Source organism: Sphaeramia orbicularis, chromosome 20 (assembly GCF_902148855.1).
Source record: "Sphaeramia orbicularis chromosome 20, fSphaOr1.1, whole genome shotgun sequence".
Taxonomy (NCBI): Eukaryota; Metazoa; Chordata; class Actinopteri; order Kurtiformes; family Apogonidae; genus Sphaeramia; species Sphaeramia orbicularis.
The window spans coordinates 44948209-45020297 of NC_043976.1; the positions used below are offsets into that span (position 1 = coordinate 44948209).

The window sequence follows — 72089 nt, forward strand, 5'->3', positions numbered from 1 at the left end:
ATATGATCATAATAACCTATAAATAATGAAAACTGCTCATTTGATCTTTGTTTTAGTGTAAAAAAAAGGTAAAATAACATCAAAATGTTTATATTAACAAACTATTTTACAAAAAACATGAATAATCTGAAATGCCTTAAGAGAAGTACATGCAATTTTACCAGTTTTCTGCCTGTTGTTACATGTTTTGTGCATTTGTAATTGTAATGTAAGTTTTAATGCAAATGTGTAAAGGATAAACTGATAATCTGAGGCAGAATATTGTTAAAATTGCACTTGTTTTTCATAAGACATTTCCAGTTGTTCATGTTATTCAGATTTTTATCCTCCTCAGATCCAGGAAATGTCAGCGAAGTACCAGCTTTTTTTGTTTTTTATTAAATCAGTGCCTATATTAGAAACATTATGATGCAACAGTTTTTTCAGACGCAGTTTTTTTTTTTTTTAAATTTTTATGAAATGTCCTTTATGGTGGACAGTTTTCTTTTCTTTTTTTTTTTTTTTTGTATAAGGTTGTGGAACTCTTGTCCACAGGAAACCCATAACTGGGTCTGAGGAGGTTAAATGTGCCGAATGTTACGTATTTTAATCAGATTAATTGTGAAATAAATGACCAAAGTGCTGGTTTGCTGATGTTTTCCAGGCATATGAAAGTGTTCTTCCACAGATACAGTCACTGGAAAATAATTCGTATTCCATCCCAAGTCATCAAAAACACTGGTTCACTGCTTCTGTAATCCAGTAATATCTTAGTGTAGTATTTATACAGGGTGTCCCATAAGTCTCCATACATAGGAAAAATAAACATTTCTTGACATAAACCATTTTTATTTCTATAATATGCTCTATATGACTGCCATTTTGTCAGGAACACATTTCAATGCGTGTCCTCCACTGCTGAAGAACTATAAAGAAGAAATATAAAGAAATACATGTTAGAACCACATGTATTATGTCTCCTATGTATGAAGACTCATGGGACACCCTGTATTTCACAAATTCATCCCAGGGGTCGGACTGGATCCTTTGGTGGGCTGGATTTGGCCCCTGGGCCGCATGTTTGACACCTGTGACTTATGTGGTAATAAACATACAAAGAAGTGCAGATATTCGACTCAGATGACTGACAGTGGATGTAGTGCAGCGTGGAGTAAAACGGGTGAAGCGGCTGGCGTTAGCGTCACATTTACCGCACAGGCTCCAGCACACGTGCGTCTCAACAAAACTGAACTTTAATGTGGATAAAATTATGAAGGAGCAAATCAGGGCCTTAAAAATGTGGCCTCAAAGTCGTCTTAAAGCTGCAGAGCACGCTGTGGCTTTTACAGGTGAAATTATCCAACGACTGACGGACGTGTATTCACTGGACCACGAGGCACGGCAGGAGGTTTTGGCAGGTTTTGGTTCGTTTCTACTCTAACGTGGTCCAGTTCTGGAGGCGGTAAAAGGATGACACGTGCAGTAGTTTGGGTTCTGCTTTGGTCTGGTGCGTACGCTGGGACACAGATATTCTGCACTGAAATGTTTGAGAAGTAACTGCGTCTGATTACAAAAGGAACAGCGTTTCATTTGGCCACGATGGTGTAAACACGAACGTACGGTATTTGGATCACAGTGTGTGTGTTTGAATGACCTACAGTCATCACTGGAATGCAGAGAATGGGAGGACAGAAGGGGGGGTGGGGTGGGGTGGACACACATCAGGTTTGGACTTCTGCTGGGGGAGGAGGAGGAGGAGGAGGTGGAGGAGGAGGTGATGGACAGCTCCTCTATGAAGCTCCGTCTCCATTCTCCTGTCCACTGGGTTCCACTCGTAGAGACAACAGGAAGGACTCCCACACAGCCAGGCACTGCAGGACAGCCACGGGTTAGCGCCGTTAGCATGGGTAGCATTAGCATCATCATCAATATCAACAACAATATCATCAACATCATCATCAATATCAGCATCAAAATCATCATCATCAATATCAATATTATCATCATTGGGAGAAAGCAGCAGAGTCCTGTCTGGGATTTATTTGAATACGACGACAGAGAAGAAGAGAAAAGAGACGACTAAACTAAAACTAAACTAAAACTAAGCATTTAAAAAAAATGAAAACTAATAAAAACTATCAAACCTGCTCTAAAAACGAATTAAAACTAACTGAATTAGAGAAAAAAAAAGTCAAAACTAAATAAAACTTAACTAGAATGAAAAATCCAAAACTATTAGAACCTTGGTGTGGATGTAAACAGGCTCAGTGGACACCCATCTCTGTTTCCACAGCCCCGCCCACAGCCCCGCCCACTGCCACTGTGTCTGTTTGCATGTGTTGCACAGAACTGGACAAAGTAAATCCCACTTTTATACCAGAAAAGCACTTCTTCAGATGGAGAGCAGAGGCAGGAAGCACCACAGTGGAAACAAGTGTTTAGAGAACGCAAACCTCCGCCAAGCACCCCGAACGCTGTGCATGTGTGGATCGAATATTTCTGTTTAAACTATGGATGTGCAAAACAAACTTCATAATGATATTTCACGAATTGCATTTTTTACGATTTCTTGAAAATGGTGCATAAAAAAATAAAAGTCAACAGAGCGTAATGGAAGAGAAATGGAGCAGAATGATATTTGGTACAAAGTTGCAGCTTGGTACCAGTCATGTGTCTGTCAAATTATATAAAATTCCAATCAATATTTGTTGAGTTCTAATTTTAAATGTGTGGTAAATGGGATTTTCAATATTAAATGTAAATGTCCACAGAGTCCACATTCCACAGTGGATGTGGACAATTTAGTTCCAGATACAAGAGATTGTTCTAAGCTACAGGTGGATCAAATTGGAGGCTAATCAGAGTTGGTTTGAATTTTTTTGATGAATTTTGGAAAATTACTCAATGATGAGAGATAGGAAAATTGTAGATGTTGTGACCTTGCTGTGACCTTGAACTTTGGCCCAAAATGTACTGGGTTGGTCCCAGGGCCTAGGCCTATAGGTGGGGAAGATTTGGGAAAGATGGGTGGAAGAGTTTCCCCTAAAGTTGAACAAACAAACAAACAAACAAACAAACAAAGCAAAGTGATCACAATACCTCCTGGAGGAGGTAACGAAAATTAAGCATTTAGAAAAAAAAAAGAAAACTAATAAAAACTATCAAACCTGCTCTAAAAATAATTAAAACAAACTGAATTAGAGAAAAAAAAGTCAAAACTAAATAAAACTCAACTAGAATGAAAAATCCAAAACTATTAGAACCTTGGTGTGGATGTAAAACAGGCTCAGTGGACGTCCATCACTGCTCCCACAGCCCCGCCCACAGCCCCGCCCACAGCCCCGCCCACTGCCACTGTGTCTGTTTGCATGTGTTGCACCGATCTGGACAAAGTAAATCCCACTTTTATACCAGAAAAGCACTTCTTCAGATGGAGAGCAGAGGCAGGAAGCACCACAGTGGAAATGACACACGCTCAGTGACAGCGCCGACGCTCAGAAGCCGACGGCCGAACCGCTCTGAACCGCTCACATCCATAAAGTGCAGTGGGTTTGTCCAAGGTAATATCAGTTTGTTTGGAGGCCATCAGTCAGAGGAGCGGACCGTCACCTCAACATTTTACAGCCAATATTTCTGAGCAGCACAGACGGAGCCACAGCGCTCCAGTGAGCCAGGGAAGGAATCTGATTGGTTAAGAACATTTAATAGTAGAAGCCAAATAAACAGGCAACAGTACCCCCACCCCCCCACCCCCACACACCACACACACACCACACACACACACACACACACACACACACACACACACACACACACACACACACACCATACATCCAGTCCTACACCAGTAATGTCAAATACTTCAAGGAAACTCGGCTAACTCTGGTTTTAGTCATTATCAATGATAGGATTTGATTTGATTTTTTTTTTTATTAAGTACATCATTATCCTCAGATCATAATTAAAGTCAGACACAAATGGACCCCAGTCTGTGGACCCGTTGAATCCAGGGGTTTGTGTTCTAAAAGGGCTCTGGGATCCAAAACAATAAGGACTAATGTCAGAATACAGTTTGATATTATGGGATAGATTTCAGTGCATTGGTTCGTTTGGTTTTGGTTTACCCAAAAAAAAAAAAAAAAGTTAAAAAGACCTAAGAGTAAAAAAGACCAAAATAATCTACAAAATGAACAAAATAATAATAAAAAAAAAAGAGTTTAAAAACCCCAAAACAATCAACAAAATGAACAAAATAATCAAAAAAACTTGAAAAATAATTATCAAAATGAAGAAAATAATCCAAAAAATAAGTAAGAAAGACCAATATAATCAAGAACATAATCAAAAAATTAGTTAAAAAAAACCCCAAAAGATAAAAAAAATGAACAAAATAATCCAAAAAATAACTAAAGACCAAAATAATGAACAAAATGAACAAAATAATCAAAAAATTTGTTAAAAAAAAAACAAATAATCAACAAAATGAGCAAAATAATCAAAAAAAATAACTAAGACCGAAATAATCAACAAAATGGAGAAAATAATCAAAAAATGAGTTTAAAAAAAACAAACAAATAATCAACAAAACAAAGAAAATAACCCAAAATGAGTTTAAAAAACCCCAAAACAATCAACAAAATGAACAAAATATTCAAATAAACTTGGAAAATAATTATCAAAATGAAGACAATAATCCAAAAAATAAGAAAGACCAATATAATCAAGAAAATAACCAAAAAATTAGTTTAAAAAAAACCCCAAAAGATCAACAAAATGAAAAAAATAATCCAAAAAACAACTAAGACCAAAATAATCAACAAAATGAAGAAAATAATCAAAAAATGAGTTAAAAAAAACCCCAAATAATCAACAAAATGAACAAAATAATCCAAAAAAATAACTAAGAAAGACCCTACCCCTAAAATAATAACCGGTAATACTAACCGTTGGGAATTTTACCGCGGTTTATCGTTACACCGGTAATTGCTACATCCCTTGATTCCACATACAGAACAATTCAGTCTAAAGTGGGTCAGAACAGTAAAATACTGTCATATCAACCTAGAAATAATGAAAACTGCCAATACTGTCTTTGTTTTAGTGTAAAAAAAAAAAGGTAAAATTACATGAAAATGTTTGTTTACAGACTATCCTTCTACAAAAATGTGAACAACCTGAAATGTTTAAGAGAGGTCAGTGTCATTTTAACAACATTCTGTCTGTTATTAAATGTTTAGTTTAGTGTAGCTGTAATGTCAGTTTAATGTACATGTGTAGATGATAAACGAAGGTATAATATGGTTAAAATCGCACTTATTGTTCTTAAGACATTTCAGATTATTCATGTTATTCAGATTTTTAAGGAACTGTTGTAGACGTAAACACTTTAATAATGTAACGGGACTTCCTCCTCTGTTCTCATCGTCCTGGTTCTGATCCACTTCAGATCATTCTGGGCTGAATGTGGAAGCTGAACTAACAGGACTTTGACAGAACTGGACTAAAGTATGAGCTGATGTCGGGGACATTTCTGTTCTCCAGCTCAGTTAACGAGTCCAGATAATTGGTGGAAACAGACGAACTTCAGAACCAGAAGTCTTTATCGGCCTGTGAAGAGCCTCCACCGTCTGCACATCCGTGTGTTTGTGCTGCTTCAGCTGACTGGACTGAAGCACAAGAGGAGTTTCAGGGGTTTGTCACATCAAACATGCATTTCAGAATAAACTGAAAATATGCTTTAAAACAGTGAGGACGTTACACACACACACACACACACACACACACACACACACACACACACACACACAGGAGTTCCAGCTGCATTCATATTTATGATGTGGCTTCAGTTTGATTAGATTGTGTCAAACTGAACAGAGGATGAATACATGGACGTAGACTGAATGGGAACACACTGAGGTTATTATTTTTAACGAAAACTAAGGAAATGACGAAAACTAGAATCATAAAAACATTTTCGTTAACTGAAATAAATAAAAAATATAATTAAAAAAAACCCATAATTAACCGAAACTGTATTGTGTGTTTACAAAACTAACTAAAATGGATAAAAATTATGGATAAAATTCCCTTCGTTTTCGTCTTTGTCAATGTCGGATTGATACGAAATCGATTTATTTCGCTGTATCAGTTTTCTGTGCTGTCACCATACGACACTTTTTGCTCCGTCACTTGTGTTCACTTGTGGTTTCCAGTCGTCTTCTGGTCCCCACTCTACCTGGAAACATGGAGACTAAAGCAGCAGAGTCCTGTCTGGGATTGATTTGAATAGGAGCACAGAGAAGAAGAGAAAAGAGACCACAAAACTAAATCTAAACTAAAACTAAGCATTTCGAAAAAAAAAAAAAAAAGAAAACTAATAAAAACTAGAAAAACCTGCTCTAAAAACAAATTAAAACGAACTGAATTAGAGAAAAAAAAGTCAAAACTAGGGATGTAACAATATGAAAATTTCATATCACGGTTATTGTGACCAAAATTATCAAGGTTATCATTATTATCGCAGTATTATTGAAATTGTGCTCAAAATGTTCAAAAAGTACTAATACACACACTGAAATAATTTAACCAAGTTGTATTGTGAAAAACAAACAAACAAAAAAACCAAATAAAATAGTAGTCCCAGTGTCCCTTCTGTGTCAGAAACATTCCAATATTAACCCTTAGTGGTCTGAGCCTATTTTGTCTGTTTTTCAGTCCTTTTGAGTTTGCCTTTATATACTATATAAACAAATGTTTACTATACCCATGTTTGGATCTGTTTTTTCAGCACAACTTCATCTGTATCATCTGTCTATTATTTTTTCCCTTTAACCTACTATAAAAACACAAAAGGACAAAAAACACAAAAAAATATAAAATCCAATTTGAAAAATGTATATAATTTATTGCATAAATAACACACAGATGCTTAACGAACCTTTTCACAGACTTTAAAAGTGAATATTGGTTCCAAATATTAGGTATAGAAAATTAAAATTGTAATAAATTAAAACTATACTTGAATATTTGACATAAAAGCAGATCTTTACATAGGGGTTTTTCCCCTAAAGTGCGGTAATCAAACACGGTTATCATGAGAATTAGAATTTAAATGGTAATACTAACTGTACGTGATTTTACCGCAGTTTAACATTATACCGGTAATTGTTACATCCCTAGTCAAAGCTAAATAAAACTAAACTATACTGAAAAATCCAAAACTTTTAGAACCTTGAAACACACAGTGAACACAATTAAATAATTAGTCATGTTGAAATCGCCATGTTTGACAAACAGGGCTGAACACAAACTGTTTATTGTATAATTTTTTTTTGTTTTTACTTTTTATTTTAGCTTTTTTAAAACACTTTCACAGTACCATAACAACAATAACAGAGCACAAAACACTGGGGGGTGGTGCTGTTCCATATGCACACGTCTGCTTTTCTGCATCAAATCTGGTAATAATAAATAATAATAAACTGCATTTATAAAGCACTTTTCATTCAGCAGAATCTCAAAGTGCTACAGAGAGAAGACAGTCCAGTCCAGTCCAGTCCAGTCCAGTCTAGTCTAGTCTAGTCTAGTCTAGTCTAGTCTAGTCCAGTCTAGTCCAGTCCAGTCCAGTCTAGTCTAGTCTAGTCCAGTCTAGTCCAGTCTAGTCCAGTCTAGTCCAGTCTAGTCCAGTCCAGTCTAGTCTAGTCTAGTCTAGTGTAGTCCAGTCCAGTCCAGTCCAGTCCAGTCCAGTCCATGGACACATTTCACAGACAGTAAAATTCCAGGTTGTTCACAGTTTCCTAGTCCTAAAAAAAATAAGCATCAACCTTGCATATTTTTTTTTTGTTATCTGCCTCATCCTCCATCAGACTCAGTTGCTATGTGGTAACCATGGCAACGGTGACAAAGCTCCGCATTTACTATCTGTGGCGAAGCACAACACTTTATCAGGAAGCCACATCTGAACGGAGCATGGGTGCATCTGAACCTGCTGCATCCACAGCTGGTACTGAACAGGCGGGAACAGAGTCCTGGAGCATGAGGACGGATTCAAGCACAAACCAATGATCCACAAACGTCTGACTAGGAAGGCCGGGTATCAGGGCCAGTTTCCTTAACTGATTTGATTTTGATTCATAAGGTTCTGAATCGATTAACTGAGATTCGATTCAGTGTTAAATGATTGATTCAGATTCATTTAGTGATACCAAAGAACAATTTTGAGTTGTCACTTGATTATTTGACTGCTGCAGCCATGCAACACAGAATCAATACTGACATTAACGTCTATGTAAACATCTGCTTATATATATATATATATATATATATATATATATATATATATATATATATATATCATGATACTGTTAAAAAGGCAATTTTTTGTTAGTTTTTTTTTAAAATGATTATTTCCTGGAAGAATTGAATTACACCATAAATCTGCACAAATACTAACCACATTTTTATTTGATCCCAACAGGATCTAATGTTCTGTCACCAAATGTTCAAACTGTGTTCAGACTGAAATTCTGTTTTACAGACATTCCAGTTTCAGATCCTGTTCAAATGTTCAGATTCTATTAGTTCACAACTAACATCAGAACAGTATCTGAGTTCAATCCCAACAAAGGAACGAACATTATTGAATAAGAATAAAGAAAATATAAAGAAAAAAGAAAAAAAAGAACCTCTACAATATCTACATTTGAGTAAATACCTAAAAATACTGACACAGTACTTTTTAATATCGATACAGTATTGTGAAATGAAATATCACGATATACTGCAGAACCGATATTTTCTACCAGCCCTATCTGACACTGCACCGGCTCTCTTCCTCCTGGTTAATTTTAGTTGTTTTATGACTAAGACGCTCAGTGCAGTGCAGATGCAGATGAATGAAAGCTCTGCTGTGCAGGATTTAGGAGGCTCTGAGCACAAGTGGAATAGAACAGTCAGAATTATGGTTTTGTTCCTATTTAATCACATGGACAGAAGAGCTGCTGAGCGGTCCACACCTCTGAATGGGTTATTTATATCTGCAGAACATGTTTCTACGCTTACATTAAACAGATCTCCACGTCTTCCATTATTTTTGTTTTTTTATTGGGTTGCATCCAACCGGTAAGGTGCGTTACTGCCACCTACTGGGAATGTGCAACACAGTAAATATCACTTGTGTTCACTTGTGGTTTCCAGTCGTCGTCTGGTCCCCACTCTACCTGGAAACTTGGAGACTAAAGCAGCAGAGTCCTGTCTAGGATTGATTTGAATACGACGACAGAGAAGAAGAGAAAAGAGACCACTGAACTAAAATTAATACTAAAACTAAACTAAAACTAAGCATTTAGGAAAAAATGAAAACTAATAAAAACTAGAAAAACACTTGGAGAGCGCAGACCTCCACCAAGGCAGATCAGCCCCCCCCCCATCACCACCAAAATTAAATCATTTGTTCCTTGTGTCAGTATCAATATTTACTGACATTTTCATCCAAATCCGTCCTTAACTTTTTGAGTTATCTTGCACACAGACAGACAGACCAATGCCGGCTAAAACATAACTTCCTTGGCGGAGGTAAAAATCCAAAACTATTAGAACCTTGCTGCAGACTGTGCAGGAGGAACAACTGCCATAGAAAAACGTATGTAAATGTGCTAATAGAATTGCAAATATCGGTGCATCCTCATTCTGCTACGCCCACGTACAGCAATCTGATCCCAGCACATCTGAAACCTGATCCAGCTCATGTACTTCTAAACAGCCAATGCACTAATCTGATCCATTAGAGCACAGGAGAAGTATGAGGACACATGCATTTACAGAGATAAGAGCGAACCACTGAGGTCTGTCACCTCCACAGCAGTGTCGGCTGCTCGTCTTTCAGACAGGGGAAGCTCATTGTCGGATTAAATTAAAAAAAACTGTCAAGTTATTTAAACATAAATTTGTCCCTCCGTTCCTTTTTACGAAAATGCTCAATGACCTTATCGTACCAAGCAGGCGTCTTTTCCAGGGAATTGAGAACTAGTTCACTCTGACCTAGCCGACAGTATGACTGATTTAACGATCTACAAAACCATATTAAATTCAAACAAGAAATGATTAAATTATGGAACTGAAAGAAGAAACTGTTGAAATTATGTTAAATTGAAACAAGGAAGTCCAATGAGTGTGTTTTATTTACAGAGCAAGAAATGAACAGTTCATCTGGTTTCTGTGATTTCACAGCAGAATGTGTGACGGTATTAAACTGAACTGTGTCAGTGAAGGAGCAGATCTGAAAACAGCTGTCAATCAAACAGGATTCAGCCTTTGGACCCATCCTCCAATCAGCACGTGGAAGCTCAGCGTCCAGCCCGGCCGAGCTCCGCCCACAGCTCCATTCACCCCCAGAGACGCCGAGTGTCTGGGGGCGGGACAACATGGTGTCATTTATCCAATTACCGTCCAGTTTAGAGTCAGTTTCCAGCAGTTCCACTCAGTCCCATTGAAGTGCATGGACGCTGAGCGTCTACGACAAATGCACTGAGCAGAGATGGAGGAGAAAACACAGACACGGGAATGGAGGAGAAGTGAACAACATCCAGTCCACTGATCTGGGATCAAACTGATTCTGAACCAACCGGTCTGAGAGATGAACGTGTTCCAACACATTTGGAGTCAATGAAATGAAAACAACTGAACAGATTTGAGCATTTAATGGGAGTCATTTTAGGGGCAGATGAGCTTCACCTGCAGTCTGACAGAAAACACCTGTGGTCCACACATGGAATGACTCCTCACCACATGATGGACTGTTCCACTGAATTAGTCTGGAACCGTCACCATGGCCTCCACCATGGAGCCAATTTAGGACCATGAGTTTTGTATATGAAAAAATAAAATTTGAAAGTGAAAATTTAAGTTTTGATCTTGAATTTTTGAAAAATACAACAATGTATTCAAATTAAAAATAAGTGTATGAGAAGTTTTTTCAGGTTGAATATAATTTGGATTCACTTTGGTAATTCTTCTGAATAAATGATCTGTTTTCATTGTTCACTTTCATGTCCTGTATGTTCTGTCTCTGTTCAGATCGTCCTGTATCTCCTCTCTCCTACATTTCTTTGTGTTCTGGGCTCTTTGGTTCCTCATCTCAAAGCCCATGTGGACCTTGTTCCCCACAGCTCCTTAACTCTGGTCATTTATTCTCCTTATCTCCCCCCTCCCTTTCCATTTGCCACTCCTCCTCTGCAGTCGTTTCCTATAAAAGCCTCCCAGGTGCAGATGTCTTATTAGATCCTTATAGGCCGTCTCTATTCGCTCCACTCCAATAAATCTTTCACAGGCCCCTTGGCTGGTCCACACCTGCACCTGAATACCAATATCAGAGCAGACCGAAGGGGACGAAGACTCATGGCATCCTTTGGATTTCTACGTATCTAAGCACGTGTATGTATGTTCTATGAGGAGTCGGCAGAACCACATGTCGGATGCACTTAGAGTCCACTGCCTTTGATTTGTACTGATGAGTTCCACTAAAGGAGCCACCGGGGTTAAATTAATTTGACGTTGCACCTAATCACTGTAATAAACTTCAGGCCAAAGCTTATGGACAGTGAATTCCTCCATCCATTTCTGTTCAGTCGGTTACTGAAGCACACACATGTGAAAGAGAATGCCTACACGGATCAGACTGTGGGTTCGTCTTACATACGTTTACCAGCACTGGTCCATAGGGCTGTGAATCTGTGAATCTGGCGATACGACACAAATCACAATACTAAGATCACAATACGATATATCACGATATATCACAATACTGTTAACAAGGTGATATTTTTTGTTTTGTTTCTTTTTTTAAAAGATTATATCCTGGAAAAACTTATAGTGCAGCATTTGGAATAATAAAGTTTTGACATGTGGCTTCATCAGTACAAAAAAACCACACAAACAAACAAATAAATAAATAAATAAAGTTTTACAGACATTACAGTTTAAGATCCTGCTAAAATGTTCGTATTCTATTGTGAAAAGAATCCATAGTGTTCAGTCCCTGAATCATCCAACATCAGAAAATTATTTTTGTACATTTCTAATAAAAAAACCCTAAACATTTGCCTCTTTCAGACAGTAAAAAGTGCTTTTAAGATGCTTGAATTATCCATTATTTAACAAAACAGTGTTATCAATAAAAAAAAACATGTCTGACCTGCAGTATCACAATAGTACTTTTGTAGTAAACAAACAACACAACAAAATACCCATGTGAATATAAAAATAAAGGAGTTTGAAAAACAAAAAAACAAAAATGAACCTTCACAATATCTGCATTTCAATAAATACCTAAAAATATCGATACAGTACTTTTTAATATCGATACATTATCGTCGAGTGAAATATCGCGATATACTGTGATACCGATATTTTCTTACACCCCTGGTGGTCCAACACTGCAACAATACTATCAATGTTGTTTTATAATTGTATTAAATACTGTCATCAAAGGATGCGTCTGCAGAGGGTTTTCATTTGGCACAGAAGTGGACACCTGTGGGTCCGGCAGATTGAACCAATCACATTTGATCCAGTGGTTTCCTTTGTCCTGTCACATGAAATGTGTTGGATTTTTTGGCTTGTTTCTAAGTCGACCAAGCAGTTCTACAAAAAATAAGGGCACATGCTCTAAAAACTAGCGTTTGGACTGGAAAAGCGTGTTCATTTCCCTATAACTGGTTCTTCTGTCTATGGTTAAATTATTTTCATTGACTTCTTCAATGATGGTGAACTCAGTTTAGCAAAGAGAGAGAGAGTGAGAGGAGTGCAAGGAGCAAACAACTGGAAAATAACTTTAAAACTGAAAAATGCTGTTGTTTCTGTGCTAAGTATGTAGCTAAAAGGCAGCCTCATCTATATAGTTCAAACATTGCTCAAACATAACTGTGTCTGTAAAGCTTTCCTTTCTTCCTGTCCTCTGTCCAGAGCAGACATGGTTCTCAGCTGTCCTTGCCTTCCTCTTTTTTCTTCTGCTTTTGCCTCTGCGTCTCGTCTGTTTTTGTCTTTGGATCCCCTGCTTGCTGTACTCCCGAACAACTAAATTATGGAACTGATCAACTGGACACTCAGCGCAATTGGCAAGATTTTTTCACCCAGGAACAAAGGCATCTGGAGGAGCCCGCCTGCCCTGACGGAACTTCTGCAGTATGTGCTCAACGCTTGGAACAAGTGGAGGTAGTGTGGCTGTGGGTTCTGTGGGTGGAGGATATGATATTCACCTGTTTGGATTTTTGATAATAGGACTCCTTCTAATTGGTCTTGGAGTTGTTCTGATTTATCGCAAAGTTGGACAGACAGCAGCACACACAGAGACCCCTCTGCTGTCAATGGAAATTAAGGAGCACTTTGGAGCAGTTAGTGAGGACGTGAAGGTTTTACAGCAGATGGTGGCGCAGTCGGACGATTGTGTGTTAGACCAGACTGGACGAGCTGCGGACTCACACAAAAGTCGGATTCCATCTGGACAGACCGTGGATGAGCTCCGGCAAATCGCGGGACTGAGAGAAAAAGGACGAACTGTGCAGGATCGACCTGCTCTGAAGTGAGGAGTTAATGCTGAGGCCCAGTTCGAACAAAAATTAAGTTATAACTAAATTAAGCAGAAATCCAATCATTTTTCCTCATTTAATTCTGTTCCTCCTGGAGCCGCTAAAGCAGCTGGAGCCACTCTGGTCTAACCTGGTCCACTCTGGTCTAACCTGGTCCACTCTGGTCTAACCTGGTCCACTCTGGTCTAACCTGGTCCACTCTGGTCTAACCTGGTCCACTCTGGTCTAACCTGGTCCTTCACAGTCCAAACATCCTTCCAAGGCCCAGACTCAGGACTGAATGAACTGATAAAGGACAGAAGTCTGAGTCTCTGATTTTTCAGACACAAACAGACTTTCAAGGACTCACCACATACAAGCATTTACCCCCCCCCCCCCCCATCTCCGTCTGCCTCACAACATTCTTCTTCTCTTCCTGTCCCCCTCCCACAACCAAATCTATTGAAAAAGTTCCATCACGTGACCACGTGTACTGTGTTTAGAATGTCTTATGTCTTATGTATGTGATGGATGTGCTCGCATTATCTTCACTGTAATTCTTTCAGAAGGATTTGTGTTGGACGCACGCAGCGACCAGTAGTGAGCGAGAGCTGCAAAACAAATGTACCCACAGGTATAAATAAAGTCACCTTGAACCTTGAAAGCTGAATAGGCTGTTGTTGGTTAATAGTTTAAGGATCAGTTGATTTTAAAACTCTAGACATTTTGTTACCGGTATATTCATCCCAAAACTCTATGAATGGAATGTGGTCATGCAGTTCTCCCGGTTATGGTCAAAAATGTGTTTTTAAGTTCAGAACAGTCTTGACCTTTAGCCATGAAACTGTAATCAGGTCATAAATGAGTCCTAATGAACATTTGTCCCAAATTATAGAAACCCCCATCAAAGTCCTGAGATAAGACTCTACAATGACCTTGGCCTCTGGTATCTGTTCAGTTCATCCATGATTTAAATTGAGTCTTTGGACCAATTTTACAACATTTGATCCAGACAATCATGACATACGTATATATACATATATACATACTGTATATAGTCATTCATGTTTCATTTGTGATGAATTGTAATCAGTATCTACTGCAGATATAGATGTTTTGTTGTTGTTTTTGTCATGTATGCCATATGGGGATGTTTGATTACATATGTTAATGTATGTAAAATGTCTTGTATACTTGTATGAGCAAAACTAAATAAAAACTAAGTTAAAAAAACAAACAAAACAAAACTGACAAATCTGTGCAAAAGAAAAAAGATGGACATTTAGTCCAAACTGTTCATGTTGATTGTGTTTTTATTGTTTGACACTACACCCCCCACACAGCTAACAGGTCTTGAATCGTGACCTAATGGCAGGATTATTGCAGCAGACTCCGTCCTGTGAGCCGCTACAGTCCACAGCTGCACATGGTTTATATTCACAGGCTTCATTCATCACTCCCCATAGACTCCAACCCAACAGAAACAACAAAAGAACCCAGTAAATAAAACTCAGCAGCTCTTAATATGCACCGAGTCTGAATCCAGTTGCACATACTAAGTGTTATCCAGAAGGAATAATTCTCACAGGACCCTGAAGTGTGCCAAAAAACAGCAGGTACGTGGGGCTGTAATTAATATGGAGTGGGGGGGGGGGGTATAGCTCACACATCAATGAATATGAAAATGAATCCACCGACCCTACAGAACAACATCCCATCCAAATAAAATAAGGCTTTAGGTTTGGGTTCAATCATGCAATCAACAGCAGCGTTGGTAATACATAATTCACACCTGAACGATACGAAGACGACCAAAGTCAATGAAAAACACATTTAATGCACGGCCGCGAGGTTGGATGAGTTCTGAATAGAATGAAAACCGTAACTGTTCCAGTGTTAGTCTGTGTATTATAAGGAGGTTTACATTATGTACGAGCCCACAGTGTTCGACGGGTGCAGACTTCGATCCATATTGATCTCATCAGGTGACTAATTCTTCACATCATACTCTAAACCAAGGTTATTATTGTTAACGAAAACTAACGAAGTGACCAAAACTAGAATTGTAAAAACATTTTCCTTAACTGAAATAAATAAAAACTAGAATAAAAAGAAAAAAAAAAAAACTAACTGAAACTGTATTGTGTGTTTACAAAACTAACTAAAACGGATAACAATTATGGATAAAATTCCCTTTGTTTTCATCTTTGTCAATGTCGGACTGATACGAAAGCATTTATTTCGCTCTCTCAGTTTTCTGTGCTGTCACCGTACGACACTTTTTGCTCCGTCACTTGTGTTCACTTGTGGTTTCCAGTCGTCTTCTGGTCCCCACTCTACCTGGAAACATGGAGACTAAAGCAGCAGAGTCCTGTCTGGGATTTATTTGAATACGACCACAGAGAAGAAGAGAAAAGAGACAACTGAACTAAAATTAATACTAAAACTAAACTAAAACTAAGCATTTAGAAAAAAAAAACTAGCAAACCAGCTCTAAAAATGAATTAAAATGAACTGAATGAAAAAAAAGTCAAAACTACATAAAACTAAACTAGAATGAAAAATCCAAAACTATTAGAACCTTGGTCTAAACAGGGGTGTCAAACATGCGTCCCGGGGCCCAAATGCGTCCCCACCAAAGGTTCCAATCTGACCCCTGGGATGAATTTACAAAGTGTATAAATTCCACAGTCCAGGCTGTGGAACTCATTTTAGTGTTGGTTCCACATCCAGACCAATCTGATCTACAGTCAAATAAGAACAGCAGAAGAACCCACACAAAAGAAGGACTGCAGATTTACTACTGGGTTTGATGGAAAAAATAATAATATTACATTATGTCTATAAATAATGACAACTTCAAACGTTTGTCTTTGTTTTAGTGCAAAAAAATAACATTAAATTATGAAAACATTTCCATTTCCAAACTCTCCTGTAACAGTAAAATGTGAATAACCTGAACAAATGTGTCCAACCTGAAATGTCTGTATTAAATTCAGTCCAGTTTGAACTCTTTTCTTCCTGTTCCTCAGTGTTTAGTGTCTTTGGAGATCTGATCCAGAATGCACATGGACTAATGAGAAGTGGAGGAAGAAGACTGAGAAAATGACACTGATTTTTCTGAAGAAATATCAGTTTTTTCAGGTTATTCACATCTTTTTTGTTTGGATAGTTTATAAAAGTAAGTATTTTCACAATATAATGGGTTTCTTTTGCACTAAAACAAAAACATAAATTGTCAGTTGTCATTATTTATCGGTTCTTCTGTTCTTATTTGACTGCTTCGGTCCACTGCAGATCAGATCAGACTGAATGTGGAACCTGAAAGAACAGGAGTTTGAGAGCCCTGCTTTAAAGGACAAACCAGACTTGAAGAAGTCAAGGTCGAACTAATTCTCTAACATTATTCTGAAATTTCACATCATCAAAATAAACTAGTTGAACGAACAGAGTGAAATATTTTAATTTAAATAGCTGAATTCTTAAGTTCAATCACATATTGGCCAGATTTGGCTGCATGTTTGACACCTGTGAGCTACAGATTCTATCATTTATCTTGACAATAAAAGACACACTCTGTGCTGTTTTGGTCTCATCACTGATATAAGTTCACACACTACATGAGATTTTTTTTACAACAAATGAAACGTGGAAATAAAACTGTTTCACCTCCTGAATAAACTATAGTGACTATTGCTGCGACAAATGAGGGAAACGCAGAGCTGTGTGTGGTCGACTGCTTTAAAGCCGTCCATCTTGATGAACAGTACAGTCGCTCATTAAAAAAACAGCAGCCTTTTACGCAGCTTTAATCCCTAAAAGGTCTGATATTTTACTTCCCAGTCCTCAAACTTAACACTCTCGGGGCTCCTTTAATGTTTCATTTCTAAAATATTCCAAAGTAAGAACTGAATGTATGTGTGTTCTAACTCATCAATATGCAGAAAACAGCCTCGTTTCTTTGTTCTGTTGTGACTAAAATCCACGAATTGGGCACAACCAATGTTTAAAGCGTCGTCTCTAACTTAGTTTTCAGTGGCTGTATAAAACCCAAACCCTGTGGCTGCTTCTATAGACACAGTTTCACATGTGCTCGCACACACATGCACACAATTTTTTGCATCTGAATTATTAGCATCTGAATGTTTTGCTTCTGAACTTTTTTGCATCTGAGTTTTTTTGCATCTAAATTTTTTGCTTCTGAATTTTTTGCATCTGAATTTTTTTGCATCTAAATTTTTTGCATCTGAATTTTTTGCATCTGAATTTTTTGCTTCTGAATGTTTTGCTTCTGAATGTTTTGCTTCTGAATGTTTGCATGCTGCTTTAAAACCGTCCATCTTGATGAACAGTACAGTCGCTCATTAAAAAAACAGCAGCCTTTTACGCAGCTTTAATCCCTAAAAGGTCTGATATTTTACTTCCCAGTTCTCAAACTTAACACTCTCGGGGCTCCTTTAATGTTTCATTTCTAAAATATTCCAAAGTAAGAACTGAATGTATGTGTGTTCTAACTCATCAATATGCAGAAAACAGCCTCGTTTCTTTGTTCTGTTGTGACTAAAATTCACGAATCGGGCACAATCAATGTTTAAAGCGTCGTCTCTGTTAGTTTTCAGTGGCTGTATGAAACCCAGACCCTGTGGCTGCTTCCACACACAGTTTCACATGTGCTCGCACACACGTGCACACACGTGCACACACACCACCAGCCATTTGTTGGATTGCATTTGCTTGCTGGAGGCGAGTGTGCTGGTGATGAGTGTTTTTGTCGGGAGTGCTGCAGGGAAAGCCACGCAGCCGCAGGAGAGAAGAAGCCCAATATGACAAGGACACACAAAAAAAAAAAACAACAAAAAACCACTGAAGTTCACCTGCAAACACAGATGTATGTGTGTTACCAGCACACGCCTGTGCTGCACCACAGCTCCACTATGGAACTGAATCTGTCCCATCAGATTTGGAATTATAAAAGCCTCTGAATTTATAACACTGAATTTTTTTGCACTGAAATTAAGTATCTGAATTTTTTTCAGCGTCAAAAGACCAACCTAACGTAACTCGACTGGCTGGCTATCGTTTCGACTTGAGATAGAATTAACTGTTTATCCTTGGTGTCCTGGATGTGTGATCGGATATTTTTGTGCCTGCATTTTTTGCATCTGAATTTTTTGACTAAAATCCACAAATCAGGCACAATCAATGTTTAAAGCGTCGTCTCTAACTTAGTTTTCAGTGGCTGTATAAAACACAAACCCTGTGGCTGCTTCTATAGACACAGTTTCACATGTGCTCGCAGACACGTGTTCACGATTTTTATCATCTGAATTTTTTGCTTCTGAATTTTTTGCATCTGAATTTTTTGCATCTGAATTTTTTTTTATTCTAAATTCATGAACATGGTGAAATTGAGAGATAAAAAAAAAAATCAGATACTTAATTTCAGTGCAAAAAAATTCAGTGTTAGAAATTCAATGGCTTTTATAATTCAAAATCTAACGAGACAGATTTACTTCCATAGTCGACTCATCACCAAAGCTGCTTTTTTTTTAGTTTTCCAAAGGACGGAGGATTCACACAGCAGTGAGTTCACGCTCCATCCTGAAGCTTCAGTGGATCTGTGTTTCAGTTTTGGAGTCACAGATTCACATTGAATCCATGTTGGCAGAGGTCACAGTGTCATCGGCCTGACAGACTCGGACCTGACAGGACAGAGGTCTGAGGAACTATCACATTACAGACACTGGACTGGACTGTCACAGCGCTGCACACTGGTCTGGGAAGCATCGGCCTTTAACCCTTAGTGGTCTGAGCTTATTTTGTCTGTTTTCAGTCCTTTTGATTTTGCCTTTATATACTATATAAACAAATGTTTACTATACCCATGTTTGGATCTGTTTTTTTTTTTTTCAGCACAACTTCATCTATATCACAGGTGTCAAACATGCGTCCCGTGGGCCAAAACCAGCCCTCCAAAGGTTCTGATCCGGCCTGCGACATGATTTTATGGAGCACAAAAATGACACTGAAGATCTGAACAGTCTCTGGTGTTGAACTGGTTTGAGCCCAGTGTGATCTAAAGTCAAATAATAGTCGAATAACCCTGACAATAAAATATGAACAACCTGAAAATTAAGTACAATTGTAACAATATTCTGCCTGTTACTGAATGTTTGGTGCATTTATGGATCCACTGTGATCTGGAGTTGTGTTCATAATAACAGATGGAATATAGTAGAAATTGTTCAAATTTTAGTTCCAAACTCCAAAATTTTCACAATATTCTGCCTGTTACCAAATGTTTATGGAACACTGTGTGTACATGTACATGTAGAAATAAGAAGTCCAGGCAGAATATTGTTAAAATTGCACGAATTTTTCAAATGAAATTTTAGTTTTTTCAGGTTTTTCACATCTTTTTTGTAAAATGTAAATATTTTCATTAATTAATGGGGGTTATTTTGTACTAAAACAAAATTAAAAACTTGGATTTGTCATTATTTATAGGTTATTAAGTCATTATTTTACTGGTTCTGGCCCGCTGCAGATCAAATTGAGCTAAATATGGAACTGAACCAAAAAGAGTTGGACAGCCCTGATCTATATCATCTGTCTATTATTTTTTTCACTTTAACCTCCTATAAAAACATACCTGTTTAACAGGTGATGGAGGATGATTGCACAAACGGAGAGAGGTACAGAGTGGTGCAGACCACCACCAGTGGAAGTGAAAACCAAACCTCTCACTCATTTGTCTTTTCTCTTCCTGCTGAAGCTAAACTTTTAAACCTTACCAGAGAAAATGCTGCAACATTAGTATCACAGTAGTGTTACCTCTGTCGTCTACAGGTTTGTTATTACTGACTTTCTTCTTCTTCTTCTCATTAAACTTTCCTCTTCTTCGTGGTATTTGTCCAGTATGGTTAATTCAGAGCAGCGCCCCCTGGTGGATTAATTGACAAACGCTCATTCCAACACATTAAATGTCAGTAGCAGCACTTTGTTCCAGTCAGACTAATGACAACGACAATAAAGCACATTTACAAAAGGAACTAACAACTGGAATGGGATTATTAAGGACTAGGATCGGTATTCGGTATCGACAAGTACTCAAATGTAAGTACTCATACTCGTACTCGGTCTGGAAAAAAGTGGTATCGGTGCATCCCTATACCAGACCAAAATAAGCAGATACAAATGTCACAAGATGCAAAAACAAAGATGAAGTAAAATGTATAAACTTATACCTGTCCATATAATCTCATGGTTCTTTCTGTCTACACTTCTTTCAGTTGGAACAGGTTTTCACAGTCCTTCAGCTCATTCTAAAGACAATGCCAGAGTTTAACACCCACCACTGATGCACACACATCTGCCTCAAAGAAAATCATCTGATTCTCATTCCTGATGTGAACTTTTTGGACCAGAATCTGTGTTTATCTGGAGGAAATATCAGCCAGATCTCATCACATAAAACGTGTCGACCTAAATCACAGTGTTCATCTTTAAAAAAACACACACACAGGACTCAAATGGAATTAACACTATTCTGTAAACTCTTTGTGACAACCCTTCCTGACATGCCCTTGTCACTGGGTCTCAAATCCAGCTGTTCTGTGCTTGTATTTACTGTTTATAGTGTAAGTGTATTCAGAGTGAAGAATAACACCAGGGTGGACATTATTTATAAAGGCTCAGAGGACACACACAGAACCAAACAAAAAATTAAAGCCGCAAGCGGCATCTAAAGGCCCTCGCCAAGGGCACGTCCAGTGGAAGTATGCTCATCGTTCAGCAGGTGGCGCTGTAGCCCCAACTTTTGTGTCTTCTAATGAATGGGTGTAGGCCTGGGACATTGACAATTGATTTGAGACAAATCAGTGTTCGTATGTCCGAACTGAACAAAATTTTGTATAAATAAATCTGTAGGGGGCGCTATGAGCAAAAATTAAATTTGTTCCATTGAATGGGTGTAGACCTGCGAGATGTACCACTGAGTCAAATTTGAGCCAAATCGGTGTTCGTATGTCTGAACTGATGCAATTTTCGTGAAGGTAAATTTGTAGGGGGCGCTACTGAGCGAAGTGGAAATTTCTTTTGATAAATGAGTGTAGGCCTGGGAGATTGACAACTGATTCAAATTTGAGCCAAATTGGTGTTCGCATGTCTAACGTGAAGTAATTTTCGTAAAGGTAACATTGTAGGGGGCGCTATGGTGCCGAATTTAAAATTTTTCTGATAAATGGGTGTAGGCCTGGGATATAGACGTCTGAGTCAAATTTGAGCCAAATTGGTGTTTGTATGTCCAAACTGAAGCAATTTTAATAAAAAATATTAAAAATTTTTGTAGGGGGCGCTGTAGTGCAAAATTTCAGTTTCTTTTGATAAATAGGTGTAGGCCTTTGAGACAGATGTCTGAGTCAAATTTGAGCCAAATCGATGTTCGTATGTCCGAACTGATGTCATTTTTGTAAATGTACATTTGTAGGGGGCGCTATAGTGCGAAATTTCAATTTCTTTTAATAAATGGGTGTAGGCCTGGGAGATGGACGTCTGAGTCAAATTTCAGCCAAATCGGTGTTCGTATGTCTGAGCTGAAGCAATTTTTGTGATGGTAAATTTTTGAAAAAACTTCGCAAAGTTTGCAACCTCGTCACACAAAAACGGTGATGCCGATTCAAAAAATTCGGCTAACTTTTGATGCCCCACTTCTCTAGATACTGTACACCGATTTTGAGCTCATTCGGCCAAACGGCTTAGTAGGAGATAGTTAAAATACAACTTCAGTGAAAACGCTGACTCAGCATTTTGGAAATTTCAATCCAATATGGCCGACTAAGGGTTGGTTTAGGGGCGTGTCCATAATAATATTTTTTGTTTATCTCCTCATGATGAATCTGTCTACCGATTTTCGTGGCTCTACGACAAACTTTATGTTGGACGCACTCCCATTGGTGCGATGCATTTCCACTTTTCAAGGGGGCGCTGCCGCAACATTTCTTTACCGACATCTATGAAACCTATATGTAAATTCAATTTCTCGCACTTCTGAATTTTAGGCAAAATTTGGTGAGTTTTCGTAAATGTTCAGAGGGTCAAAATTGAGCTCAAAGCGCAGGAGAAAGAAAAATAAGACAAAAAATAAAAATAAAAATAATAATAATCTGAGCAAGAACAATATAGCCGTTTCTATGGCAACCACGTATTTGCCCTTTTTTGAAAGTTCTCGAGGTCCCCCACATGTATGTGAGGTCAGATGTCACGTGTCGTGCACTTACACCCACGTGACTGACCCCGAGTGGGCGTGTCCCATTGACTCCCATTCATTCTGAGCAGGTGTAAATATGCGATTTGTGCACATGTCATATACATCGTCGGAGAGGTCTCAGTGCTGTGAATGTGAATATGTGTGAGAGTGGCGACAGTGGCGAAAGGCGACCGCGTCACTGGCGATTTCGTCCCCATGCGCCCACTGCAGACTCAATAGGCCCTGCGCCGGCTTTACTCGGCTCGGGCCTAAAAAAAAAAGAAAAAAAAGGATATTCTTATTAGGTCTGTACCAGTCCAAATACCGAACCGTTTCAGTTCACACCTGTTCGGTTTGATCCACAGCTGAACCCAAACGACGCAGGATGATGAGAAAAAGAAAAAGGAACCAAAGACGTCGGTCGATACGGAACTTCAAATCTGCTCAAGTTCCACACGGACATATTAAAGGAGCGCACACTGACCTGAAATATGAAATAGCAGCTGATATAAGGTAAAAAAATATATATATATCTGATGTGAACCTAAAGGAAGAGACTGAAGACCCTCCACCATCAGTCCAGTCCAGTTCAGGTTCAGGTGAAAGACAACAACGCCGATCAACAGTAGATCTAAAACACTCTCTCTTTCTCTTTCTCTGTCTCTCTCTCTCTCTCGCTCTCTTTTTTTTTTTGCACTGAAATTAAGTATCTGAATTATTTTTTGCACTGAAATTAAGCATCTGAATTTTGTCTCTGAATTCAACTATGTTCATAAATTTAGAATTTAAAAAAATTCAGGTGCAAAAAACTCTGATACTTAATTTCAGTGCAAAAAAAATTCAGTGCTAGAAATTCAGTGGCTTTTATAATTCAAAATCCGATGAGCCAGATTTCCTTCCATAGAAGCCCATATTAAAACCTCAGCTGGAGTCGTACCAGCCCCTTCCACCGCTTCTCTGACTGCAGTGGTTCTCTGTTGGCTGAAGTAAAGCTGAAACTCTGCTGCCCTCTGCTGGCTCAGCTCCAGCTCCATCAGCTCTAATGCTGCATTCCAGGGTCCTGGGAAGTTTCCGACATCCAACTCCGTCAAATGCACTGAAACGCCGGTCCGAGCCGGAGGTCCCAGATGCAAAGTGGGGCCAGATGGAAGTGTCCCGACCTCACTGCAAACTACAATGTGATGTCAACACGACAATGGCAGCGCACAGTCTGCAAGTTTGATGAAAAGAAACTTTACAACAGGGGTCTCAAACTCATTTTCTTTCAGGTTCCACATTCAGCCTGATCTGATCTGCAGTGGACCGGACCAATCTAATGTAATCTAATGTAATCTAAAGTAATCTAAAGTAATCTAATGTAAAACGCTGTAGAAGAAGCAGTGAGATGCTGTCACAGACAAAACGTACCAGACGCAGTGATGACAGATAAACCACAGGATCCACAGACAGATGGGGACAGATGTGTGGTTTGATAATCCTACTGTATAATACACCTTCTGTGTCCGTCTGATCCATGTTCCATCACAGGAGGGCGTTTGTACGACTTTTCCTCAGCCTTCACAGGCCCGATGTCCGCCAAACTCACCAAATGAATACAAACATTCCCTGACTGTCAACTAGGCACAATTTTATGTCCCTATTCAAATGTTGTGAGGTATGCTGGAAGATTTTAGCCTCTCTCTACTTTGACTTCTTCATCCCTGTCGCCGTACTCCATTTTCAGAAGTGGTTCTGCTGCCGTTCATGACATTTCTACTGCGAGCAGACCATGCTACAGTGTGGAGGCTGCAGTTCACTATGAATGTAATCATGCATGACAGACCAAACACATACATGCTCTTCCCTTCATGCCTCACCTGCTGGTTCTAATTCTTACCTGCACAATGCAGGATTAAATGGGAGTTTACGAATGGATAGTGGTGGCAGACAGGTTCTACTGATCATGCTATCGTACAGTGGCACCACGGGTACAATGCCGCTAGTGACAGTAAATATACGCGAGGCTCACCTTCTCGTAGTAGTCCACGTTCTTCTCGGTGGTAGAAATCAGAGCTGATCTGAGGTCGGTCCTCATGGCCTTCTGCCAGCGGCTCCAGTCTTCTTTCAGGGTGGTGTTGGCCACCTCCACCCGCTCTGCCAGACCGTCCACCTCCTCCTGCAGCTGAAAACCACCAGGACATTCAAACATGAAGAACCGTCACCAGGGACACCAGGACATTCAAACATGAAGAACTGTCACCATGGACACCAGGACATTCGAACATGAAGAACCGTCACCATGGACACCAGGACATTCAAACATGAGGAACCATCACCATGGACCATGAACGTCCTCACACTAACGGTCCTCAGGTCTGTTCTGTTTGGTCGTTCTCCACAGAAGTGGGAGGGGCTGGACCACAGGAGACCTTTCAGGGGCTGGAGTATTTATTTTTACACAGAACTTCAGACTTTCCGTATATACGTATATATAATATAGATGGAATGCACATCTGTCACTTCCCCCCCAGGCCACGCCCCTCTCAGTCAGACTGTGGCAAAAACAAACCGGCTCAACATGGCGGAGTACAGCAGTAACTACAGCGAGACCCGGAAAACTGTGGAATATAAGATGAAATTAAAGACAACTGGACTGGACATGGATCCATCCAAGCTACCAAACAACAGCTGTTCTACCAACACTGATCTGGGACAGAAATCACCTATCCTGACATTTACATGAACCTGAGTTCAACGCCGGGAAAATCCCCAATGCAAAGGCTGAAAGCATCCTGCAGCGTTCTGGGTCTAAAAATGTGATTGTAACATTAGTTTTATTTGACTTTGCAGTGAAATTAAATCAGTTCTTCTACTTTGACCACGGGCTGTTCTTTGAAACACCGGTACAGTAATAATATAATTATAATCAATATGTGTGGACTTAATCAGAAGGAATGAACCGTTCATCACTACATGCATTTTTCTGATTCAACAGGTGAATGTACCTTAAGTGGAGTTCAGGGTTTTTTGTCACTATGGCAACAACAGTGAAGCAGATGCAACCGCAGGAGTAGGCGGAGCTAAGAGCCAAATATTGTCCTTAAATATAAAGTCTGCAGGTTTTTTTGACATCAGATTGAACATGTAAATGTTTAGTATCTGTGTACGTCGTCACACACACGTCCCAGTTCAAGTCAGCTTCATCATCACCAATTGTTTTGTGGGAGGAGAATGTGACACACACTTAAAGACGGTCCGGGCCATGATCAGTGTAATGAGGACAGGAATAATTATTGTGTATCTGTGACGCATACTAATTGGTATAATTGCTCCTTCACATACGTACCACAGCTAATGATAGTAACATAGATGTTTGACACATACTGGAACAGCAGGACAGTGAACACCAGTGGGACTCCACTGCTTTAGGTGGTAATTGTATTAACACACACCCCCCAACACCACATTTTGTATAAAAAAGGTTGTTTTGACTTCTGGGTTGTTTGTAGTTTATTAAAGGTTGGGTGTTGGGCCAAACTGACTAAATCTACCTTCTAAACGAGGGCTGTCAAACTCATTTTAGTTCAGTTCCACATTCAGCCTGATTTGATCTGCAGTGGGCCGGACCACTGAAATAATAACAATGAAAAAAGTAAAATTACATCATGATCATGTTGACATCTACAACGTTTCCTTAAAAATCTGAATAATATGAACAACTTGAAATTTCTTAAGAAAAACAAGTGCAATTTTAAATATATTCTGCCTCGGTTTATCAGTTTATCATTTACACATGTGTTACAACTTATATAACAATTACAAATACACAAAAAACATTTAGTAACAGGCAGAATATGGGTAAAATGGCATTTACTTCACTTAAGACATTTCAGGTTATTCACATTTTTTGTAAAAGGATAGTTTGTAAATTTAAACATTTTCATGTAATTTTACTTTTTTACAGTAAAACAAAGATTAAATCTGCACTTGTCATTATTTATAGATTATTATAATAATATTTTACTGGTCTGATCCAACTGACATCTTATTAGTCTGTATGTGGAACTTGACTTAAAATGATTTTTACACCAGTGGTTGATAATTTCAGGGTAATTTTTGCATTTCACAAATCCATCCTACAGGCCAGATCGGATCCTTTGGCGGGCTGGATTTGGGCCCCGGGACGCATGTTTGACACCTGTGATTTAGAGTCTGTTAATGATTCTGACACTCCCTAAACAAGACAGAGTTCTTGCACATTTGTAAATTTGTATCTAGTTTTTTCGTTTGGTTTTTAAGGTCAGTAACACCAATTCTAAATATTTTTTAACGTGTTTTTTTTTCTTTTTTTCAGACCGTGGTTCCATGGTTGTGGCTTTGAAAGACAGTACACTTTAGTGACCGTCCTACAAACAGGGATATCAGTGAGGTAAAAAAAAGGACAATTATAGCCACAGTGTATTGTGATTATCTTAAAACAAGATGATCCGTGACCCTGTGAGACTATAAAGATCCAAAGCACACGTTCTGATTGGTCTGCAGATGATCAGATGTTATCGAGCTGCTGTTTGCAACTGGATCGTCTGAGCCTCAGCACCGATTAGCTGCATGACATTTAGACCGACAACGGCATTTACTCAAGTTCAATAAGCAAAGCATGCTTAACATGGACTTAACACACACACACACACACACACACACGCACACACACACAGGAGTCTCTCAGTATCTTTGGAAGGACACATTAACCTTAAACATCACATTTTAATGCCTGATCTAATCTAATTGTACCGATGCTAAACCCAAGTCTGAACAGTCAAATGGAAGCGCACACACACACACACACACACACACACCAAGGTTATTATCATTAACGAAATGACAAAAACTAGAATTGTAAAAACATTTTCGTTAACTGAAATAAATAAAAACTATAATTAAAAGAAAAAAATGATAACTAACTGAAACTGTATTGTGTGTTTACAAAACTAACTAAAACGGATAAAAATTATGGATAAAATTCCCTGCGTTTTCGTATTTGTCAACGTCGGATTGATACGAAAATCGATTTATTTCCCTCGAGCAATTTTAGCTGCAGGCACCATATGATATTTAAGGGTCCGTCACTTGTGTTCACTTGTGGTTTCCAGTCGTCTTCTGGTCCCCACTCTACCTGGAAACATGGAGACTAAAGCAGCAGAGTCCTGTCTGGGATTGATTTGAATACGACGACAGAGAAGAAGAGAAAAGAGACGACTAAACTAAAACTAAGCATTTAGAAAAAAAATGAAAACTAATAAAAAATAGCAAACCTGCTCTAAAAATGAACTAAAACAAACTGAATTAGAGAAAAAAAAGTCAGATCTAAATAAAACTAAACTATAATGAAAAATCTAAAACTACTAGAACCTTCACACACACACACACACACACACACACACACACACACACACACACACACACACACAAACAGATGCTGTTATTCAGGCTCATCCTTCAGGAGCAGGTCTGGAGAATGAGGTCTGGAATTATCCTGTTTAGAGCTGCACGATAGTGGAAAAAAAGAATAGTGCGATTTTTTTTAACTCCTCCACCAAGTGAAACGACACAGGTTCTGTTTTCATCAGGGTTTGTCTGTTTGTTTGTTTGTCTGTTAGCAAGATAAGTCAAAAAGTTATGGACGGATTTGGATGAAATTTTCAGGAAATGTTGATACTGGCACAAGGAACAAATGACAAATTCTCACTTGTACTACTTTACTGCTCCAGCCCACTTGACATCATACTGGGGTGAATGTGGCCCCTGAACTGAAATGAGTTTGACAGCCCTGATACTGAAGATGTAAAAACAGCCTTTTGAGGACATGCAACATTAAACACATCTCAGTAATAACTAAATCATCCTGTCACGAACAAACACTAGGTCTGAGATTCTGGTTTCAGGGACTCAGACCTTAATGAGTTCAACGGCCTCTGGTCCACCAACAGTAGGCCTTAGGACATGTCCGCTGGTGGTCATCTCAGCTTAAACCTTCTGCAGCGACCATGGGCTCCTCTAAGCAGCTCTACAAGACTCTGAAAAATGACAGTTACTGATGTCCATGATGCAGGGGACGGCTGCCAGAAGAGAGCAAAAAATAGCCCCAACCGCTCCGACAGTGTGAAATGTAATTAAAAGACGGCAGTTTAGGGGAAGTGTGAAGGTCAGTGTGAGATCTGGAAGAGTCTGGGATGGAAACGCTCATAAAACTGCTCAGACAGACATGATAAGAATGAAAGAATCTGCAGGAGGAGGAGGACTGATCCAAGGCATTAAAAGAAAAGACCTTCACAGAATACAGCGGTTACAGTCCCTGTTTAACCTGATGGACGAGACGAAAATGGAAATAGAATATGTTCCCTTTCACATGACGTCTAAGACATGCGTTTGGTCCCATAGTCCTGTGATAACCTGGTCATAGGACAGGATAAGGCACCGGTGTCAAACATGCAGCCTGGGGGCCAAATCTGGCCCTCCAAAGGGTCCAGTCCGGCCCTGGTGATGAATTTATGAAATACAAAAATTACACTAAGATATGAACAATCCTTTTAGTTCAGGTTCCACATTCAGACCAGTTCAATCTGCAGTGGGCAGGATTCAGTCAAATACGATCAGAATAACATACAAATAATGACAACTCCAAAATTTTCTGTTTGTAAATATAAATATTTTCATGTAGTTACACTAAAACAAAGTTTAATTTTGCAAAAAACATGAATAACCTGAAATGTCTTAAGAGAAGTATAATTTTAACACTATTCTGTCTGTTATTAAATGTTTTGTGTGTTTGTAGATCCACTGTGATCTGTCAGTTCTAATGAACATGTGGAAATGATAAACTGAGGCAGAATATTGTTAAAATTACACTGATTTTTTCAGTTTGTTCACGTTATTCACATCTTTTGAAAGGATAGTTTGTAGACGTAAACCTTTTCATAATGTAAATTTACTTTTTTTGCTCTGAAACATTGAGAAAAGTTTGGAGTTGACATTATTTATATAAAATATATGAATCCCTACTAAAGACCAACCAACTAATATATTAACAGAGGAAATAATCCACAGATTCATGGACACTTGGAGGCTTCAACTGTAATCTGAGTCAGATCAGACGATGGCACCATGTCGAGTTATGGCCAAAAATGTATTTTGTGAAGTGAGGGTTTGAGAAATTGTATTTTAACTGTACTGTGTGTCACCATTAGGGATGGAACCATATGAAAATTTCATATCACGGTTATCATTACTATCACGGTATTATTGAAACTGTGCTCAAAATGTTCAAAAAGTACTGATACACACACTGAAATAATTTAACCAAGTTGTATTTAAAAAAAAAACAAAAAAAAAAAACTAATAAAATAATAGTCCCAATGTTCCTTCTGTTGCAGAAACATTCAAATATTAACCCTTAGTGGTCTGAGCCTATTTTGTCTGTTTTTCAGTCCTTTTGATTTGGCCTTTATATACTATAGAAACAAATGTTTACTATACCCATGTTTGGGATCTGTTTTTTCAGCACAACTTCATCTGTTTCATCTGTCTATTATTTTTTTCACTTTAACCTACTATAAAAACATAAAAGGACAAAAAACACAAAAAAATATAAAATTCAATTTGAAAAATGTATATAATTTATTGCATAAATAACACACAGATGCTTAACGAACCTTTTCAAAGACTTTAAAAGTGAATATTGGTTCCAAATATTAGGTATAGAAAATTAAAATTGTAATAAATTAAAACTATACTCAAATATTTGACATCAAAGCAGATCTTTCCATAGGGTTTTTTCTTCAGAAAAGTGTGGTAATCAAACACGGTTCTCATGATAATTAGAATTTAAACAGTGATACTAACCGTCTGATTTTACCGCCATTTATCAATATACCGGTAATCGTTACATCCCTAATGTTGAGTTATGGCCAAAAATGTATTTTGTGAAGTGAAGGTTTGAGATTTTGCCTTTTAAATGTGCTGTTTGTCACCATCTTATCTTTCACCACTTACTTCCTTCTAAATTAACCCCTGGGGCTGATCAGCAAAGGCACATTTTGGAGGAAAAATAGAGCAGAATTTCATGAAAAGCAAACCTTCTTGAGCACTGGGGAGGACATGTGCTGCTGTGGGCTTGTGATCTAGTGAGTTCTGCAAGAACAAAAGGAAGGGAGATTGTACTCCACAGCATACCAGCGTATTCTAATGGAGAGCATCACAGCATCTGAAGAACTGAAGATAAAAGACCATGAAATAAATCCACTACCAAGAATCTCCAGAGACAGAAGCTCCGGGCCTTGGACTGACCCCCACAGCCCTGCTTTAAACATCACTGAAGGTCTTCAAAGGGTAGTGAAAGCCCAAGAACGGCACAAAACTGTCTTAAACAGAAGGAACTGGAGGAACACGTCAAACCGAAGAACAGCAGGACTTCAGCCTGACTGTGGGATCTGCTCTGAAGAGGATCTAGGGCAGGGGGGTCTAACTCCTGTTCATCAGGTCCCACATTCAGCCTGATTTGATCTGCAGTGGACCCAACCAGTCACATAAAAACAGAATAACCGATAAATAATGTTAATTGACAATGTTTGTCTTTGTTTTAGTGCAAAAAAAAAAAATTAAATTATGCAAATACTTACTTTTATAAACTATTCAAACCAAAAAAATGTAAATAACCTGAAAAAACAGAAATTTCTTCAGAAAAATCAGTGCTACTTTAACAGTCTTCTTCCTCCACTTCTCATTAGTCCATGTGCATTCTGGATCAGATCTCCAAAGACACTAAACACTGAGGAACAGGAAGAAAAGAGTTCAAACTGGACTGAATTTAATACAGACATTTCAGGTTGGACACATTTGTTCAGGTTATTCACATTTTATTGTTACAGGAGAGTTTGGAAATGGAAATATTTTCATAATTTAATGTGATTTTTTGCACTAAAACAAAGACAAACATTTGAAGTTGTCATTATTTACAGACATAATGTAATATTATTATTTTTCCCATCAAACCCAGTAGTAAATCTGCAGTCCTTCTTTTGTGTGGGTTCTTCTGCTGTTCTTATTTGACTGTAGATCAGATTGGTCTGGATGTGGAACCCACACTAAAATGAGTTCCACAGCCTGGACTGTGGAATTTATACACTTTGTAAATTCATCCCAGGGGTCGGACTGGAACCTTTGAGGGGGACGCATTTGGGCCCCGGGATGCATGTTTGACAGCCCTGGTGTAAATGCTCTGCTTGGGTCTGAGTTCTTCATTAATTCAACTCCACAGGTCCATCTTCTACTCTTCTTCTGAGTTATGACACCAGAAAGGTGGTTTGGAAATAATAAAAAAAAGACAAATATCAGTGCTTTAAGGGTGAAGTCAGTGGACCAGGTTGGACTTAAATGTGTCTCGTTGCTGTTTGTTTGTGAATATGAGAAAAACTTCATTTGTAGGTTTGTGTCTATGTGATCTTTAAGTAGAAGGAAGCGTATCTGTGTTTGAAATGAGACAGACTACATCAGGGGTGTCAAACATGCGACCCCTGGGAGGAATTTACAAAGTGTATAAATTCCACAGTCCAGGCTGTGGAACTCGTTTTAGTGTGGGTTCCACATCCAGACCAATCTGATCTACAGTCAAATAATAACAGCAGAAGAACCCACACAAAAGAAGGACTGCAGATTTACTACTGGGTTTGATGGAAAAAAAATATTACATTATGTCTATAAATAATGACAACTACAAATGTTTGTCTTTGTTTTAGAGCAAAAAATAACATTAAATTATGAAAATATCTACATTTACAAACTCTCCTGTAACAATAAAATGTGAATAACCTGAACAAATGTGCCCAACCTGAAATGTCTGTATTAAATTCAGTCCAGTATGAACTCTTTGCTTCCTGTTCCTCAGTGTTTAGTGTCTTTGGAGATCTGATCCAGAATGCACATGGACTAATGAGAAGTGGAGGAAGAAGACTGTTAAAGTAGCACTGATTTTTCTGAAGAAATTTCTGTTTTTTCAGGTTATTGACATCTATTTTCTTTGGATAGTTTATAGAAGTAAGTATTTTCATAATTTAATGGGGTTTTTTTGCACTAAAACAAAGACAAGCATTGTCAGTTGTCATTATTTATCGGTTATTCTGTTCTTATTTGACTGGTTCGGTCCACTGCAGATCAAATCAGGCTGAATGTGGAACCTGAAAGAACAGAGTTTGAGAACCCTGGACTACATGGCGTATGAGTGACAACGGGTCCAACTGAAGCAAAACTGGAGTAACACTGCCCCCTGCTGCAGCATGAGAGGAACAGCTAACACAAGGACCACTGTCACTTATGCGGGGTTCACACTTAAAGATAATCGGCTGTTTTTGTCCAGATTTTCCCCCGTCCAGACCAAGAACACCAAACCCCAGATTATCGTCTGTCCTATCAGATTGTCCTGTGGTCTGAGGTGTGGTCAGAGTGAATTTGTCCAGATAATCGGCTCTGAAACAGGTTGGGGGCCGATGATCGTAAATATTAAACTTGTTCAATATTTACGACAAAAAATCTTCATGTGGAGGAAAAGCTGACGACTCCTGAGCAGAGTCCTGCACAGGTCCACTTTTCATTTTCATTTCATTTTATTTAATTTTATTTATTCATTCCAACCTAAATGATTGGAAAGGAGCAGAATGAAGAACACTTCGAATACCAGCCCCTTCCTTCAAACATCTGCTTCCATCAGATACGTTACCGTTACAGCTATTACAATAAACAGTTTACATCAGAGTCAATGCAAATAAAACAAATCCAAAATCCATAACTCACAGGTGTCAAACGTGTGGCCCGGGGGCCAAATCTGGCCCGCCAAAGGGTCCAGCCCGGCCCCTGGGATGAATTTGTGAAATGCAAAAATTACACTAAAAAATGAACAATCCTTTTAGTTCAGGTTCCACATTCAGAACAATTCAATCTCCAGTGGGTCAGACCAGTAAAATACTATCATAATAACATAGAAATAATGACAAATACAAATGTTTCTGTTCGTAAATGTAAATATTTTCATGTATTTACACTAAAAGCATAATTTCGCAAAAAAAAAAAAAGTGAATAACCTGAAAAAATATGAAACATTTTGAAACATCTGAAGTACAATTTTACCAATATTCTGCCTGTTATTACATGTTTTGTGTGTTTGTAGATCCACTGTGATCTGTCAGTTATAATGTACATGTGTAAATGATAAACTGAAGCAGAATATTGTTAAAATTACACTTATTTTTTCAGTTTGTTCATGTTATTCACATCTTTTGAAAGGATAGTTTGTAGATGGAAACCTTTTCATGATGTAATTTTACTTTTTTTGCTCTAAAAAATAGAGAAAAGTTTGGAGTTGACATCATTTATATATTATTATATTTCCCATTGGAACACAGTCTAATGCACAGGTGTCAAACATGAATCCCAGGGGCCAAATCCGGCCCACCAAAGGGTCCAGTCCGGCCCTTGGGATGAATCTGTGAAATGCAAAAATTACACTAAGAAATTTACAATCCTTTCAGTTCAGGTTCCACATTCAGACCAGTTCAATCTGCAGTGGGCAGGACCAGTAAAATACGATCAGAATAACATAGAAATAATGGCAACTCCAAATGTTTCTCTTTGTATATGTAAATATTTTCATGTATTTACACTAAAACAAAGTATAATTTCAAAAAAAAATGTGAATAACCTGAACAAATATGAACATTTTGAAACATCTGAAGTGCAATTTTAACAATATTCTGTCTGTTATTAAATGTTTTGTGTGTTTGTAGATCCACTGTGATCTGTCAGTTATAATGTACATGTGTAAATGATAAACTGAGGCAGAATAGTGTTAAAATTACACTGATTTTTTCAGTTTGTTCATGTTATTCACATCTTTTGAAAGGATAGTTTGTAGATATAAACCTTCTCATAATGTAAATTTACTTTTTTCGCTCTAAAACAGGAAAGTTTGGAGTTGACATTATTTCTATATTATTCTGTTGTTATTTGACTGGTTGGGCCCACTGCAGATCAGATTTAGCTGAATGTGGAACTGAACTAACATGAGTTTGACAGCCCTGCTTTAGAGTCTGGTTTGGACTGACTCGATATTTAAAGTGTCATGACATAACTTTGGTTATGATTTGGTGCTATATAAATAAAATTTGATTGATTGATTGTATATCAGCACCCAGGTTTGTGAACAGCTGTTCTTTGAACTCGGACAAACACCGTCTTCTCTGTGGATCCTGTCTTTACTGTCAGCTCCTGCGTCCACGGGTCATGTTTCCTTTCAGAACTTTAATCACCGTCGTCTAACCCGACACGTTTCCCTCTTAACTCCTACATCCATCAAATCAAAGGCCACTCCTTCTGATGAAAGCTGACCCATCTGTCCGTCCGTCCGTCCGTCTCCCTCTGCTCAGCATGTGTCCTTGTGTGTTCAGTGACTAAAGCCTCTGGTGGAAACACTAACAGTGGCCTCCGTTTGACATTTCCCTTCTCATTAGTGCAGATCTGCTGAAGGTGTGTTGGACTGGACGACTGAATCCAGTCTAATTAGAACAGGAACACATACAGGTCTGAGTCCTGCCTCTAATTAAAAATACACAGATGGATTTGGATATCAGCTGGGGGGGGGGACACCTACAAATGCACATACACACACACTGACGGAGCTAAAGTCTGTAAAAACAAAGAAAGAAAGAAAGACATGTAAACATGACAAAAAGAAAACAAGATGGATGGATGGATGGATGGGCCTGAAAGAAAGAAAGAAAGAAAGAAAGAAAGAAAGAAAGAAAGAAAGAAAGAAAGAAATAGAAAGAAAGAAAGACAGAAAGAAAAGAGAAAGAAAGAAAGGCAGAAAACGAAAGAAAGACAGAAAGAAAGGAAAAAAGACAAAAGAAAGAAAGAAAAAAGAGAAGAAAGTGACAGAAATAGAAAGAAAGAAAAACAGAAAGAAAGACAGAAAGACAGACAAAGAAAGAAAGAAAGAAAGAAAGAAAGAAAGAAAGAAAGAAAGAAAGAAAGAAAGGCAGACAGACACACACACACACACACACAGACACTTATCTGTAGGTGTGTGTGTGTATCTGTGTGTGTATCTGTGTGTGTGTGTGTGTGTGTGTGTGTGTGTTTGCAGGTTGGTGGACTGAATCCAGTCTAATTAGAACAGGAACACATACAGGTCTGAGTCCTGCCTCTAATTAAAACCTCACAGATGGATTTGGATATCAGCTGGGGGGGTGGTGGTGGTGGTGGTGGGGGGGTAGACACCTCCAGATCCACATACAAACACACACACACTCACAGATCTAAGGTGTCTAAAAATAGTCATGTCCTTTGCTGGCCTAACTCTGGCTCTTCATTGTTTGTCTCCTGACATTTTGAAGCGTGCTCGTCGTCTGAACAGGATGTGGGAATTTTCATTACGCTGCGATTAGCTGCCGGGCTTACACTGTGAAATAATATTGACAGCTCTTATTCCCACTGAGCCGCCAAGCCTGGATATTTAGATAATCCTCCCAGGAAGCCCTGTTTCCCTCCCCAATATGAGCTGAGGGCGGCCCACAGGGAGGGCCCCCCCACCGCTCCACACTTCACTTTATTACACCTAATCTCTGCAAGATGACAGAGGACACACACAAACCCTGGTGTGGAGAGGGTGTGTGTGTGTGTGTGTGTGTGTGTGTGTGTGTGTGTGTAGTAGTGTACTTACTGCGTCTTGGTCTGCTTTTCTGGATGCCAGGGCCTCGTTTTTTGCCTCAAACTCCGCCTGGATGTTGTCTCTGCGCCTCATCACAGCCTGAAACACAATCAAACAAGTGTTCAGAACACAAACCTCCACCAAACACCTGAACGGTGTGCATGTGTGGATCGACTGTTTCTGTTTAAATCCAACAGTTTCCAGGTTGTTCCATACAGCAGAAACAGTTGAAGCTTGGTCCCAGTCATGTGTCTGTCCAATTAGATTCAATTCACATCAATATTAGTTGAGTTCTAATTTTAAATGTGTGGGAAATGGGATTTTCAATGTTAAATGTAAATGTCCACAGAGTCCAGATACAAGAGATTGTTCTAAGCTACAGGTGGATCCAATTGGAGGCTAATTGAAGTTGTTTGGAATTTTTGATGAATTTTGGAAAATGTCTCAATGATGACAGACGGAAAACTGTAGATGTTGTGACCTTGAACTTTGGCCTACTGGGACCAAAATGTAATGGGTTGGTCCCAGGGCCTAGGCCTATCTGTGGGGAAGATTTGGGAAAGATGGGTGGAAGAGTTTTCCTTTAAAATTGCTAACAAACAAACATGCAAACAAACAAACACACAAAGCAAAGTGATCACAACGCCTCCTGGTGGAGGTAAAAACACTTCAGTGCATGTTCAGCAGGAAAGTCACAGGGTGTTGGAGGAACACAGGGTTTAGTGATACATATGTCACATGTGTGTGTGATATGTGTGTGTGCATTTACTGAAAAAATGACCATTTACTGTGAACAGTACAGTTTAGAGTTGGTCCAGTATGTGTGTTTTCGACCAGTTCTCTTTTATTCTGCTGATGTATTATGTACAGTGTGTTTGGTCTGATATTCTACTTCTACTGTTTGTCATACAGCTGCACTACAATGACCCAGTTTGGAAAGAAAGAAAGAAAGAAAGAAAGAAAGAAAGAAAGAAAGAAAGAAAGAACAGACAGAAAAACAGACAGAAAAGAAAGAAAGAAAGAGAGAAAGAAAGAAAGAAAGAAAGAAAGAAAAGACAGACAGAAAACAGACAGAAAAGAAAGAAAGAAAGAAAGAAAGAGAGAAAGAAAGAAAGAAAGAAAGAAAGAGAGAAAGAAAGAAAGAACAGACAGAAAAGAAAGAAAGAAAGAAAGAAAAGAAAGAGAGAAAGAAAGAAAGAAAGAAAGAGAGAAAGAAAGAAAGAACAGACAGAAAACAGACAGAAAAGAAAGAAAGAAAGAAAGAGAGAAAGAAAAGAAAGAAAGAAAGAAAGAGAGAAAGAAAAAAAGAACAGACAGAAAAACAGACAGAAAAGAAAGAAAAACAGGAAGAATGAAAGAAAGAGACAGACAGAAAGAAAAAGAAAGACAGAAAAGAAAGAAAAACAGGAAGAAAAACAGAAAGAAAGACAGAAAGACAGACAGAAAGAAAGAAAAAAGAAAGACAGAAAAGAAAGAAAGATGGAAAAACAGAAAGAAAGAAAGAAAGAAAGAAAGAAAGAAAGAAAGAAAGAAAAAGAAAAGACAGACAGAACAGTCAGTCAGTGTGGAACTGATCTCATGCTGTGGTGGTGTCTTATAAAGCCCCCCCCCCCCCTTTATAATGGTGGGGGGGCTCAGGTTGGTGTGTGTCTGTTATAAATAACTGCATTACAACAACACTGAATAATAACTGACTAACATTTAGTAACAAAAACAGAATCAATTATTGAGTCATGATGCCCACAGAGTGAACTGGTGAGGTACTAACAGACCCTAAGGGGGGGGGGGGGTTCCATTAAGTACCTTACCTACTGCTGTCTCTCTAATTTCACTCAGTAGCAGAACCAGCCCATACAGATGGAAGACTCCGCCCACAGAACCAGCAGAACCAGCCCATACAGATGGAAGACTCCGCCCACAGAACCAGCCCGTACAGATGGAAGACTCCGCCCACAGAACCAGCAGAACCAGCCCATACAGATGGAAGACTCCGCCCACAGAACCAGCAGAACCAGCCCATACAGATGGAAGACTCCGCCCACAGAACCAGCCCATACAGATGGAAGACTCCGCCCACAGAACCAGCAGAACCAGCCCACACAGATGGAAGACTCCGCCCACAGAACCAGCAGAACCAGCCCACACAGATGGAAGACTCTGCCCACAGAACCAGCAGAACCAGCCCATACAGATGCAAGACTCCGCCCACAGAACCAGCCCGTTCAGATGGAAGACTCCGCCCACAGAACCAGCAGAACCAGCCCATACAAATGCAAGACTCCGCCCACAGAACCAGCCCGTTCAGATGGAAGACTCCGCCCACAGAACCAGCCTGTTCAGATGGAAGACTCCGCCCACAGAACCAGCAGAACCAGCCCATACAGATGCAAGACTCCGCCCACAGAACAGCCCATACAGATGGAAGACTCCGCCCTCAGAACCAGCCCGTTCAGATGGAAGACTCCGCCCACAGAACCAGCAGAACCAGCAGAACCAGCCCATACAGATGGGAGATTCCGCCCACAGAACCAGCCCATACAGATGGAAGACTCCGCCCACAGAACAGCCCATACAGATGGAAGACTCCGCCCACAGAACCAGCAGAACCAGCCCATACAGCTGGAAGACTCCGCCCACAGAACCAGCCCATACAGATGGAAGACTCCGCCCACAGAACCAGCCCATACAGCTGGAAGACTCCGCCCACAGAACCAGCCCATACAGATGGAAGACTCCGCCCACAGAACCAGCAGAACCAGCCCATACAGATGGAAGACTCCACCCACAGAACCAGCCCATACAGATGGAAGACTCCACCCACAGAACCAGCCCATACAGCTGGAAGACTCCGCCCACAGAACCAGCCCATACAGATGGAAGACTCTGCCCACAGAACCAGCAGAACCAGCCCATACAGATGGAAGACTCCGCCCTCAGAACCAGCCCATACAGATAGAAGACTCCACCCACAGAACGAGCAGAACCAGCCCATACAGATGGTAGACTCCACCCACAGAACCAGCCCGTACAGATGGAAGACTCCACCCACAGAACCAGCAGAACCAGCCCTTACAGATGGAAGACTCCACCCACAGAACCAGCCCAGACAGATGGTAGACTCCGCCCACAGAACGAGCCCATACAGATAGTAGACTCCGCCCACAGAACGAGCCCGCACAGATGGAAAACTCCGCCCACAGAACCAGCAGAACCAGCCTGTACAGATGGAAAACTCCGCCCACAGAACCAGCAGAACCAGCCTGTACAGATGGTAGACTCCGCCCACAGAACCAGCCCGTACAGATGGTAGACTCCGCCCACAGAACCAGCCCGTACAGATGGTAGACTCCGCCCTCAGAACCAGCCCATACAGATAGAAGACTCCACCCACAGAACGAGCAGAACCAGCCCATACAGATGGTAGACTCCACCCACAGAACCAGCCCGTACAGATGGAAGACTCCACCCACAGAACCAGCAGAACCAGCCCTTACAGATGGAAGACTCCACCCACAGAACCAGCCCAGACAGATGGTAGACTCCGCCCACAGAACCAGCCCGTACAAATGGAAGACTCCGCCCACAGAACCAGCAGAACCAGCCCATACAGATGGAGGACTCCGCCCACAGAACCAGCCCGTACAGATGGTAGACTCCGCCCACAGAACGAGCCCATACAGATGGTAGACTCCGCCCACAGAACGAGCCCGCACAGATGGAAAACTCCGCCCACAGAACCAGCAGAACCAGCCTGTACAGATGGAAAACTCCGCCCACAGAACCAGCAGAACCAGCCTGTACAGATGGTAGACTCCGCCCACAGAACCAGCCCGTACAGATGGTAGACTCCGCCCACAGAACCAGCCCGTACAGATGGTAGACTCCGCCCACAGAACCAGCCCGTACAGATGTCAGACTCCGCCCACAGAACCAGCCCGCACAGATGTCAGACTCTGCCCACAGAACCAGCCCGTACAGATGGTAGACTCCGCCCACAGAACCAGCCCGTACAGATGCAGACTCCGCCCACTCACCTTCAGTGTCTCCGCACACAGGACGTACTCGTGCAGCGCCGGCACCAGAACCTCAGACAGCTGCTGGATCTGCTCCTCTGTTTCCTGACTGCAGCGCTCCACGCAGTCGGCCACGCCCTTCAGAGGCTCGGCCAGGTCCTCCTCTAGCTCCGCCCACTGGGTGTAGGTAGGCCCGTACTGCCTCAGTTCGTCCAGGTACTCTGCACACAGACGACAGACTAAACACAGGAACGGAACGCAGACGAGGACACAATATTTAAGCCTCTAACACAGATCCCATCATTATCCTCAGATCGTAATTAAAGTCAGACACAAATGGACTGAAGTCTGTGGACCCGCTGAATCCAGGTGTTTGTGTTCTAAGAGGTCTGGGATCCAAAACAATAAGGACTAATGTCCGAATAATAAGACCAAAACAATAAACAAAATGAACGAAAATGAACGAAAATAAGGAAAATGAAGAAAATAATTTAAAAATGAATATAAAAAAAAGACCAAAACAATAAACAAAATGGACAAAAGGAATCAACAAAATGAAGAAAATGATTTAAAAATGGGTAAAAAAAAGACCCCCCCAAAAAAAATCAACAAAATGAACATAATAATTAAAAAATTTGTTAAAACAAAAAAAACCACAACAATCAACAAAATAAAAATAATTTTTAAAAATTGAGTAAAAAAAATCAAGAAAGTTAACAAAAATATTCCAAAAAAATGAAGAAAATAATTAAAAAATGAGTAAAAAAGACCAAAACAATAAACACAATGAACAAAAAGAATCAACAAAATGAAGAAAATAATAATCTTTTTTTTTTTTTTTAAAAAGGGTAAAAAAACCCAACATAATAATCAACAAAACGGACAAAACTGGAAAAAATAATGATGAAAAAAAAAACAGTAAAAAAGACCAAAATAATCAAACAAAAATAAAAACAAATAAATAAATAAATAATCAATGATATAATTGTTTCAACTCCAAAACAATAAGGACTAATGTCAGAATGTAGTTTTATATTATGGGATAGATATCAGTGCATTGGGTTTGTTTGCGTTCAATTATTATCTTTGTTTCTAAAATGACTCACAGATGGTTTGGACTGAATTTATATCAACATTTTTTTTCTCCATGACTGATTTCAATAAAGTTAACAAATTCAATTAAAAAAAAAAGACAAAGATAATAAACAACGACAACAAAATAAGACGCAAACCGAATGAAATTGAAGAAAAAAAAACAACCCTTGGTTTTTTGATTATATAAATACTAAATAAAATTAAAAAGATGTACAAAATAAAAAGTAACATGAACAAAAAGCAAAAAAAAAATCACTGAAATAAATAAAATAAGAAAATGAAGAAAAACAACCAAAGAAATCCGTACAAAATGAACAAAATGAATAAGAAATTGACAAAAATAATAAGCAACAAGAGCAATTTCTCTGAATATTGTTTTGTTTTTTCTCCATGACTCTGATTTTCAGTGTTCTTCCTCTAAATGTCTCTAATATTTTTCCTGCTCTGACTGTAAATACTGTACTTTCTGGACTATAAGCCGCTACTTTTTTCTTGTTTTGAACCCTGTGGCTTATACAGCGATGCAGCTCGAGTATAGCTTTATACGGGCTAACGTCCTCCAGGGGGCGCTCTAACAGGAAGCACAAAAGTGAGACAGACAGGAGGAAGAGGTGATGAAGAGGAGGAGTTTAAATCTGAACTTTGAACAATCATTTGCACAAACCCTCATCGTGGAAAACACACAAAGAAATGCAGATTTTGCAGCTTTTACGTTAAAAGCAATCGATGCGTCTGTCTAAGAAGGAAATAGAGCTGCAGCACCGAAGTGCCATTGAGCAACAATGGAGGAGAGATGTAGAAGGAATGTGACAGAGCCTTTGAGGATGTTCAACTGAAGAACACTGAAGAAGACGACTGCAGTGGTTTAATGACTGTTCTGGGTTTGTGAACCAGCCTGTTCCTGACGTTTGACTGCCGTGTTCCAGACACTGTTTGGAAAAAAGCAGTGAAGGAAATAGATATTTAAATCATCTGTCTGTTTACCATCTGTCTGTGGAAATATGTCATGTGACGACATGGACACCTGTGGCTTATAGTCAGGTGGGACTTATAGCCCGGAAAGTACAGTAATAACTTCCATCTACTGCAGGAACTCTGCTTTAAGATGGTGTGTGACACATGCATGTTTTCACCTTTAAAACCAGTTGAAACATTTGCACCTTTAAATGTTGATTTCAAACTCAAACCCAGGTTCAGTGTTTGTGTTTCACCTTTACAATGGTGCATAATTGTGCATGTTTGTACCTGTAAGACCAGGTGTGGGGCTTTAAGTGTGGCATCTGAGTCAACTTTCAGGTCATGTGACACATTTGCATGTTTTGTTTTTTTTAAGGTGGATGTAAATGTTCCAGTTTTTTTTACCATTTTAATCAGGGTTTGACCTTTCCATGCTTTCGCTGTTAAACTCATGCGGAACATTTGTGTGTTTTCACCTTTAAGACCAGGAGAAGCACGTGTGTTCACTTTTACGAACACTGGTTTGTTCTTTCACTCATCACCTCAGCGTCCAAACCATGTCTTCCTTTTTTTTTTAATCCTTTAACGAGTGCTACCTTTTGCACTTTACAACAATCAAATTACTGTAATTCCTGAACTGTTTACGCAGTCAAGACCAAAAAGCATCTTTGAGCTGATGGAAAATAGAGGAAAGTTTATTTTTGACATCTCAAAAAGTTTCATTACGGACATTTACAGTTGTTTTTTATGGAAGAGGATAAGGGCCACTGGAAAAAACTTTTAAAATTAAGGTCCAATATGTTTTTTTTATCATTATTCTGAGAAAAAAAGTTGGAATTCAGACTTTTTTTCTCGGAATTTTGACTGAGAACAATAATAAAAAAAAAAAAAGAAAAGAATAAGAAAATAAAAAGTCAGAATTGTGAGAAAAAAAAAGTCTGAATTCTGACTTTTTTTCCCTCAGACTTCTGACTTTAATCTTAGAACAGTAATTCAAAAAAATTAAAAGAATCAGAAAATAAGAAAATAGAAAGTCAGAATTCTGAGAAAATAAAAAGTCAGAACTCTGAGAAAAAAGTCAAAATTCTGACTTTTTTTTTTCCATCAGAATTCTGACTTTAATCTCAGAACAGTAATTAAAAAAAAAAAATTAAAAGAATGAGAAAATAAGAAAATAAAAAGTCAGAATTCCGAGATTAAAGTGAGAATTCTGACTTTTTCTCAGAATAACAATGAAAAAATATGCTGGACCTTATTTTTTTTTATGGAGGCCCTAATCCTCTTCTGTAGTTTTTCCTAATAAATATGTAAAAAATGGAAAGTCCGCCTTTTTCGTTTTTACTAGAGCACACCGTTTGAAGCATTTATTACTTAGAATAGAATAATTAATAATAATTGACCAGATATTGAAAGTTACGTTCTTCCTGAAAACAAAGGTCCAAAAAATGGGCAAAAAAAAAAAAAAAAAAACATTTTCTGCCGCTTTTATTTCAAATAAGACATGAATGCACCTGGGCGTCCTGTTGTCCTGTCAGTCTGCAGAGGGTTTACGCCCAGTGGGGGCGTGGCTTAGAGGCCGTCCTACCTCTCTGCTCCTTGATGATCCTCTGGGTGACTTTGTCCACAGAGCAGATCTTGGTGCTGAAGTGGTCCACGTACTCCTGCATGACGCTGAACTCCTCTGGACGGCTCCTCAGGCCTCGGACAGAGTTAGCCACGGCCCTGACCGTCTCCCCCATCCTGCTCAGGAAGCCCGGACCCTGTTTCCTGTGGGACGTCAGCTCCTGGAGGAGACCACAAACGCACCGCACAAAGACCGCAAACGCACCACACAAAGACCACAAACACACCACACAAAGACCACAAACACACCACACAAAGACCACGAACCCACCACACAAAGACCACAAACGCACCACACAAAGACCGCAAACGCACCACACAAAGACCACAAACACACCACACAAAGACCACGAACCCACCACACAAAGACCACAAACGCACCACACAAAGACCGCAAACGCACCACACAAAGACCACAAACACACCACACAAAGACCACAAACACACCACACAAAGACCACGAACCCACCACACAAAGACCACAAACGCACCACACAAAGACCACAAACGCACCACACAAAGACCACAAACGCACCACACAAAGACCACAAACACACCACACAAAGACCACGAACCCACCACACAAAGACCACGAACCCACCACACAAAGACCACAAACGCACCACACAAAGACCACAAACACACCACACAAAGACCACAAACACACCACACAAAGACCACAAACGCACCACACAAAGACCACAAACACACCACACAAAGACCACAAACGCACCACACAAAGACCACAAACACACCACACAAAGACCACAAACGCACCACACAAAGACCACAAACGCACCACACAAAGACCACAAACACACCACACAAAGACCACAAACACACCACACAAAGACCACAAACGCACCACACAAAGACCACGAACCCACCACACAAAGACCACAAACGCACCACACAAAGACCACAAACACACCACACAAAGACCACGAACCCACCACACAAAGACCACAAACGCACCACACAAAGACAGCAAACGCACCACACAAAGACCACAAACACACCACACAAAGACCACAAACGCACCACGCAAAGACCACAAAGCCACTGTTACTGACAATGGAAGAGAATAGAACAAAATAAAATACAATGGAATGGAATAAAATAAAATACATTTCAATAGAATACAATAGAATACAATAGAATACAATAGAAAATAGAATAGAATAGAATAGAATAGAATAGAATAGAATAGAATAGAATAGAATAGAATTATGCTTTATTCTGGAAAAATAACGAAAATAACGAAAAGTCCATTATTTTCACTAAATTAGTATTTCTTTTTTAAACTATGACTTCATTCTTGCAATATTATGACTCTTTTTGTATTTGACTTTATTCTCATATTATTATTACAATATATATCATTATTCTCAGAGTTTTATCTCAATATTTTATGACTTTATTCTCGTAGGGACAAGTGTTTTTATTTTCTTATGTGGCCCTAATACACCGTTGTAGAATGAAAAATAAAAATGGACAAAATATGAGCAGACTCAAATTTACAGTATCAACAGTTTGTATATGAACAATATGAACCGTATTAACAGTATACATATATCTATGAACCAAGTCTGTATAAAATAGTGCATTTATAGTGCATGTCAAGGTTCTAATAGTTTTGGATTTTTCATTCTAGTTTAGTTTTATTTAGTTTTGACTTTTTTTCTCTAATTCAACTAATTTCAATTCGTTTTTTAGAGCAGGTTTGATAGTTTTTTATTAGTTTTCATTTTTTTCTACATGCTTAGTTTTAGTTTAGTTGTAGTTTAGTCGTCTCTTTTCTCTTCTTCTCTGTTGTCGTATTCAGATAAATCCCAGACAGGACTCTGCTGCTTTCTCCCAACTTTAGTCTCCATGTTTCCAGGTAGAGTGGGGACCAGAAGACGACTGGAAACCACAAGTGACGGACCAAAAAGTGTCGTATGGTGACAGCACAGAAAACTGCTAGAGCGAAATAAATCGATGTCGTATCAATCCAACATTGACAAAGACAAAAACGAAGGGAATTTTCCGTTTTAGTTAGTTTTGTAAACACACAATACAGTTTCAGTTAGTTATCGTTTTTTTCTTTTAATTATACTTTTTATTTATTTCAGTTAACGAAAATGTTTTTACAATTCTAGTTTTGGTCATTTCATTAGTTTTTGTTGACGATAATAACCTTGGTGCATATATGATGATATTGTGATACATATTTCCTTTATATCTAATGCACTGTATCTGAATGCGCTCGCTGGTTTCGACAGTGTAATCCTCTATTATTCGATGCTTTACACAGAGTTTAAAACCTCGGCTGTGGACTGGTAAAGAATGCTGAGCCTTCAGTAACCTTCAGTTTATCTCTGGTACACATTCCAGACCAGATAGTCTCCTCCACCTGCAGCTGACACACCATGGAATGTGACTGGACTGAATGAGGCTCAGATAGAATCAACTAAAGCAACACTGGAATGGAACACAGTCTCATTTCAGTTTGGATGGCACTGACTAATTCTGTTCCTGTAGAATTACTGAGCATTAAACTTAAATGCGACTCCTGTTACATTAACCCAGGGGTGTCAAACATGTGGCCCACTAAAGGTTCCAATCCGACCCCTGGGATGAGTTCCACAGTCCAGGCTGTGGAACTCATTTTAGTGTCGGTTCCACATACAGACCAGTGTGATCTACAGTCAAATAATAACAGCAGAAGAACCCACACAAAAGAATGACTGCAGATTTACTACTGGGTTTGATGGAAAAAAAATAAATTACATTATGTCTATAAATAACAGACATTTGGGTCTGTAAGAGTTAAAGGTGGACGTCTGGGTCTTTAAGGGTTAAAGGTGGACGTTTGGGTCTGTAAGAGTTAAAGGTGGACGTTTGGGTCTTTAAGGGTTAAAGGTGGACGTCTGGGCCTTTAAGGGTTAAAGGTGGACATTTGGGTCTTTAAGGGTCAAAGGTGGACGTTTGGGTCTTTAAGGGTTAAAGGTGGACGTTTGGGTCTGTAAGGGTTAAAGGTGGACGTTTGGGTCTGTAAGGGTTAAAGGTGGACGTTTGGGTCTGTAAGGGTTAAAGGTGGACGTTTGGGTCTGTAAGAGTTAAAGGTGGACGTTTGGGTCTTTAAGGGTTAAAGGTGGACGTCTGGGTCTTTAAGGGTTAAAGGTGGACGTTTGGGTCTGTAAGAGTTAAAGGTGGACGTCTGGGTCTTTAAGGGTTAAAGGTGGACGTTTGGGTCTGTAAGAGTTAAAGGTGGACGTTTGGGTCTTTAAGGGTTAAAGGTGGACGTCTGGGCCTTTAAGGGTTAAAGGTGGACATTTGGGTCTTTAAGGGTCAAAGGTGGACGTTTGGGTCTTTAAGGGTTAAAGGTGGACGTTTGGGTCTTTAAGGGTTAAAGGTGGACGTCTGGGTCTTTAAGGGTCAAAGGTGGACGTTTGGGTCTTTAGGGGTTAAAGGTGGACATTTGGGTCTTTAAGGGTCAAAGGTGGACATTTGGGTCTTTAAGGGTTAAAGGTGGACGTCTGGGTCTTTAAGGGTCAAAGGTGGACATTTGGGTCTTTAAGGGTTAAAGGTGGACGTCTGGGTCTTTAAGGGTCAAAGGTGGACGTTTGGGTCTTTAAGGGTCAAAGGTGGACGTTTGGGTCTTTAAGGGTCAAAGGTGGACGTTTGGGTCTTTAAGGGTTAAAGGTGGACGTTTGGGTCTTTAAGGGTCTTTAAGGGTCCCTTAGTCCACCTGGTTCCCACCTGTGCGGTCAGGAAGACTTTGAAGTGCTGGCTGTAGGACAGGACCGGGTGCTCTGAGATCTTGTTGAGGAAGCGGTGCAAGGCTTTCCTCCTGGTCTCGATGAAGCCGTCGTTGAAGCGCTCCACCATGCCTTTCATCACAAACTTCTCCGGCAGCGGCTGAGGACACAGCACAGGTCCAGGATTAAGCCCCAGACACCACGGTGACTACATGTGATTACATCTGATTACATGTGATTACATCTGATTACATCTGATTACATCTGTGGGAGCTCATTTGGATTGTACACTATTTTATATTTTTGTTTTGTACATCTGTGTCTTATTGTGTTATTTAGAAGGAAGTGCACAGTCACTGGCAGAGGCGATGGTGTAATGACAAGAAAGCCCATTCTATTCTATTCTATCCTATTCTATTATGTTCCGTTCTATTCTATTCCACTCCACTCCGCTCTACGCTATTCTGTTCTATTCTATTCTATTCTATTCTATTCTATTCTATTCCATCCCATTCCATTCTATCCTATTCTATCTCTGTTCTATTCTATTCTATTCTATTCTATTCTATTCTATTCTATTCTATTCTATTCTATTCTATTCTATTCCATCCCATTCCATTCTATCCTATTCTATCTCTGTTCTATTCTATTCTGTTCTGTTCTGTTCTCTTCTCTTCTCTTCTCTTCTATATTTCCATTCATCAGTCTCAGTGCAGGAGGTTCAGATGTTTTCTGACTCCAGTGCTTTCAAAACCACACATTCTTTCATTAGGACATAGTTCGCTGTACGCTGACGTGTAAACCAGGACTGAATGGATCAAACACAGCAGCTGGAAAACGACTGGAACCTTAAGTACCAGTAGAACCATCCAAAAGTACTGGGACCACAGATCTGTGTGGAAAACTGCACCCAGAGGATTATGGGAAACACGAACAGTGAGTGCTCAGCAGATGACAGTGTGTGTGTGTGTGTGTGTGTGTGTGTGTGTGTGTGTGTGTGTGTGTGCGTGTGTGTGTGCTGCAGATGATGCACTCTGCAGACACGTACGTGGACGATGAGCGTGGGGTGGCTTTCCTCCAGTCGACCTCGGAGCCACAGGAAGTCCTGGTAGCGGCGCCGCACCTCGTACTCGCTGGAGTCGAACTCACTCCGTGTCGTCTGAACAAACACAGAGACACGTGTGACATGTTTATACAGACAGTGAAGTTAGAGATCAGGATGGAACCATATGAAAATGTCATGTCAGGGTTACTGTGACCAAAATTATCACAGTTATCATTATTATCGCAGTATTGTTGAAACTGTGCTCAAAATGTTCAAAAAGTACTAATACACACACTGAAATAATTTAACCAAGTTGTACTTAAAAAAAAAAAAAATAAAATAAAATAATTGGCACAGTGTCCCTTCTGTGTCAGAAACATTCAAATATTAACCCTTAGTGGTCTGAGCCTATTTTGTCTGTTTTTCAGTCCTTTTGATTTTGCCTTTATATACTATATAAACAAATGTTTACTATACCCATGTTTGGGATCTGTTTTTTCAGCACAACTTCATCTATCTCATCTGTCTATTATTTTTTCACTTTAACCTACTAAAAAAAACATAATATAAATAATAGAATAAGAACTGATAAAGAATGTCAACGCCAAAGTTTTCTCTATGTTTTTGAGTGAAAAAAGTCAAATTCTGTAATGAAAATGTTCACATCTACAAACTGTACTTGAACATAACATGAACAAATATGAACAACCGGAAAATAAATGCAATGTTAATAATATACAATACATTCATTTTCTGAACCCGCTTTATCCTCACTAGGGTCACGGGGGTCACTTGGAGCCTATCCCAGCTACATAGGGGCGAAGGCAGGGTACACCCTGGACAAGTCGCCAGTTCATCGCAGGGCTGAACATATAGACAAACACTCACTCTCACATTCACACCTAAATATATATATATATATATATATATATATATATATATATATATACACAGGGTGGGGAAGCAAAATTGCTGATTTTTAAACTGATATGTAAAGCACTTTGTGCTACAGTTTTTAATGTATGAAAAGTGCTATATAAATAAAGATTATTATTATTATTATTATTATTATTATTATTATAAATTATGCAAATTACGATCAATAATGAATCGGCTGCGTCCGGTGCGTTTTGGATCTAATCAGCAATCGGTCGGATGTTACCGAGCGGTTTCCTGCAGGATTCTTCAAATATTATAAAAACGACGCGAAATACTGAAAAACGGCCAAATTCTGTGGCACTTTTAAGGCTTATTAGCCCCTTAACTGTCTGGCACTTAAAGAGTTAAAGAAGAATGGGAGAAGTTGTCACCCGAATATTTGAGGAACACTTGTGCAAGTTTCAGGAAGCGTGTGAAGGCAGTTACTGAGAAAGAAGGAGGACACATAGAATAAAAACTTTTTCTATTATGGACATTTTCTTGTGGCAAATAAATTCTCATGACTTTCAATAAACTAATTGGTCATACACTGTCTTTCAATCCCTGCCTCAAAATATTGTACATTTTGCTTCCCCACCCTGTATATATGTATATATATATATATACATATATATGTAGTGAAGTTAGAAAAAAACACTGCTGCTAGAAGGAGACTAAAGGATGCACACACCTGGACCCCCCCCACACCCATTGGCTTGTATTTTATTTATTTATTACCCCGCCCCCTAAAGGGGAGTGAAGGGGTGTTATTTTTGGTTCAGTTTGTTTGTTTGTTTACACTTTAGCAGAAAAACTATTGGTTGAATTCAGACCTAATTGGGTTTATAGAATACCTCTGACCCAGCATAGATGTGATTACATTCTGGGAAAAGTAGGTCAAAATTTAAATTTTTTTATGAAGTTTTAAAATCTTTTTTTTCCCATTTACTTATAATGGGAGAAATTTCAAATGTCTATAAAAACTTCAATTTTGTTTCAATTTACTTCAAACTTGGCTCATATACAGAGGTAATTGATATGACATCAGCACATGCATAGACATGATGACATCAGCTGGACTGATGCCAAAATAAGATACAGTATGTGTGAGGGGCGGGGCTTGTGCCTGGAACCACTTGTTTGTTTGTTTGTTTGTTTGTTTGTTTACACTTTAACAGCAAAATTATTGGTTGAATTCAGACCTAATTGGGTTTATAGATTACCACTGACCCTGAATAGATTTGATTACATTTTGGGAAAAGTAGGTCAAAATTTACATTTTTTATGAATTTTTAAAATCTTTTTTTCTCCATTTACTTAAAAATGGGTTAAATTTAAAATTGTGCTTAACACCACTTGTTTCTTTTATTTTTATTCTTGTTTCTTGTTTAACTATATAAAACGCAATACGCAAATAAAAACATAAATAAAAACAAAAATGAACAACCTGAAATGTGTTATTGTAACAATATTCTGCCTGTTATTAAATGTTTGGTGCATTTATGGATCCACTGGGATCTGGAGTTGTGTTCATAATAACAGATGGAATATTGTAGAAATTGTTCAAATTTTAGTTCCAAACTCCAAAATTTAACAATATTCTGCCTGTTACCAAATGTTTATGGAACACTGTGTGTAAATGTACATGTAGAAATAATAAGTCCAGGCAGAATATTGTTAAAATTGCACTAATTTTTCTAATGAAATTTCTGTTTTTTCAGGTTATTCACATCTTTTTTGTAAAATGTAAATATTTTTGTAATTTAATTGGGGTTTTTTATACTAAAACAAAAAGAAAAACCTGAATTTGTCATTATATATAGGTTATTAAGTCATTATTTCACTGGTTGTGGCCCACTTGAAAACAAATTGGACTAAATATGGAACTGAACTAAAATGAGTCTGACAGCCCTGTTATGAACCATCAAACTATGGACCATTAGAAGGAAAGGAACATTTATAATATTTTTAAAAATTCATTAAAAAAAACAAAAATCAACCATCAAAATTTCTCAAAACTGTGAAGAAAGTGCTAATAAAGACAATGATGGTGGACTCGGCGCCTCATGGCCCATTGGTTGGTGAGATAAAAATCGAAGAATGTTACTGAAATTGATTTTTATTACAAACACTGTACTCAAAGTCAGAAACAGTGACGTAAACGCAGACATACAGCCCTCTGTCTACACGTTAAAACACAGGTGTTAAACTCCGGTCCTCGAGGGCCGCTATCCTGCATGTTTCAGATATTTCGCTCTTCCAGCCACACCTGGTTCAGTTAATGATCGGCTCCTCATCCAGCTCTGCAGAAACCTGATAACAATGTAAATGTTCCAGTTGTAATGGAAGAGGGAAACATCTAAAACACGCAGGATAGCGGCCCTCGAGGATCTGAGTTTGACACCCCTGCCTTGCAGTCTGTTACAGCGCTGCCGTGGGCGTGTCCAGTGTGGGCGTGTCCACCCACTCACCTTTGTGACCACTCTGTACATGATGAAGGTCTCGATGGCTGTCACATGACTCTCGGGGTTGTCTACGGTGATGAAGAAGTCTTTGGCGTCGGCGCCCGGCTGCTCCTCCTCCTCCTCCAGGCGGTACTGGTTGACCAGGGAGCTGGGGGAGTTGGGCATGGGACCGCCATCAGCCAGGGACGTGTTCTGGACCAATGAGAACACACCCAAGACAGGTCTGACAACTAACACAGACGAGATGGATGGATGGATGGGGAACAGTGGAATGTTCAGGAAGCGCAGCAGGTGGAGGTCAGTGCAGGACTAAACGTGTAAAAAGCAGAAGGCGCTCAGGTCAAGCCCCGCCCCCTCAAACCCCAACAACAACACCGGCACATCGACCGATCCCACGCAGCCTCGTTATCGATATGTCCAGTACGAAGCAGAGAACCCAGTCCTATTAAACAGTAACACATCCACAACTAACATCTGTCTGCGAGATGAAGCCTCAGCCTGGTTGCTATGGTAACGGCCTGGGGGACCTGCCAGTGGGTCCCATAAACGGTGGTAAAATCCTGAGCTCCATATGGTGTGTTCCTGCTGCACATATGTTACAACATGTATGAGCACAATAATAATACTAATAATACTAATAATACTACTACTACTAATAATAATAATAATAATTAGGGGTGTAAGAAAAAATTAGTTTTGCAATATATCGTGATATTTCATTTCACAATACTGTATTGATATTTAAAAGTACTGGATGGATATTTATTCAAATGCAGATATGGTGGAGGTTCATTTACGTTTTTTTTGTTTTTCTTTTTTGTTTCTATTTTTTCTGTTATTATTTCACACTCTTTTATTCAATAATGTTCGTTCCTTTGTTGGGATTGAACTCAAATCCTGTTCTGATGTTAGTTGTGAACTAATAGAATCTGAACATTTGAACAGGATCTGAAACTGGAATGTCTGTGAAACGGAATTTCAGTTTGAACACAGGAACTTTTTGTGATAGAACATTAGATCCTGTTGGGATCAAATAAAAATGTTTAGTATTTGTGCAGATTTCTGCTGGAATTCAATGCTTCTAGGAAATAATCATTTAAAAAAAAAAAAAAAAAAAGAAACAAAAAAATTGCCTTTTTAACAGTATAGTGATATATCGTATTGTGTTCCTAGTTTTGTGATTTGTATCGTATCACCAGATTCTTACCGGTACACAGCCCTAGAAGTAATGGATGCTGAACAAAGTGTAAACAGAAACAGGTTGAGTTTGTGCTTCTATTTTAATCTGGGATTTATTCTATAATGCATCTATTCATTTGTTACTTCTGACAGAGGTACTGTGATCACTTTGCTTTGAGTTTGTTTGTTTGTTTTAGAGCCCGACCGATTAATCGGCCGGCCGATTAATTGGGCTGATTATAGCAGATCACCAATTAATCAACATCTGCCAATATGTAGCCGATATATTAACTATTTTTTGCTGCATGGAGATTCTGTCGCTCGCTGCTTCTGTGTGTGTGTGTGTGTGTGTGTGTGTGCTGCCTGGAGAATAAGAGGAACTTTAAAGTGAGTTAGTTTCACTTTCACTCCTGCTCAGACAATGACACTATCACCCCCCGCACCACAATCATGGAGCTACACCCCCCCCCCCCCCCCCCCCCGCTCGCGCGCTCTGAGAAGGACGGATTGCTTATCCCCCCCCCGACCCCCACCCTGGCGAAAATCATGGACCGCTACTGTGTGCTCTGACAAGGATGGACCACTAACCCCCCCCCCCCCACCTGTCTAATGACGTATTCACCCCCCCCACACACACCCATGTCCGTGCACTTCCTGTCTCCCTCACAGTTTCATTCTGCAGACAGGCCTGGGTGTTATTAGTGTAGGGGAGACTGGGGACAGTTGGAACACAGGTCAGTTGTAACTCTTGCAGTTGCTCCAATTAGGAACAACTTAGTACTCACCTAATTCACTCTGCACATGCTCAGTTTAGTCCTTAGTCCACATAAGAAGTTGTAGTGCCGTGAGGCAGACACATCCACATGTGAGTGAAAACATTCTGTGCTCAGTCATATTTTTTACTCTAATTATTTTTGTGATTGCATAGTTTGCATTTGAAGGTTGTGTCCATTATCTGTGTGAAATAAACACAGATTTATGCAACTGTTTATCCGCCTGTCCACAATTATCTAATATAAGGTTATTATATCCTGTGTAGATCAGGGTTCTTATTTCATATGTCGGCCAATATATCGGTTATTGGCCAATATTGGATATTGGATTTTTTTAGCCCCCAATATCGGTATCGGCATCGGCCCCAAAAATCCCATATTGGTCGGGCTCTAGTTTGTTTTGTGTTTGTTTGTTTGTTTGTTTGTTTGTTAGCAACTTTAGTGTAAAACTCTTCCACCCATCTTTCCCAAATCTTCCCCACAGATAGGCCTAGGCCCTGGGACCAACCCAGTCCATTTTGGTCCCAGTAGGACAAAGTTCAGGGTCACAGCAAGGTCACAACATCTACAATTTTCCATCTGTCATCACTGAGACATTTTCCAAAATTCATCAAAAATTCCAAACGACTCTGATTAGCCTCCAATGTGATCCACCTGTAGCTTAGAACAATCTCTTGTATCTGGAACTAAATTGTCCACATCCACTGTGGAATGTGGACTCTGTGGACATTTACACTGAACACTGAAAATCCCATTTACCACACATTTAAAATTTATATGTTTCTGTCTGGTTACATACCCCAAGGAGGTTCTGGTTTTGCCAGGGTTTGTTTGTTTGTTTGTTTGTTTGTTAGCAAGATAACTCAAAAGGTTACAGACGGATTTTCAGGAAATTTTCAGGAAATGTTGATACTGGCACAAGGAAGAAATGATAAAATTTTGGTTGTGATCGGGTGGGGGGGTGGGGGCAGATCTGTCCTGGTGGAGGTCTGTGCTCTGAGTGCTTTTCTAGTTTGTTTGTTTTTTGTTTTGAATGACAGATGAACACACTGGGTGGAATATACTCTAAATAATACAGCAGGTTCATGAGTACAAAACTATGAAAAGCACATTTCCTTCTCTTATTTGTCAGACAGATGGAAAAAGAGTTCATTGTTTTCCTTAAAGGAGGTAAAAGACTGAAGTCTGTCTGTGGAACTGTGCTTCAGTCCTGGTAACAGACTGACCCTGAATGGAAAACTGCACAGCCTTTAACTGGACTGTTCACTCACTGTTCAGTATAGTTTTTATTCAGTTCAGTGAACGAAAATGTTTGTTTAATTCCAGTTCTGCTCATGTCGTTACTTTTCCTTCATGGTAATCCCTTTACTCCACACACAGGTCGGGTCCTAAGGTCAGCCCATCAGCTGACCAGGGCCGTGCCGTGCCGTGCCGGTCAGCTGGTCCCCCCTCTGATGTGTGTGTTGTAAACGGAAGCAGACATGTTGTTGTTGGTGTGTAGTTCGAATCCGGAGGCAGGGCTGGATCCACGTAGCACCCCCCCTCCCTTTGTTCGGCCCTTACCTTGCTGAACACCTCCAGGTCTTCGTCCTCGTCCAGGTCCAACATGTGTCCGCTGAAGTCCACCGGGACCGCGTGTCCGCTCATGACCCCGTCTGACCTACAGACCTGAGCCCATGAGCCAAACCTGAGAGAGAGAGAGGGAGAGAGAGAGAGAGAGAGAGAGAGGGACAGGAAACTAACTTCAGCCACAACTTCACACGGACACACGCACGCACAGCCCACGTAAAGACGTACGCAGCGAGCACGAGCACGGCTTCCTCTGGAGGCTTTCAAAGTAAGAGTCTTCTGTCTGACGGTTTGAGAGTAAAATACTAGGAATGCACCAATAGTACTCTTTTCCAGACCGAGTACTTCCATTTGAGTACTTACCGAGACCGATTACCAATACTTGTACTTAGTAATCTTATTCCAGTAGTTAGTTCCTTTTCTAAGTGTGCTTTATTCCGTGTGTTTCCATGACAACTGGTTTACTCCTGGTTTAATCTGAATAAAGGTTCGATCCTATTTCAGATGTCCATGTAAACACCTTGTTCCTGTTGAAAAAGAATAGTTCAGATTAAATTTAAACCTGATTAAAGTCAGTGGTTTAATCCTCTTTTAACTGCGCTCTAAATTCTTCCTGGACATGTAAAGCCTTTATTCCGTTTGGACTTTATTCCTTCCATTCTGCACATGCTCAGTGTCTTGTCCTGTGGCGATGACGCACACATTCTGCGCTGGTGGAAGAATCTGCACTGCAGTCTAGTCTTCCCAAAGCGTTCCAGTGGAATATTCTGATGGGATCTACCAGCCTGGAAAACCCTGAAGGAACAGTTCACAGTCCGTGTATCATTCGTTCATTCGTTTTTCAATTTGAAACCAAAAAACAAAAAATGATTAGTTTTTTTTGTTTTTCATTTTCAAAACCAGAATGAAAAATGGAAAAAACGAATAACGACCATTTAATCCAATTTTGCTATTTTCAATGTAGTTAAGCTGTCTGAACCGGAAGTAGTCGTAACTAGGGAAAAAATAAACAAGCGGAATCATGGCCAGACTGGAGGAATATTTTGCTATAATTAAGCAGCTGTTTGATTCGGAAGCGTATTGCATTCATACAAAAAAATAAATTTGGCTCTATTTTTCTGAATTAATAAGATAAACAGCTGCTTAATTATAGCAAAATATTCCTCCAGTCTGGCCATGATTCCGTTTGTTTATTTTTTCCATAATTACGACTACTTCCAGGTCAGACAACTTAACTATATAGCAAAATCAGATGAAACGGTCGTTATCTGTTTTGGGTTTTTTTTGTTTTTTTTTTCATTTGAGCACAAAATCGGGAAATGGAAAAACAAACCGTTATCCATTTTTCATTCTTGTTTTGAAAATGAAAAACAAAAAACAAGTCGTTTTTTTGTTTTTTTCATTTTTGGTTTTGAATTGAAAAATGAATGAACGAATGATACACAGATTGTTCACCACCTGGTTTTTTATTCATTCGTTTGTCATGCACTCATGAGTTCCATAAATGGGCTAAACAGTTTGCACTGCAGTGCACCGACTGACTTCTTGCAGCCCTTCTGTTAGCTTAGCTTAGCCTAGCTTAGCATAATGGCTTCATTCCTCTGGTCAGACGTAGCCAGGCTTTTAGAGGTGATCTGTAGTATTTTAGGAGTGATTTTGGTCAATTCAGTTCTCCCTAATCATTCCTTTATTCCACTGGGGTCAATATGATCACAAACTGAGGCTCAGATCATGGTCGTGTGACTTACTGCAGGAATAAAATCTGGGCAAATAAAAACTAATGCAAAGCTAAAACGCTAAAGGAAGGGCTGCCAGAACAAGGCAACCTGAGCACTGCAGCACAAACCCTTTAGCTCACTTCTACCTCATTAATACCTCATGTAAACCTTTACTCGGGTTTAACATTTCCATGGAAACAGAAGAGAAAATACTTTAGTTCCAAATTAATTTCTTCTGGAAAAATAAATCAGATTTAAAAAGCATCATGTAACCGTACCCAGTGTCGTTGTCATTAGTCTGACTGGAACTAAATGTTTCTACTGGCATTTCGATGGCCAAAAAACAAAACCTGTCTGCAAATGTTTAGATTTTGAGTTTTCACATTAAATGATGTGAACAAGGATGACTCCACATTTTCAGTCTGTCTGTAAGATAGTCCCGCCCTTTCTTATGACATGAAGGTCACCTGACAACAACAAAGACCATACTAGAATAAAACTAAACCATCAATCAACCAATCAATCAATCAAATTTTATTTATATAGTGCCAAATCATAACAAAAGTTATCTCATGACACTTTACATATAGAGTTGGTCCAAACCAGAGTCTAAGACAATTTACAGAAACCAACAGAATCCTCCAGGATCCACGTTTTTGTTGTTTCCTGAAAAAAGTGATTTTTTTTCAGATAGGAGGTTTTGTATTTTGGCCATCGATTTAAGTCTTTAATTCTGTTCTGTCCTATTTGATTCGATTCGATTCGATTGCATTCTATTCTGTTATATTATTTTTGTTTTACTATTTGTACTAATTGTCCTATTTTCTCCCATTAGCCTCAGTAGTAACCTGTAATATAATTTTATTTTATTTTTTTGTACTTTATTTGGTCCAAGTGTGTAGAACCTCGGTAATGCTTTAAATAATCGGCTTTTATTTTGGCAGCGGTACTTCCGGTGCTGCCGTTGTTCTTCTCGCGCTTGACTCAGTGACAGGCGGCGCGCGCAGATGCGGAAGGATCAGAGCAGAAGTTCAGTCCTTTGATGATTCCAGTGAAGAAGCAACAACAGACAAACAAACAAACAAACAGACAAACAAACAAACAAACAAACAAACAGAGGTTGTTATCAGATGAACACACACACACACACACACACACACACACACACACTCTGCTGTAAATGCCTTCAGGTTGTCAGTCTTCTTCCTCCTGTGTCCTCCATTACTGACACTAAAACTGTGAAAACTGAAGGCTTTTGGAATGAATTTAAGTTGACCCCCCCCCCCCCCCCCAATATTCTTGTTCATTCTTTTACTCTTATTTATTTATTTAATTTACTTACCTATATATGTATTTATTTATATATGTATGTAATTTCTTCCTGCCTCACCTCAGGCATGTATGTTTTTTTTCCTCCATGTTCTGTTGTTCTATTTGTATACAGTATTATGTAAATAAAGTTTTGAGACAAAAAAAAAATAAAAAAAATAAAATTATATATATATATATATATATATATATATATATATATATATATATATATATACATATATATATATATATATATATATATATATATATATATATATATATATATATATCGTATATTATACACACACACACACACACACACACACACACACACACATATATATATATATATATATATATATATATATATATATATATATATATATATATATATATATATCACAGTAGAGATTGAAATCCAGTAGGATTCGTAATCCTACTAGGACAGATTGAAATTTTAGTTTGTCCTAGGACAAACTGAAATCCTACAAGAAATTAGGATCTGAAGATTAACCCTAACCCTAACCCCCTAACCCCCCTAACCCTAACCCTAGGACAGATAGGATTTCAGTTTGTCCTAGGACAAACTGAAATTTTGATCTGTCCTAGTAGGATTACAAATCCTACTGGATTTCAATCTCTACTGTGATATATACATATATATATATATATATATATATATATATATATATATATATATATATATATATATATATATATACACAGGGTGTCCCATAAGTCTCCATACATAGGAAAAATAAACATTTCTTGACATAAACCATCTTTATTTCTATAATATGCTCTATATGACTGCCATTTTGTCAGGAACACATTTCAATGCATGTCCTCCACTGCTGAAGAACTATAAAGAAGAAATATAAAGAAATACATGTTAGAACCATGTATGTATGGAATGTATTATGTCTCCTATGTATGGAGACTTATGGGACACCCTGTATATATATACACACACACACACACACACACACACACACACACACACACACACACACACACACACACACACACACACATCCTCCATTCCTGACACTAACGTTCACTTGAACCCAACATTCAGTCTCAGAATTCACCACCGTCCTCATGCACTGGGGTGCTGTAAAGGGGGGGGGGGGTGAACAGGACAAATTCATGGGCCCCAGCGTTTGTGTGTGTGGGGGGGGCATAGAACAGTGGAGGGGGTCCAGTGGATACAGGTTAGAAGGTGTGAACATGTGGTGTAAGATCTGCTGAATAGATGAACAGAAGCAGGAGTTGGACGATGACAGAATGGAAAGGTTCACTTCTGTTTCACACCAGTGTTAGTTACATTAGTTATGGATTCCATTTTGGTCCCAGTAGGCCAAAGTTCAAGGTCACAGCAAGGTCACAACATCTACAGTTTTCCATCTGTCATCATTGAGACATTTTTGAAAATTCATAAAAAATTTAAAACGACTCTGATTCTCCTCCAGTTGGATCCATCTGTAGCTTAGAACAGTCTCTTGTATCTGGAACTAAACTGTCCACATCCACTGTGGAATGTGGACTCTGTGGACATTTACATTTAACACTGAAAATCCCATTTACCACACATTTAAAATTAGAACTCAACTAATATTGATTGGAGTTTAATCTAATTGGACAGACACATGACTGGTACCAAGCTTCAACTGTTTCTGCTGTATGGAACAACCTGGAAACTGTTGAATTTAAACAGAAAGAGTGGATCCACACATGAACACCGTTCAGGTGCTTGGTGGAGGTTTGCGTTCTCTGAACACTTGTTTATTTATTAATTGTTTCTGTGTGATAAATGGTCAGTAATAACCCAAACCCAGTCTCTGCTTGTGCTCATGTCAGCTTCACCTCTACCCTCAGCTTCAGTGATCATCAGGCGGGGTCTGAAACAGCCTCATGTTTGTCCCGGTAAATCTCCCGTCACCTTCGGCCTTCGTCCACAGTGGAAGTGTGCGTGGACTGGAGGACCGGAGGAAGTGTGAGCACAGACAGGCAGAGCGCCGGCTAACACCAGGCAGCCGTGTACACATGGAGGCTTCATTTGCATAAAGTCATCATAATGTTTATTTACTGTAGTGGCTGCTGGGCCGTGGGCTGCACCACAGACGGCCTCACATCCACCGGCACCAAAAGATGTCACTGTTGTACAAGACAGCACCTGCAGACCTGCAGCGCACAGCGAACACAGCCCTGGAGAAAGAAAGAAAGAAAGAAAGACAGGCAGAGAGGGAAGAGAAGAGGGAAAGGGATGTTTGGGAAAGCATGTTGGACATCACAGGTGTCAAACATGCGGCCCGTGGGCCAAAACCGGCCCTGCAAAGGTTCTGATCCGGCCCAATGCGTGATTTTATGGAGTGCAAAAAAGACACTGATGATATTAAAGGTGCAGGAGACTTCTGTGACCAGTTTTTCATCAGATCTGTCAAACCTCAGTCATATCCTCAGTTTCATGGATCTGTTCGTCTGTCTGCCATTACTCAGCCGAATCTCTTCCTCATGGTGAACAGTTTCTTAGTTCCATCCACCACAAACAAACCACACTGTAAAAAAAAAAATCTGTAATTTAACAGAATTTTCACTGTTTATTTTACAGATTTTTCCTGTATTTTTCAAATACAGGAAAATATCAATGAAATGACAAAATCAGACTGTGATTTTACATGTTAAATGGAAAATAACACGAAAAAACTGTAACTGTGAAGAACCATAAAATTTCATTTTTTAAAAGAAATTTGTTCTTTTTTCACAGAAAAATACAGTTAAAATACATTTGCAAATGTATCGTAGTTTCACAAATATTTTTCTATTTGAGATTAAACTGTTAATTTAAAGTTTAATACTGTAAAAATAATAATAATAATAATAATAATAATAATAATAAAATGAGATAAAATTACTGACAATTAACCATTAAAGAAGTATTTGTTCTGTCAGTTGAACCAGACTTGTTTGTTAATTAACAAATATCTTGTGTAATTACAGGAGGTTTCACAACAAAAATGTTGAATAAATGTATTTTTGTGAATGTATAACATGTATAAGCACTGATAAACTGTCCAAATACAGTTTTTATCAGTGGATTGGACAACTGAGTCTCACTGAAAATTATATATATATATATTTATCGGTAATTTGGTTGTTTTAATACATGAAAATATTCTTTATTAAACATTAAAAAGTAAAAAAATATGCAAAATGTCATGTAAAGTTAGGGCAAAAAACTGTATTTTAATTATGGAAAATTACCATATTTTTATGAGATGGTTATTTTCCGTTATTTAACAGTATTTTTTCTGCACCCCTGCTACCGGAATATTACCGTTTTTCACAGTTTTTTTTTTTTTTTTTTACAGTGCAGGTGTCAAACATGCAGCCTGTGGGCCAAAACCGTCCCTCCAGAGGTTCTGATCCGGCCCACAGCAGAATTTTATGGAGTGCCAAACTGACACTGAAGATTTTAAAGGTGCAGGAGACTTTTGTGACCAGTTTTTCCTCAGATCTGTCCATCCTCAGTCATATCCTCACTTTCATGGATCTGTCTGTCATTCCTCAGCTGAATCTCTTCCTCATGCTGAACAGTTTCTCAGTTCCATCCACCACAAACAAACCATGTGTTTACAAACAGAGCCAGGAGGGAACTCGGGCATCTGAGGAATTTTGTCATGACGTGCATTGTGGGAAATGAAGGCTCGTGCAGCCACCTGACAGCAGCAGCTGCTAATGACATAACGTGGAAACGGCAGGAGCTCCCTTCCCTCTGTGCATATTCCTGCAGCCGTTTCCACGTTTCAGCCGTTTCTGCGTCCTGTTTGTTTCATCTGTATAATATCATATGGTTGCGCTGCCGCTGCTAGGCAGTGGTGCGAGCCTTCATTTCCCACAATGCACGTCACGACAAAATTCCTCGGATGCCCGAGTTCCCTCCCGGCTCTGTTTGTAAACACATGGTTTGTTTCTGGTGGATGGAACCAATGCCACATTTCCACTACATGGAACTGGCTCAGCTCAGTATTCCTGCAGACCGTTTCCATTCCAGGATACGACAGACTTTACAGTACCTGGTCGTCATAGCGATGTGACGCGTTATTTCTGTGTCGTCTGTTCAGAGAGTTGCTGATAAACTCGCTCGTTGCGTGTTGTCTCGTCTGAATTTTTACGTCGGCCACCACAGACTGGATCTCCTGGACCGACCATGGTGTAGTTCTGGGCTGTTCTCATGTGGATTAACCTACCGCTATATTTACTGTCCACTAACGCATCTGTTTTATGTAAAAGGGCGGGTCACAGAGAAAACTGTCCGACCAATCAGTGGTCTGCAGTGTTATACGTCACGGTTTAGTATCGCTTGGAACCTCAGCAGAGGTGATACCAAAAAACTAGTACCAGGTACCAGATTCCAGGTCCTTTTTCGTAAAGGCCGAGTCGAGCCGAGTCGGTGCCACGCAGTGGAAACGCGACATAAGAAACTGTTCACCATGAGGGAAGAGATTCAGCTGAGTAATGACAGACAGACCAACAGACTCATGAAACTGAGGATATGACTGAGGTTTGACAAACCACATCGTTTTAGAATTTAGTAGGAGATAGAAGGGGAACCAGCGTTCTAGATTCAAACCAACAGATTTATGCTCCTGTTTATGGAAGGACTGACACTGACATCTACCACAGGAAAGAAACTCCAGCACATTTAGGACTGAACAGACAAACCGACAGTACACACCTCATGGCCCCGCGACCAGGAGGACAAAGACCTGAGGGACTTCTGGTTTTAAAACAAGTCCTGGAATAAGGTTCCAGGTCAGTCCAGAGTCTGGAACCTCAGTCAGTCCTTTTCTTAGACCACCACAGTCAAAGCCAAAGGGAGAACCTCCTGACAGAACACAGATAACATGAACTGTACGTTTGGAGCTTATGCTGCATTCCAGGCCGTTTTTTGAGTCTGTAAATTTTGACTTCAAACCACAACTCCTGACTTTGTAACATTCCAGGCAAGTCAGGCCAAACTGCCTGAGCGCGAGGAATTGTGGGAGTTAGATGTAAACAGACCAGCACGGTGGACCGTACGTTATGTTCATTTACGGTCATTTCTATCCCAGAGGTGTTTGTTCTTTGCTTATTTGAGGGAAACAGAGGAGGAAAAACAGCACATAAGGCAAGAGAAGCTGTTCTACCTTTGATGTTATTTGTATATTTGGACTCATATTTGGTTTTAATGACCTCCGCCAAGGAGGAACTGTGATCACTGCTTTGTGTGTTTGCATGTTTGTTTGTTTATTAGCAAGATAACTCAAAAAGTTATGGACGGATTTTCATGAAATTTTCAGGAAATGTTGATACTGGCACAAGGAACAAATGATTAAATTTGGTGGTGATGGGGGGGGGGGGGGGGGGGGGGTATCTGTCTTGGCTGAGGTCTGCGCTCTCCAAGTGCTTTCCTTGTTTATTCTTTCACTCATTGGACTGAACACTAGCTAACACTAGAGCAGCTGCTGATTATGCAGAACATTTGCAGATAAATAATATCAGATCAATACGTTGTTTTAATAAACAATCTGCATAAACACCACATCCATGGGGGGGGCGCCATTGCTACGTGACGTCAGAACTTGGAACTGGGAGAACATGGCTTGAGTTCACGGGTGGAAGTCACAGGTTTGACTGAACAAACTGAAGCAGTTAACAGATTGAAATCTAAAAACCAGTCCTGTACGGCAGGGGTCCTGGACCACATTCAGCCCAGTTTGATCTGAAGTGGGTTGAACCAGTAACATGATAACAGAATCCTACTATCATGGACGTTTCTGTGTCTGGCATGTTTGTCCATCGCGTGTCCCGATGTTGCAGCACGGGAGGGCGTACGGGTGCAATGCCATTGTTGCACCACGGGAGGGCGCTATCGTACAATGGCACCACGGGTACAATGGCGCTAGTTATACATAAATAATGTCAACTCCAAACTTTTCTCTATGTTTTAGAGCGAAAAAAGTAAACTTACATTATGGACAGGTTTACATCTACAAACTATCCTTTCAGAAGATGTGAATAACATGAACAAACTGAAAAAATAAGTGTAATTTTAACAATATTATCTTTTCCACATGTACATTATAACTTACAGATCACAGCGGATCTACAAACACACAAAACATTTAATAACAGGCAGAATATTGTTAAAATCATTTCTTCTTTGTGCCAGTATCAACATTTACTGAAATTTTCATGAAAATCTGTCTATAACTTTTTGAGTTATCTAGCGAACAAACCAACAAACACACAAAGCAAAGTGATCACAGTACCTCCTGGCACAGGTACGAATGTAAACTCCTAACTTTTCTCTATGTTTTGGAGCGCTGGGTCTTGGCTCCTGTCGACTGATCCCAATAAAGCCGAGCTGCAGATGATCCAGTTGTGACGCAGCCGCTCAAACCCACCGCCAAATTGTGCATTTTTCACTGGAATCGATGATGTTTTACTCCCGACTCACTGTCGTCGATGTGTCATTACGTCGCCCGCTGAAACATCACCAATTATTCCTAATGGACAGGAGATAATCAATACTTATTGATCGGTTCTCTCCTCTACAGTAACAATTACTGGTCGTCTTCTCCCACTCGCCTGGGTCAGATTATTCAGGCTGTAGTCGTACACACACACACACACACACACACACACACACACACACACACACACACACACACACACACATGGAGGACTGAACCTCCCATACTGAAAAATATATACACAAATATAAAAATGGCTTGATAAGTTCATTTCCGTACCATTTATTTATCTATTTTGTCCTTATTTATATTTTTCCTTATTTAATTTTTATCCCTGCATTTATTTCTGTGTTGCATTCTATTTACATTTTCTTCATACTCCATACAGAAATAAACAGGCAAAGTAGAAATAAATAGAGGAAGAAAATGCAAAAAGGGGGAATATTGAAGAAAATGTTAAAATATTTTTCCGTATTTAAGAAATAAATACAAAAAATGCAAAAGGGGGAATAATTGAAGAAATGTAAATGGAAAACAGCACAGAAATAAATGCAGGGATATCTATTAAATAAGGAAAAATATAAATAAGGAAAAAATAGATAAATAAATGGTACGGGAATGAACTTATCAACCTATTTTTATATTTTTCAATATGGCAGGTTCAGTCCTCCATACATACACACACACACACACACACACACACACACACACACACACACACACACACAGTGCATAATTATCTATTCAAACACTCCACAGGATATTTTTTTTTCTGTATTTTTTTTTCTTCTTCTTCTAAATGCACAGCACCAATAGCATTACAAACAATGTGTCGTTCCACTTTTGGCATTTTGCAATTCAAAATGATGCGAGCGGCGGCGCCTGAGCGGAATACTGAGGAGCACGCCCAGGCATTCCAACAGCAGCAGCAGCATTTACATACAGGAAGCCATTATCACATCTGGCCTTTTGCAGCCAACAGGAAGGCTGACGACTCAACTGTGTGTGTGTTTATGTGTGTTGGCGTGCAACATTCTGCTCTGATTACGTATGCGCATTCATCCAGTTGAACGCTAATATGTGTCTGTTAATTGTTTCGTGTAAATATCGTACATGGGAGCCGCTGCTGGATTGAAGTAGATGCAATACATGTAAGCCTGTGCAAATTACGTGTGTGCGTGTGCGTGTGTGTGTGTGTGTGTGTGTGTGCGCCCCCCACCTTTCAGATTAGAGGCTTCTGTAATGGTTCTACAAAGGTCAGGGTCTTTCGGTGGTTGGGATGTAGCGGCGGGCCGTGTTTAAAGGTCACCGCGCCACACCGTCGCATTATCTCCCTGCCATTTCAAACCAGTTTGTCTGTCTGATTGATTTTGAAAAATAAAGCTTCACCTCCTCCAAGGCTCAGTGTGCTTGCTTGTTACCACCCCTCCTTGTTTCAGCTTTGGGAGTGTTACCCTACAGCACAGGTGTCAAACATGCGTCCCGGGGGCCAAATCTGACCCACCAAAAGGTCCAGTCCGGCCCTTGGGATGAATTTGTGAAATGCAAAACTTACACTGAAGATATGAACAATCAAGGATGGGGGGAAAAAAAAAAAAATAAAATAAAATAAAATAAAATAAAAATAAATAAATAAATAAATAAATAAAGGGTCCAGTGAAATGCAAAAATTACACCAAAATACTAACAATCAAGGAAGGAAAAATAAATAAATAATAAATAAATAAATAAATAAAGGGTTCTTGGGATGAATTTGTGGAAAAAAATAAAATAAAATAAAATAAAATAAATAAATAAATAAATAAAGGGTCCAGTGAAATGCAACAATTACACCAAAATATTGATAGTAAAGGAAGGAAAAATAAATAAATAAATAAAAATAAGTAAATAAAAGGTCCAGTCCAGCCCTTGGGATGAATTTGTGATTAAAAAAAAAAAAAAAAAAAATTAAATTAAAATTTTAAAAATTTTAAAAAATTTAAAAAGAAAGAAAGAAAGGGTCCAGCCCGGCCCTTGGGATGAATTTGTGAAATGCAAAAATTACATCAAAACATTAACAACCAAGGAAGGAAAAATAAAATAAAATAAATAAAATAAAATAAAATAAAATAAATAAAATAAAATAAAATAAAATAAAATAAAATAAAATAAATAAAATAAAATAAAATAAATAAAGGGTCCAGTCCAGCCCTTGGGATGATTTTGTGAAATCTAAAAACTATGCTTAAATATTAACAATCCTTTTAGTTCAGGTTTCACATTCAGAACAATTCAATCTCAAAAAATGAACAAAGGAAAATGTGTGTTAACAAAGCAAAGGACGCAGATCTAGTTTGATTATTAGTTTGTAAAACGGGGGTGGAGTCAAGTTCTACTTCTTCCCACTCCTTTTCAAGTGCAGAAAAATTGGATTTTTTTTTTTTTTTTTTTGGCCATGTTGTATGAATCTTTGTTGTCTGATGATTCTATGTGCTCGAAATAAACTACTACTAAAATATGAACAACTGGAAATGTCTTAAGAGAAGTAAATACAATTTTAATAATATTCTGTCTGTTATTAAATGTTTTGTGTGTTTGTAGATCCACTGTGATCTGTCAGTTCTAATGAACATGTGGAAATGATAAACTGAGGCAGAATAGTGTTCAAATTACACTGACTTTTTCGGTTAGTTCATGTTAGTCACATCTTTTGAAAGGATAGTTTGTAGATGTAAACCTTTTCATTATGTAAATTTACTTTTTTTGCTCTAAAACACAGAGAAAAGTTTGTAGTTGACATTATTTCTATACTTTTCTGTTATTATTTGACTGGTTGGGCCCACTGCAGATCTAATGTAGCTGAATGTGGAACTGGACTAACATGAGTCTGACAGCCCTGGACTAGAACACAGACGTCTGGACTTTGTGCCTGTGACGATGACGACGATGATGCTGATGCTGAGCGCTCGCAGCTGTACGGTTTTGTCGGGGCGTTTGCTGTGATGCTCACTGGGATGAGCAGGTGGAGAAATCAAACGTCACACCAGTTGACTCTCCGGCTTCAGGAGGAGGAGGAGGAGGAGGAGGAGGAGGAGGAGGAGGAGGAGGAGGAGGAGGAGGAGGAGGAGGAGGAGACCTGTTTGTTCATCATTAGAACGTTTTGGAAAGTTCACAGGATTTGAAACAACTTTAGGTTTGTTCTAATTACCTCTGCCAAGGAACAGCACAGGTTATGTTTTCATGTTTTCATGTTTATTACGTCCTCTAGGAAGTATTGTGATCACTTTGCTTTGTGTGTTTGTTTGTTTATTTGTTTGTTCTCAACTTTAGGGGAAAACTCTTCCACCCATCTTTCCCAAATCTTCCCCACAGTAGGCCAAAGTTCAAGGTCACAGCAAGGTCACAACATCTACAATTTTCCATCCGTCATCATTGAGACATTTTCCAAAATTCATCAAAAATTCCAAACGACTCCGATTCTCCTCCAGTTGGATCCACCTGTAGCTTAGAACAATCTCTTGTATCTGGAACTAAATTGTCCACATCCACTGTGGAATGTGGACTCTGTGGACATTTACACTGAACACTGAAAATCCCATTTCCCACACATTTAAAATTAGAACTCAACTAATACTGATGTGAATTGAATCTAATTGGACAGACACATGACTGGGACCAAGATTCAACTGTTTCTGCTGTATGGAACAACCTGGAAACTGTTGAATTTAAACAGAAACAGTCGGTCCACACATGCACACTGTTCGGGTTCTTGGTGGAGGTTTGCGTTCTCTGAACACTTGTTTACTTTTTCTGTCGGTGATACCAGTAAAAGCTGACAGACTGACCCAGTGGTTTCCAACCTTTTTTGTCTCCTGACCCCAGTTTAACATCACAAATTTCTGGCGACCACAGAACTGAGACCTTTTTTGGCTAAAATTAATTTGTTTTTCCTCCTGTAACCTCGTGCATGTGACAGACTATTAGTGGTGAACATGTTTAGATCAACACACCAGACTCCTGAACACTCGGACCATTCTCAGAGGACATTCACTGACAATACAGGCTTGAACTCAGTAAAGGATATTGACAAATGCACTTCTTTAATGTTTCCCATCACCTAGTCCAGTGGTTCCAACCTTTTTTTTTGACTCCTGACCCCATTTTAACATCACACATTTCTGTCGACCCCAGACATTCAAAATGGAGACTTTTTTTTTTTTTTGCTAAAATCAGTTCCTTATTGATCCTGTAATAGTTTTCTCTCCTCTGTTTCAAATCCAGGTTAATGTTAGAGGACATTTAGTCTATATACTGTCTGTTATTGTGGACAGAGGCAGTAAGGCCAGGTGTAGATTACTTCAGTTCACATCCTCTCTGGAATCTGACATTTACATTAAACCAGAAAAGCAATCTATGGAGCAGCTGTCAATATGACAGAGCAGGCCAATCAGAGCGCAGCTTTAACAACAGAACACTATTGACTAACGGATGCACTGGTGTCACTGCGATACTGATCTGGACTCATCTACTGTGTACACAGAACTGTTATGTAGGGATGGAAGATTATCCGATACGCATCGATACGCCGACACATGCGTGCACGATCCCAGTGCACGGGTGGAGAAGCTGAGAGTAAAGGCGTTCATACACTGTGCGATTACTTCGATCGTTGTACGCAGCTCCATCTCAAACTGTGCGAATCAATCATAAAGTCAGATTCACGATTCATGTTCTCACACTGTACGGACCGACACTGGTATACGACCTGACTGCTCACACTGTGGGACCATACACCAGAGGATACACCACACTGTAGGACCATACACCAGAGGACGCACCACACTGTAGGACCATACACCAGAGGACGCACCACACTGTAGGACCATACACCAGAGGACGCACCACACTGTAGGACCATACACCAGAGGACGCACCACACTGTAGGACCATACACCAGAGGATACACCACACTGTAGGACCATACACCAGAGGATGCACCACACTGTAGGACCATACACCAGAGGACGCACCACACATTCCAGTGTTGGATCTGGAAATACAACGTTAAAATACCAAGGAATCCGTAAGTGCATAGACGATTGTGTTTTGGTGTGAGTCACCAAATAGTCGTGCTAAACAAAAACCAACGAGCTGCTTTGGTAACGTGAGATTATCTGTGAGGAATCAAAAAAGAAGAAAAGACGACCACGTGTTTGGTGCAGGAACTGGTTGTCCAGATGTGGACAGTATGGGCTGTCAGTCCTACAGCAAAGGGAACTAGAGGGAAGATGAAAAAGATCAACTGCACGAGGACAATAGCCAGCTACTGTTAGCTTAGCATTAGCTTACAGTAGCTGGATATTATTGTATTGATGCATGCACAGTGTGAGAATCTGAGGCCCATGGGCTCGTGGCAGTGCTTTGACAGTGCCATACCCTCACCAGGAGTGAGCAGGATTTCAAACAGTTCTGTTTTCCTTGTGAACACACGGTTGCTGGTGGTGAGGTGTTCATGTCTTCTCCTTAGCCCATGTCCACTGTCCACCAAGCAGCACACACCATCAGAGGCACATCTGGACCCAGCCCAGAAAGAGAAGCACCAGTGACAAATGGTCTGTAAAATCACACAGTGTCTGGACGCCTTAAGGCTGAGCGATTTTATTAATTCTGTGATATATATATATATATCAATATTTTGTTTCCCCAGAAAGTATCAGTTTTTCAGCTCTGAGTATCGATACATGAAGTCCAGTTCAAATCCCCTGTGTTCTGTCTGGTTCTCTGCTCGCCGCCCATTTCCCCGTTCGCTTTGCAGGAACAGGATCAGGTAGGGCTGTGCAATTAATCGAAATTCGATTACGATTTCGATTATTACACGCAACGATTACAAAAATTATGTAATCGAGAAAAAACGATTATTAATTTTGAGTTGTTTTAATTCACGCGCACGCAAGCTACCATGAGCTGCTCTGCCCTGCCCCCCTCTAAGCTACTGCTGCCTGCTAGCCGGCAGGTCCACCCCAAGAGGAAAGTTGTACCAGCGGTCTGGAAAAATAGCAGGAGAATCACAGCAGAAGTGCTTGGTAAACAAAAAAGGCAAGTCAGATTCAATTGTATGGAATCACTTTGGGTTTGATGAAGAAGACGAAGAGCAAAAACACATCACGTGCACAAAGTGTTTCGTAGTTGTGTCCGCACCGACCGCTAACACAACAAACCTTTTTAACCATTTAAAGTTTAACCACCGCCACCTTTATCATGATCTTATGAAAAACTAAAACACATAAAAACAACTCCGTTTACAACTTCGCCCGCAATGCAATCTTCAGTCTCCGAATCTCTTTACGCTGCAACTCCCGTATTAACCTAACCCTAACCTGTATAACCCTAGCGTGCGTATTCTAGATGGCTGATGTATACAGAAGGCCTGAACTGAAACCTCACAGCACGCCACTGAATTTACTGTTTCATACTACATTGAACATACTGGAATTTATAATTTGCACTTTACGTGAGTTTTTTTTTTTTTTTTTTATTGCTCCAGTTCTATGGCAGGTCTATAGCAGTTTAATTACAGTGCACTATTTATTTACAAAAGGAAACATACTTGAATTTACAGTACACTTATTTGCATTCAAAGATTTTTTTGTTTCGTACAAAAGT

General features: G+C 39.4%; 1 protein-coding gene across 1 annotated transcript; it reads right to left on the reverse strand.

Annotated features, from left to right (window-relative positions):
• Positions 1-960: 960 nt before the first annotated feature.
• snx7 (sorting nexin 7) lies at positions 961-56102 on the reverse strand. Its single transcript, XM_030123291.1, has 9 exons — positions 55895-56102; positions 52386-52571; positions 49000-49110; positions 47953-48111; positions 44171-44369; positions 40555-40754; positions 36533-36619; positions 24797-24949; positions 961-1850 (listed from the first exon to the last, which is right to left on the reverse strand). Exons 1-9 carry the CDS (start codon positions 55976-55978, stop codon positions 1770-1772), a joined length of 1260 nt encoding a protein of 419 aa, XP_029979151.1. The 5' UTR covers positions 55979-56102; the 3' UTR covers positions 961-1769.
• Positions 56103-72089: the final 15987 nt, after the last annotated feature.

Coding starts and splice junctions, on each gene's coding strand:
- snx7 (XM_030123291.1), bottom strand. CDS start 55,978: ATGAGCGGACACGCGGTCCCGGTGGACTTCAGCGGACACATGTTGGAC. Junction 40,755..44,170: donor GATCATCAAGGAGCAGAGAG/GTAGGACGGCCT, acceptor GTCTGTGTGCAG/AGTACCTGGACGAACTGAGG. Junction 1,851..24,796: donor ACGTGGACTACTACGAGAAG/GTGAGCCTCGCG, acceptor GCTGTCCTGCAG/TGCCTGGCTGTGTGGGAGTC.